The following is a 72,089-nucleotide window of genomic DNA, read 5'->3' as shown; positions in this document are numbered from 1 at the left end:
AAAGGTACTTGATCATGTTATTTCAGAAAACTAGAGTGCGCTTATGCCGGGACGTTTAATCTCAGATAATGTGATGATTGCTTATGAAGTGATGCACATGCTGAAGAGAAAAAGAAGATGGAGGGAAGCTTATATGGCCTTAAAACTTGACATGAGTAAGACTTACGATCGTATTGAGTGGAGCTACCTGGAGGTTGTACTCACTAAACTGGGTTTTGATAAATGGGTGGTTCATCTGATCCTACAATGCGTTAAATTTGTTTCTTATCGCATTGTTCATGCTCGAAGGGAAATAGGACCAATCATTCCGGGTAGATGGTTACGCCAAGTGTAACGACTGAGATTTTCGTGATATAATTATGTGAATAAAGTATAGTTTTGTGGACTATGTGGATTTATGTGTGAATAAATATAAAGTTATATAATTTTGTGGCTTATGTGTAATTTTTATATAAAAGTAATAAGGAACGACCAATGTCTCGTTCCAGTTTGATGAGTCAGCAAAAGGCTTAAGCTATGATTGTCGGGTCGTCAGGTAGAACGAGACCCGTTATTCGAAAGATGGATTAAATGAGAAGGATTAAGAGTGATAAAATTGAGGATTATAATAAGTTATGATAAATGCCGAGTCCTCTGTGTTTCCGTGAATTGGATTTGTAATTGAGAAAATTATATCGTTATTTGAATTATCGGGTAATTGTTACTCGCGTAATCAGCTATTAAAAAGGGGAATGATGTGTTAAGTGTACGATTATGAAAATTGTTTGATGATATTGTGTGAATATATGTTATTTTAAAGTTACGAGTATGAATCTGAGATTCACGAGTTTTTAAATAATTTTCAGAGGATTTATTTGGTAAAGGTAAGGATTAATTAGTCCTTATATATTTTTATGAAATTATTTAAATATGATCAAGGTGCGAAATTTATTTTATTATCTCTGGAATAGTCCTAGGGGCTTTTTAAAAATGATAGTTGGATTTAATTTGATGTTTTCATATTTTAAAATGATTTTCCAGAGTTTATTTATATTATTGGGGATTTATTTGTAAAACCAATATAAATAAATTCGCTCGCTCAAAAATTATTCTGAAAATACGGAGAGAGGGATAATTTTATATTCTTTAATTTATAAATATAATTGTGGCACTTTTTATTTTTAAAAGCAATTTTTATATTATTATTCAAATGCAATTATAGAATTTTGCATAAAAGAAAATAAAAAGAAAAATCAGATTTTGTTTTTATATGGTGAAAAGACCATGGTGCCCCTGCGCCATATATACTCCATTCCCCCTTTTTCTTTTATTTTTACCCCGCCTATTTCTTTCTCTTCTCTCCCTCAAGCTCTCTCTCTCTCCGGTACTCTCTCTCTCCCCTCGGTTCTTTGAATTTGCATGGCCGAACTTCAATTCTAAGCTCATATCTATGCTTATCTAGTCCTATATATACCTATATATGCTTGCATGTGAGTGTGTGACTGTGTGTTTGGTTCGAAAAGATGAAACCCTTTTGGGTTCTTGCTTGAATTCGAGTTGTTCTTCAAATTTTTCCAGAAATCAGATGACTGAGGCTTGCATGTTAGTTAATTGTTGAAATATAAGCTCATCGGTGAGGTTTCGTCGAAGAAAACCCCGAATGGGGCATCTCTGAGACCTTGCCGCCGCTGGTGATGTACTCCGGTGAGCCGACGGTGGACTGTGATGCTTGCCTGAGTCCTAAAATCTATATTATAATTAAATTAGTTGATGCATGCCGAATTGGTGTGAAAATTCGAAGTTTTGGATTCGAAATATTAAGTTTTATTAAGTCGAGTTATATGTTAAAAGTGATTTTTTGAGTTGAGATATGCATGTTGATATATAAGGTGGATTATTTGTTAAATTATGGTTGCATGTTAGTTAAATGGAGATCGAATGATATGATTTTCGAATTCTTGTTTTAGTTCGAATTTTGTGTTAATATTAAAGTTTTGATTCGAGTTAGTACGTTATGATTCTAATGGCTAGGAAACTTTAGAGAATCAAATTATTGTTTAATTCGGTTGCGAATTCAAGTTTTGATAATAATTGGATATCAATATGTGATTTAGTGATTTATAAGGTGAAATCGAATTGCATGCTATAATTTTGACTCGGTATCTTAAGACGTTAATTGGTAATCGTATAAAGTGGAGTTGCATGTTATGTGTTAAGTGTTTAAAAATAATTATGTATACTCGATTATAATTGATTGTTGTGGTTGATTGATATGAAAAGGGTAAGCGTAATTACGGAAACGTCATCCCCGATTTTCGAAAAGAAAGTATATAGGTATGTATAAGGAATGTAATCGATATGATTTAATGAGATTTGGTGTCGGATTATGTGAATATGTGCTTACTTTCTAGGTGTAAAGTATTGAGTTAATCAATGATATAAAGCATATAAAAGTGTAACCTATTATGTATTATGTGTGATATATGTATGATCGATAAGAGAGTATCGTGATTGGGGTAGAATGTTAGACGTTCTGAGAAATGTCGAGAATCAATAAAGTTTATAATTAGGGTTCGTTTTGTACTGTAGATTTGAAAAATAAAGGCATTCAGGCTAGAAAAGGAAAAGAAGTCTTAGATGGCAGTAGCTCGGATATCGTGAAACAGAAAAGCTTTATGAGGCAAGTAACTCTGTCTTATATTGTGAATTGATTATAGAGAGATTATTGATGTTATGCATTGATAGAATAAAGAATCTTCGTAATACTATTATTAACCCTTGTGATAAACCTTGATAGTAACCCTTTGTTTTAAGCACTTATACCCTGTTTTCATATTTTTGCTATCTTTATGATCCTTGACCCTAAGAGACGTAATGAATCTTTCATATTTCTTACCTTGTTAACCTAGATCCCTATGATAATAAACTTGTGCCATAATTATATGGCGTCCCTGGAAACTATCATGATAACAGTTTTGTTAATAGCTTACTTGACGATTGGTCATTTCCTCGCTTTCGATATCTTTATTTCCAAATTCGCTTATTTCCTTTGAATTCTTGAATTGAACCTAAGAATGACTTTTGACTTGAATGAGTCCAAATAATTTCACATATCGGTAATGTTAAAATGAATTTAGCCAAACTTCCTTGTCTTCCAATATAAAGGTTTTCCAAAAAGAATTCCTAAAGGATTGGATAGAGGCGTAAGAGGCTAGTGGGACTAGTCCAGTCACGTAAGAGACTAGTAGGGCTAGTCCAATATAAAGGCTGAAATAATGCAATAGGTATCTTAATGACTGGATGGAGGTCAGTAGGGGTTGATCACCTGTATTATCTTTAAAAGATGTATATTCCAATCAAGGGTTCTTTATTGTTAAATAATGAAAGTAAAAGTTTTATAAATATTGCAACAAGCGTAATGCTTATCTTTTGATTTGAAATTGATTAATTTGAGTTGAATCTTCTTTGAAGTGCTGAGAAATTTATTTGAGAACCCCGTCACATTACTTTCATATATTATTATTCAATCCTGGATTGATTGTCACTTAAAGTGTGAGTTTCTATGAGAACCCCATTGAATGATCTTGAGAAATGTTGATTATACAGACTTGAATTTTGAAAGCTTTGAAACCCTCTTTTAAAACCCTTCCTTATAAAATGATAAAATGTTGCCACCTAGTTTATTGGGAATCGAATGCCTCAAATATTGTTGTTATGTTGATATTTAGAACTGTTTATATAGTTACTTTCTCATCCTTTTTGCTCATTTATTTGTGTTGATCCAACCATGACAGTTAAGCAAGAAGATGGCCCGACTTAGGCGCACCGCTCGCAAGAGCGTTCCTGGTGGTCCCTATCGTACCGTGGTATTCCATTTTCCAGATCAGGTAGGTGCTTGTGAGGAAGCGACATGAATTGGTGGGAAGTGTAATAGCTGAATCAGATACTTTTGGGTTATCTGTCGATTCCAAGTCGGAATCGAATAATTTGGTTTTAATTATATTAAGGGTTGTAATCTTGTCTCATACTATATCATGTTTAGATCCTATTATTTTTTAGGTTTATTATATATTTATGTTGCTATTATATTAATTTATTAGTGATGTGGGTCCTCATTCTTAACCCCGAGTTTGAGGGTGTCACACCAAGGTGACCCCCTATCTCCATACTTATTTATTCTCTGTGGCGAGGGGCTGTCAAGTGTCAGCAATGCTCCATAAGTTTGAGAACCGAAAGTTGATACATGGGGTTTTTCTGGTTGCACCCTTCCATCATGAAAAGCTTCTAGCTTCTGAAACTTAACCTTAGGAGCATGCCATCATGGAACCTCTGTTTGGGTTCCTCTCATTGTAAAATATTTTTCCATAGAAGCCTAGTTTTTGGGCTCATTAATATTATAGAATTGACCATCAATTAGGGGGGTCGCAACCTCTTTTGCATTGGATTTTTCATGCTTTTCATAAATAGTATGTTCGTGTTCCTTTTGTTGTTCAGGATCACCTAATTACTCCGCTTATAGGCTGAAGTATGGGGTATATTTGGGATTTTCAGTTTTTACAATACCCCTGGCTTGTTGACCCCCTAGCATAGTTGAATGCCGAGTCCAAATGAACTCCTAGCCCAGGTAAATACATACTCCAATAGAAACCCCCGACTTACTTAAGGGGACTTTTGTAGACCTTAACCTCTGCGTGACTAAACCCTTATTCGGTTGCACCCCTTATTCGGGTGAAGATGGACTTTGATAGGACTTAACCCTTAAGAGATAGAGCCTCTATATTGATATTCTCCATTTTTCACTATACAAGCCTCTTTACCAAATGCACAAATGTAATATTTGGGGGTATGTCAGATTTGGGCCCTCCCTAGATTGGGGCATCCCTTGAATTTGCTTATGCCTTGCTAAACCAAAAAAAATGTCCCAATATCTCATGACTTCCCTTTTATTTAGACGTCCACTATTGAATTCGGTAGTGGTTGGAGCGTTGTAAGTGTTAGTGTGTATGCCCTAGAGACAACACTATTATGTTTATGTTATGAGACATTTGGATTATTAATTATAATTCTATGGATTATTCTTTAGTAATTTATTATATCTTTATTTTATGCGATAAAATGTTAGATTAATAAATGTCCTTGGAGTATGATATGTAAATCTATATCTCTAAGAACGAGACTTAAAATCGAGATTATGAGAATATTATTGATATTCCTAAAGGTCCCTAATCAAGTATTATTGTTAAGGGACGATAATAAATACATTGAGACTAGTGTGTTTGTTGACTGATGATCACATATCATTGATCATAGGCATGGTGATACTAAAGTCAAAACACAAGCACACGTATTAGATACATGGTGCTGGATTGACCCGTTGTGAGATACTACATGTTTATATTGTCATAAGTTAATCTCATAGTGATAATGATGTACTGGTCCTTAGACATGAAGTCATTATATTACTATACGAGAATAAATAAACTTTGATACAATTGAAAGTTATCCTTGACTGGGTAATAATAAAAGTAGACAGAATCGTATGAGAAATATGAATAATCAAGATGAGATTTAGCCCTCCGATATTAAAGAGTGATATTAATGGCCTCTTGATTGAGTAAGACTATAAAATGCATGATCGTGCTCAAATACTGATTTATCTAATAGTTTACTCATTGATCAAGGAAACAAGGATTAAACGTTAACAGAGGATGACACAATGCATGCCTTGAGTTTGATCTATAATATAAGGCTACAAGTATTATATTATATTGTACATTATTCACGAAAGGTTTAATTGAATCACCAATTATTATTATCACTTGGGTAGCAATGATGTATTACTAGATATCACTCATTCTTTATAATTTTATTATTAGAAAATAAAATTATTGACAACATAATAATAACCTAAAGGGTCACACACAAAGAACGTTTAAAATGAATTGTTATTTAAATTATGAATTTAAATTTATTATTATTATTAATTCGAATTTAATTATTAAATCAATCAAGTGAGACTTGATTAATTGTATATATATTAAAATTCGAATTTAATAGTAATATAAGCTCGAAATCAGAATGGGTTATTTTTCAGAAGCCCGTTAGGTTTAGGGTAGGCCTTAATTGTAATATCCGGGATATATTGTGTAATTATTTTTGCTATTAAATAATTATTATGTGTGTTCAGTATCTATTCTGTGAGATAATTGTTAAGTGTTATCTGTACTTGGATATTCAAAAATAATATTAATTGAGTATTTTAATTTTTATATGTCCAAAATAAAATATAGATAATTGTCATATCTTCCTAATGATTTTGATGTTGATTTATGGATTTATAAGAATCATACGAAATTTCTAAAATCTTTTTCCGAGTATTTAAAATCTATTTTATAAAAACGGGAACCAACTGACGTCAACCGTTGTTACGTTTTTGGAACCCGAAACTGATTATTGGTTATTATTGCTTATTCTGTTATTATGTTAGAATTGGATTGTTTTTATAAAATTGTGGACCAGATTCGTGGTCAGACCATATAATGGTCAAGTTAGGCCAATGTGTGCCTTGGATCCAGTAGTTAGAGCAATGTTGTGTGCCTTGCTCGGGGTTAGTGCGTGACTGATCAGCAGCCTAACCTTGGTTTTTAAATTAAAAGTATAATATCCAATTCTAAATCATAATCCATTGTTCAATTGATATCATAATCATGTTCACCTGATGATCATTATTCTCAGTTTTGTCATTATGACTTGCTGAGCTAGTTAGCTCATTTGTGCGATGTTGTTTATGTTATTTCCAGCTAAAAAGGAACCAGTTGGTAACGAGGATCCCCAGTCCAGCGCGAGAGCTAGGGGTTCAGGTTGAGAGAGCTGAGCTAGTAGGCTTCTTTTGGAATAATTTAAGTCTATAAAAGTTTGTAATAAAGTTTAATACTCAGTTTGAGTTTGAATGGTTGGGATTTGAACGATATGTAATATAAGTAGATGTGTGGCTTGTGTGCATACTTTAACCTGTTGTGATCCGTGGTAGTTGGTAAATAGGGTCACTGCATATTATTGTTATCTTTATTATTGTTATAAGCAGGTTATAAATAAGGTGTGTGTGTGTGGACCCCAAACTTCTAACCCGGGTTTGGAGGGCGCCACAGGTTTGGTATCAGAGCTACAGGTTATAAGTCACTGACACAAGCCTAGGTTGACGAGAATGGGTAGAGGGTTAGGATTAGAAGTAAGGAATAGAATGATAGAACGTCGAGAGGTTGAGTGTTACGGTATAACCAGTAGTAGTATAATTCGCGTCGTGGTTCGAGATTCTTATATTGCGATATGATTTCAGATAGCAGCGATGGCCGACTCTTTTATTCCCGTATCAGCTGATCACTCAGAGCCTTCAGTTTGAGTGTCGTCTTCGGATCCACGTCCTGTTGTTCCACCAGTGTTAGCTATATTACCTCCACCTGTGTTGCATCCCGTACCACTGCAGGCTATTCCACCTCCAGGCATGAGGCCACCTATCAGAGGACCCCCACTTGCTGATTCAGGCTTTACTAGTCATTCAGTCACAAAAGTACCTTTCCAGTTCTCTTCCTATCCTGTCCCATATCATCAGTTTGAGGCTTGCCTTATGGAGCAGCGATTCCTACAGGGTCAGATCCAGGAGTTATTGCATATCATGTGTACCAGAGAGATGGGGAGTGGTGAGAGGCGACTTAGGGAGAGGCTCCAAGCGTTTCGTAGAGCATCTGCTGTGAGGATTGTTGAGGCTACACATGAGGACATCACCCCTAATTTCCTAGTGGAGTGGGCTAAGTGGGTTCTAGAGGAGCTTGAGGAGATAGGAGGTCCAGATTTGCCATGAGCCAGAGATTCAGAGATGGAGATTCTGAGCAGTATTATGATGGTTATGTAGTATGTACAGTGGTGTGTAGTATGTACCAGTAGACTTTTGAGTTGTATTTATAGACTAGCTATGCTGACTAGTGAGTAGGTTGTTGTACCATTTTTGCTTTTACTTCTGAAGCGTCTTTACGCTTGTACTACTTAAAACTTTTGATCTATATATATCAGTATATTTTTCCTTTCCAGCATTGTCATTTACTTTATCACACCTGTTTTACTTTACCTTATTTATTGCACCAGTTATACCCTGTGAAACCATGTACCCTATTTTCCATGACTGTTTATATTCTGTAAAGAAGCATGCAATTTACTTAGTTACAACTGTTTTCAAAAAGAGATACCTCTGTTTTACAAAACTTTTCTTTTATACAAAGATTTGATTCAAAAGCTGAATAAGTTGTTTGATTCTTTACAGAAAATGCCTCCCAGAAGAAATACCCGCACCAACACCCAGAATGAAGAAACTAATAATAACAACAACCAAGATGATACAAACCCGAATGTGAACCCAGGACCCATGGACCCAGCAATAGCCCAGATTCTTCAAATCTTGGCCCAACAAACAGTTCACCTGACACAACAACAACAAAGATAGACCAACCCCCAGGTAACTTTTAAAACTTTTCAGGCAGTAAACCCACCAGAATTTAAGGGTTCCTTAGAGCCAATTGAAGCAAATGTTTGGTTAAAGGAAATAGAGAAGGCATTTGCCTTAGTGAAAGTAAAGGAGGAACAGAAGGTTGAGTTTGCAAGTTACTATCTGAAGAATGAAGCCACATATTGGTGGGAGATGGTGAAGACATTGGAAGGTACAAATGTTATTACTTGGGAAAGGTTTAATGAATTGTTTTTAGAAAAGTATTTTCCTCAGTTTGTTCAAGATCAAATGGAGCTGAAGTTTTTAGAATTAAAGCAAAGGAACATGTCGGTAACAGATTATGAGGGTAACTTTGAGGAATTGTCAAGGTATGTACCGTCGTATGTGGATACTGACAGGAAGAAGGCTAAGAGATTCCAGCAAGGTTTGAAACCATGGATCAGAGGGAAGGTAGCCATTTTTGAATTGGATATCTATGCAGGAGTAGTACAGAAGGTTATGATAGCAGAGACAGAGAGTGAGATGTTCCAGAAGGAAAAGGAAAGCAAGAAAAGGAAAGTTGAGGGAAGTGAGGGTCAGTCACAACCAGGGAAGTTTCCAAATTTTAAGAAGGGCAAGTTTCAGCCAGGGAGAAATTTTAATTTCAGAAGACAAAATGCAGGAGACGGAGGCCAGAGCAACCGTCCAGTTAATGCAAATCAGCCAAATCAGTTGAGACTAACTTTTCCAGATTGTCAAGTATGTGGAAAGAAGCATGGAGGAGTTTGTAATAAGTTGAACGTGGTATGTTTCAAATGTAATCAGAAAGGGCACTATTCGAGGGAGTGCCGAAATCAGCCAGCAAGAGAGCCAGCAAACAAGGATCGGCCTATCCGGAATCCAGCAGTAAAGGTTCCAGCCATTGGATTTACATGTTTTAAATGTGGAAAGCCAGGACATATGGCCAGGGATTGCAAGACATCAGCCCCAGTCAGTAATGCATTAAGGATTATGGGATCTACCCCAACAGTGAATGAGACTTCAAGGGCTAGAGTTTTTGAAATGTCGGTGAAGGATGCGATCCAAGATACGGATGTCATGGCAGGTACGCTTAATATGAATTCTTTATGTGCCAAAGTGTTAATAGATTCGGGAGCAACTCGATCATTTGTTTCACAAGATTTTGTTAGTAAGTTAAATTGTCCAGTTGAATGTTTAAATGAAATAATGACTGTGGAATTAGCAAATCAAGAACGTGTATCTGTGAATCAAGTTTGTTGGAATTGTGAGGTTGAGATTTCTGGTAGTAAGTTTTGTGTAGATTTGATACCATTTAAGTTAGGAGAATTTGACGTTATATTAGGAATGGATTGGTTATCTAGGCACGATGCCCAGATAGATTGTCGAAATAAGAAGGTAATGGTGAAAACGCCAGACGAAAGGATAGTAACGTTCAAGGGTCAAAAACAAGTAAAGAAGTTCTTAACGATGATTCAAGCCAAGAAGTTACTACGACAAGGATGTGAGCATTTCATGGCATATGTGATTGACAGAAGTAAAGAATCAACAAAACTTGAAGATATTCCAGTTGTGAATGAATTTCCAGACGTATTTCCCGACGAGTTACCAGGACTTCCTCCAGATAGAGAAATTGAATTTGCGATCGACTTAGTACCTGGAACAGAACCAGTATCCAAGGCCCCGTACTGAATGGCGCCTGTTGAGATGAAAGAGCTAGCGAAGCAATTGTAAGAGCTGTTAGAGAAAGGAGTAATCAGACACAGTGTATCCCCGTGGGGAGCCCCGGTATTATTTTTTAAGAAGAAAGATGGAAGCATGAGACTGTGTATCGACTACAGGGAGCTCAATAAGCTTACGATCAAGAACAAATATCCGTTACCCAGAATTGACGATCTGTTCGATCAATTGAAGGGAGCCAAGTATTTCTCCGAAATTGATTTAAGATCAGGATATCATCAACTAAAGATCAAGCCAGAAGATATACCAAAGACAACTTTCAGAACAAGGTATGAACATTACGAGTTTTTAGTAATGTCTTTTGGATTGACCAATGCCCCGACAGCATTTATGGACCTGATGAATAGAATTTTCAAGGAGTATTTGGATAAGTTTGTTATTGTATTTATAGGCGATATTTTAATCTATTCAAAGACGGAAGAGGATCATGCGGAACATGTGAGAACGACTTTGGAAATTTTAAGGAAAAAGAAATTATACGCTAAATTCTCGAAGTGTGAGTTTTGGCTACATGAAGTTTAGTTCTTAGGACACATAGTCAGTAACGAAGGGATCAAAGTGGACCCGGCAAAGATCGAGGCAATTACGAATTGGGAGAGACCGAGAACACCCACTGAGGTAAGAAGTTTCTTAGGATTGGTGGGATATTATCGACGATTCGTTCAGAATTTCTCAAGGATTGCAACACCATTGACAAAGCTTACACACAAGAATTAAAAGTTTATATGGAACGACAAGTGTGAAGAAAGTTTTCAGAAGTTGAAGCGGAGATTAATCACAGCACCTGTTTTATCACTTCCAGACGATCAAGGGAATTTCATAATTTATAGCGATGCTTCTCACAAAAGACTAGGATGTGTTTTAATGCAGCACGAAAAGGTGATTGCGTATGCGTCAGGGCAATTAAAACCACACGAACAGAAGTATCCTACTCATGATTTGGAGCTAGCATCCATAGCATTCGCTTTGAAGATTTGGAGACATTATTTGTATGGAGAAAAGTGCGAGATTTTCACGGATCACAAAAGCTTAAAGTACATATTCACACAGAAGGAACTTAATATGAGGCAAAGGAGATGGTTAGAGTTGATCAAAGACTGTGATTGCTCGATTAATTATCATCCTGGTAAGGCTAACGTTGTGGCAGACGCATTGAGTCGGAAGGAAATATTGAATATATTATCAGTACCCGAAGATATATATAAGGAATTTCAGAAATTGGAATTGGAAATTAGAGTTTACAAGCCTGAGGAAGCGAAAGTATACAGTATGACTTTCCAGCCGGAGTTGTTGGAGAAAATAAAGAAGTGTCAGGAAAATGTAATGGATCAAGATATAAATCGTTTGGTAGGTGAGGAATTATGCACACAGAAGGATGATCGAGGTATTCTTAGGTTTTCTTCAAGAATTTGGATTCCACCAGTGACGGAGCTGAAAAATGAAATTTTACAAGAGGCACATAGTTCAAGATATTCTATCCATCCAGGGAGTACCAAAATATACAGAGATTTAAAGAAGAATTATTGGTGGCTAGACATGAAGAAGGAAATTGCGGAATGGGTTAGCAAATGTTATACTTGTCAGAGAGTTAAAGCAGAGCATCAGAGACCAAGTGGATTGTTACAGCCATTGGAGATTCCAGAGTGGAAGTGGGAACATATTACCATGGATTTTATAGTTGGATTACCAAGGACAAGGGCTAATCATGATGCCATTTGGGTTATAGTAGATAGACTTACCAAGTCAGCTCATTTTCTGCCTATAAATGAAAGATTTTCGCTCGACAAGTTAGTCCATATGTACCTAAAGGAAATTGTAGTTCGTCATGGAGTTCCTGTGTCTATTGTATCTGATCGAGACCCAAGGTTTAATTCAAGATTTTGGAAGAGTTTTCAAGAATGTTTGGGAACAAAACTAAATATGAGTACGGCCTATCACCCCCAGACGGATGGCCAAAGTGAAAGAACGATCCAGACAATCGAGGACATGTTACGTGTTTGTGTTATTGATTTTAAAGGAAGTTGGGACGAATATTTACCTTTGGTAGAGTTTGCTTACAACAATAGTTATCATGCCAGTATTGGGATGCCACCCTATGAAGCCCTTTATGGACGCAAATATAGATCTCCAATACTTGGACCTGAACCGGTACAACAGACAAAGGAAATTGTTGAAATTATCTAGAAGAGATTGATAGCCGTGCAAGATCGTCAGAAGAAATATGCAGATCAGTCAAGGAAAGACATGGAATTTGAAGAAGGAAGCTTGATATTACTGAAAGTATCACCATGGAAAGGACTAACGAGGTTTGGAAAGAAAGGAAAGCTGAGTTCAAGATATGTCGGACCTTTTGAGATCTTAAAGCGCGTTGGCAAATTAGCTTACGAGTTAGCGTTACCACCGCACATGGAGCATATTCACAATGTTTTTCACGTATCGATGCTCAAGAAATATAATCCAGACTCCAGGCATGTAATAGAATATGAGTCAATAGAGCTTCAGGCAGATTTGACATATATAGAGAGTCCGATAGAGATTCTAGAGGAGAGAGAGAAAGTATTGAGAAATAAAGTGGTAAAGTTAGTAAGAGTATTGTGGAGAAACCCAAAGGTTGAAGAGTCAACCTGGGAGTTAGAAAGTGATATAAGAGAAAAGTACCCTCATTTGTTTTCTTAGGAGATTCCGAGGACAGAATCCTTTTAAGGGGGGAAGGATGTAATATCCGGGATATATTGTGTAATTATTTTTGCTATTAAATAATTATTATGTGTGTTCAGTATCTATTCTGTGAGATAATTGTTAAGTGTTATCTGTACTTGGATATTCAAAAATAATATTAATTGAGTATTTTAATTTTTATATGTCCAAAATAAAATATAGATAATTGTCATATCTTCCTAATGATTTTGATGTTGATTTATGGATTTATAAGAATCATTGAAATTTCTAAAATCTTTTTCCGAGTATTTAAAATCTATTTTATAAAAACGGGAACCAACTGACGTCAACCGTTATTACGTTTTTGGAACCCGAAACTCTTCCGAGAACTCCTTCCTAACCTAATTGTAATATTCCGAGCATATTCCATGTTTCGACTTTTTCGATCCGGCGTATGGTTTATTCTGCGCGGGTCCCGACGCAATATTTTCGATACAATATTCATTTCGGTAAATTAATAAAACCCGTATTTTCGATAAATGGGAGCTTTTTATTAAACTATCCCAATTATCACTTCGTAGTACGTGTAACCAGGCGCTGAGACCAAGACCGCAGTACAAATTGTACTGATTTGGATACTTATCCCGAAAACCGATACCGTTTGGATCAGTTTTTATAAATAAACGTACCGTTTTATATCTGGAATGATCCAACGGGATACTAATTTTCCGTAATTATAAATAGCCTTTTTCCGTATTTTATTTCGTATCAAAATCATTTGCAGATAGTTAATTCTATAATTTTCAGAGAAAAATTCTAATTACATAAACTGTTCTAAGAATCAAACAGCAAAACGAAGGCGTTACCAATCTCTGTTTTCAAAGCTTGAGTAACAAAAACGAAGGATTTGAAGTGTTCTATCAGATTCTGAGCTTTGTTTCACTGCAGAATCAAAGGTTTATTTTCTGAAAATTTATTTATTTTCGAATTAAATTTATTAAAAATATGAATTTTTGTTCGGATGATTGTTTGTATGATTTGATGATTGCATGTTGTAGAGCTTGTTTTCCTGATGATTTTCATATGTCATACGTCTGATTTGGAGTTCAATAACATGTTCAAAATTGAGTTTGATTTTCGAATTTTAAAATTAGGGTTTATAACCCGTATGAATGTTCTTAATTGAAATTTGGAGGTTTCTTATTCTGAAATATATTGATGTTGTGGTATAGTGTATTGTATTCTCTGTGAAATTTTCAATCTAGTCGTACAAGTTTCATGAATCAACGAGGTCTGTAGAGAAGGGAGTTGTGTTTTGAAGTTTACGTCGAACCCGCCGGAAATCGGCGAGTTTCTTGATCAAATTCCGGCCAAGTCTGGGGTTATTGATGAATTTTGATTGCAGATATAGGTTCCTGGTGTTGTGTAGTTTAATTCTGTAGGTGATGGTAGTGGGAGGATGCCGGAGGTGAGTTCTCCGGCCATCCCCGACTTTTCCGGCGACTGGAACTGCAAAATTGCAGTTTGGTCCCTATACTTTTGAAAATGATGAAGTTTGGTCCCCCAGGTTTCCAGACTTTGCAAAAATTGGATTCCTGTTTTAAAAATATTTAAAAATCATATTTCCTATTTATTTTTATTATAAAAATTCATTTTTAATTTCTGAAAATTCTAAAAATTAGTATTTTAATTCCGAAAATTATTTTTAATTCAGAAATGAATCTGAATTAATTAGTTAATTAATTTCAGTTAATTTTTAATTGATTAATTGGTCAATTAAATTGGAAATTAATTGATTAATTGATTTAATTAATTAATAACTGATTTTAATTAATTATTTAATTAGATTTAATTACTTAAAAATGATTTAAAAATTCCGAAAAATAGTTTCGAGCTTTAAAATATTATTCTAAATTATTTCCATGGCTCGATAATTAGTATAAAATTGTTTCGGAGCCGGAATTGGCCAACCGAACCCTGTTTATTAACCCGAAATTGATCCAACGACCCGTTTTAATTCTGAAAAATGTTTTAAAATTATTTTAAATACCCGAAAGCCTAATTATGACCCGAGACTTCTTTATAAATGATATGTCATTGATTTTGTGATGTATTATGTGTTATACGTGACTTGTTGATTGACTGTCAGTCTATATATTCGGTGTTTACTTGATTATTGCATAACTTTCAATCCGTTAATCGGATTTGGGTAAAACGAAGGGTAGATAGAAGTATGTGTTGAATAGAACTTTATGAGTCGATTATTGATAGATGCTTATGATATGTGAGCAGAAGAGGCAAAGCGTAGGAAAGGGAAACAGGTAGTTGAGGAGTAAAACGGTTGTGATTGGAAGCGAATACAGTGTAGTAAGTTAATACCATGCAAGTGTTTTGAACTTTCTCGAGATATTGTAGTACTTGATAATCCTGTGATATTGCAAGTGCTTTGAAGCACAGAAACCTAAACCCTGATTCCAGTTATTGATCTTGAGCCATGAACCTTATTCTTTCTAGACCATTGATTATTGTATACCCAAACACGAACCTCAAGTATACGATACTACTCCACAAATACATGCAAACAAAATTCCAAACACTAAACTGAATTAATTATATACTCAAACATTGTATCCCATGCTTTGAAAGCCCAAATCTTTGAAACCCTGAAATATTAATTCCTTTGTTATACAATTCTTTCAATACCAGTATCCAAGCTTTTAAATTATCTTATTGATCCTTACAAGGATTGAAACTCTTTCATTGTTAAACACTCATTGTTGTTAATGATTCTGATTATTGGTTATTATTACTTATTCTGTTATTATGTTAGAATTGGATTGTTTTTATAAAATTGTGGACCAAATTCGTGGTCAGACCATATAATGGTCAAGTTAGGCCAATGTGTGCCTTGGATCCAGTAGTTAGAGCAATGTTGTGTGCCTTGCTCGGGGTTAGTGCGTGACTGATCAGCAGCCTAACCTTGGTTTTTAAATTAAAAGTATAATATCCAATTCTAAATCATAAGCCATTGTTTAATTGATATCATAATCATATTCACCTGATGATCATTATTCTCAGTTTTGTCATTATGACTTGCTGAGCTAGTTAGCTCATTTGTGCGATGTTGTTTATGTTATTTCCAGCTAAAAAGGAACCAGTTGGTAACGAGGATCCCCAGTCCAGCGCGAGAGCTAGGGGTTCAGGTTGAGAGAGCTGAGCTAGTAGACTTCTTTTGGAATAATTTAAGTCTGTAAAAGTTTGTAATAAAGTTTAATACTCAGTTTGAGTTTGAATGGTTGGGATTTGAACGATATGTAATATAAGTAGATGTGTGGCTTGTGTGCATACTTTAACCTGTTGCGATCTGTGGTAGTTGGTAAATAAGGTCACTGCATATTATTGTTATCTTTATTATTGTTATAAGCAGATTATAAATAAGGTGTGTGTGTGTGTGGACCCCAAACTTCTGACCCGGGTTTGGAGGGCGCCACATTAATCCTCTCTCCCCTATATATACATTAAGATGTATATTTTTAGGGTTACTTGTCAAATTACATTTTTGAGAAAAACCATGGCAGTACATCTTAGAGAGGCTAGAGAGAAAGTATGAGAGGAAGATGCAACCAAATCGGCTAGTACCGGCTCTGGTGATTGTTGGACGGTCGGACGTTCGTGTGAATACCTTGGATAACAGATCTTTGCAAGGAGGGCTATTGTGGTTCATCAAGATCATAACTTCCATTACAATCATAAGGAAAGCTTTATTAAGGTAAACATCTAATATCCGGATTAAATTTCTTGTTTCGCATGGATCCTGCGTATGGGGTTTCGTTTTTCATATTTATTTTTTATTTTTCCGCTGCATTTGTGCCAAGAATCTCAACAATGGCTTCAGAGCTAATTGCGAAACGTTTTATTTCGGTTGTATGTTTACAATTATGATATATGTGAGCATGTATATGATTTTTGGTGTGTGTATATGCATGTATATATGATTTTGAAATTCATGATATATTTTATAATCATGTGATGGTTGTAAGTATCGATGTATGTGTATATATGATATACTTTATTTTTATTATGGAGATTGTATACGATATGATTTCTGAAAAAGTTGAACAGGTTTGGTGAAATCTGTATCCAATGTCCAATTTTTGCAAACGATATGTGTTTCCCGACTAGAATCGGGTCACTGAGCAAGACTGACAAGATCATGTTCGTGTCTGTAAGTCATTGGATGTCGTTAGAGGCCTCGAAACAGCAATATTTAGTTTTTGTAAATCTGATTTTAATTTTCTGAATTTTGGTAAATATGTTGTGTTTGATTATATAATTTGAATAATGATATGTTGTTAGGAATATGTTGTGAACTTGATGATAAATTAAACAAAACACCTAAGTAGATTTAACTTAATAAATTTTGTAGCACTCGACGGATGATCAAATATAATCCCGACGGATGATTTAATATAGTCCCGACGGATGATTTAATATAGTCCCGACGGATGACAATTTGACATCCACCGGGTGAGTAGCTTATGTAACAAATAAGTATTGTAGCACATTTCTGCAAACAACTTTGTGTAGATTCTGTAGGAGCATATGAGTCATGTTGACTACTAGTGGATATGCAGAATATGTTGATTAATTGTAAATATGAGATGTCTTGTAATTCTGTATAAGTGAAATGGAGTCAAGTGACAAACAACTACCCGACGGATGATCAATAAAGCTACCCGACGGATGATCAACAAAGCTACCCGACGGATGACAAACATGTACCCGACGGATGATCAAATTAAAATATATGTTGACGGTGACAACACAGTCACATGCGTCGAGTGTTTGCAAAAGGAATGTGGCAGATTTTAGAACAAAGAAGCAGTACCATTTCCATGCAATTGTGAAGATATTCAAAGATGCTGGAATAGAGTAGTGAAGTAGCATGGAGTTAGACTAGATATGTTTGTTTTATTATCTTGTCTTATTGTCAAATAAACTTGGTGATATATAAACCAAGTGTAGCTAGTAGAACATTTAACTAAGCAAACACATTTAAAAGAGAGATATAAAGTTGTACTTGTCAAGAATTTCTCTGTAGTTTATTTGTTCTACTTGTAAGCAGTTGTGAGCTATTCAAGCTTCACAGAGTTCTCATTCAATACATATATATATATATATATATATATATATATATATTTGTTGGATACTTTCAAATCCACCAGAAAGTTTTAAAAGCTTGTGTTTTTATTACTTTATGTTTTGATTTATATAACTCCTTTATTCCGCACTCTGCAAATCAAACACTCATATATTTATCGAGCTAGAACTGTTTTAAAATCTTGAAAAAGTAGCCAGAATTATATTCAACCCCCCTTCTGTAATTCTTGTTGTATTGTTAGGGAATAACAATTGGTATCAGAGCAAGCTCTTGAAGTACAAAGAGTGTAAAGATCACAACAAACAGCAAGATGAACAAGAAGGATGTTGGAGTGAAAATTCCATTTATGGACAAAGATAATTATCACCACTGGAAGGTGAAAATGCACCTATATCTTCTTTCCCAAAATAAGGCCTATGTGGATTGCATAGAGAGAGGTCCTCATGTACCGAGAGCCGTAACAGGCAATGAACCATCCGTTCCCAAGCCTAGGCATGAATGCTCAGATCCCGATATTGAGCAAGTCAGGAAAGACAAGAAGGCCATGAATATATTGTTCAATGGAAACATATCACCATCAACTGTAAAACAGCCAAAGAGGTTTGGGACACAATCCAGATTATTTGTGATGGTACTGAGCAAGTAAGGGAGAATAAGATGCAGCTGCTAATTCAACAATATGAGCACTTCCACTGTGAAGAAAGTGAGTCTCTCACTGATATTTTTGATAGATTTAAAAAGCTAAAAAATGCTCTGAAGTTGCATGGAAGAGTCTATCAAACAAAAGACTCTAACCTCAAGTTCCTTAGATCTCTTCCAAAAGAGTGGAAGTCAATGACAATCTCATTGAGAAATTCTCAGGATTACAAGGAATTCACCTTGGAGAGATTGTATGGAATCGTAAAGACTTATGAGCTTGAAATTGAGCAAGATGAGAGGATGGAAAAAGGAAGGAAGAAAGGAGGGTCCATAGCACTGGTTGCTGAGTTATAGAAGGAAAAAGAGATGAAGGTAGAAGCTGCTGAGTCTACATCAAAGGTCTGTGAAAGTAAGGGCAACGGGCTGGTAGCTGAAAATGAAGATCATTTGAGCCAAGATGACATGGATGATATTGATGAACATCTAGCATTCCTATCCAGAAGATTTTCCAAGCTCAAATTCAAAAAGAATTTTGGAGCAGCCAAGCCAAATAGAAATATGGTGGATAAATCCAAATTCAAATATTCCAAATATGGTTTGGGAGGGCATTTTACAAGTGAATGTAGAAAGTCTGATTCTAGAAAAAAGAAGTTTGAGCCTGTTGATTATAAACAGAAATACTTTGAGTTGCTCAAACTAAAGGAAAGGGCTTTAATCACATAGGAGAATGAATGGGCTGTAAATGGTTTGGATGAAGATGAAGAAACAAACTATGTCAACCTAGCCCTGATGGCCAAATCTGATGAAACAGAAAAAAGTTCTTCAAGTAATCAGGTAATCACCACTAACCTAACACATTTATCTAAAGTTGAGTGTAATGATGCCATAAATGACATGTCCACAGAATTATATCACTTGCGTGTTACACTTAAGTCCCTCACTAAGGAAAATGCTAAAATTAAAGAAAATAATTTATTTTTAAGTGAGAGGAATAATGTGCTAGAGTCTCAGTTTATTGAATTTGAAAAATTGAGAATTGAATGTAAGATTGCTAAGGATGAATTAACTGAGTCCTTGAAGAAAGAAGATATTTTAAAGAAGCAGTTTGAACGAGAACAGGAAGTGATTAAAGCATGGAAATCATCCAGAGATGTGCATGCTCAAATCACTAAAGTTCAAGGTATTGAGTCCTTTTGTGATGCGGCCTGGATGAAGAGTAAGGAGAAGCTGGAATCCAATTTGGTTGAAGGATTGTTGACAGATGTGGACTCGACGGATGATGAAAATCATCCGTCGGATAATCAAAAGGATTATCCGTCGAGTGACAAAGAGCCACATCCGTCGGCTGTGAGTAAACCTATGAGCAAAGCTAAGCTTGCCAAGCTAAATGAGAAATATGGATCAGTTTCCGAAAACTTTGTTCCAGGAGAATTAAGTTAAGTGAAGAAGGAGAAGAAAGTTAATGTTGGTCATCTGTCCATCAAGCAATTGAATGACAGATTAGAAAAGATTGAGGTTAAAGCAGAAGCTAAAAAGAAAAAAAAATAGAAATGGGAAAGTAGGAATTAACAAGCATAACAACTACACACCTGATAAATATGCACCAAGAAAAATCTGTGTTAAGTGTGGTAGTGTTAATCACCGGTCTGTTAATTGAAAACTTGCCATGCCTACTCCTATGACTATACCTCCCTCTTTTCCCAACATGACTGCTATGCCTACCATGCCTATGAATGCTATGTTTGATAATATGCCATTTGCACATATTCCTTATTATGTTGCATTTAGTATACCACAAATGTCATTTATCATGCCTTACTAGAATATTATAAATAGCATGCCTTTTCCTGTTAATAAAAATGTGCATGATAATTCTGTTTTAATGACTGGTTTCAAAGGTCAAACTCAAATGACTAAGGAAGAATCAGAAATTCCCAAGTCAAATGAGATCAAACCTAAGAAACCAAAGAAGAAATCTAACAAGGCAGGACCCAAGGAAACTTGGGTACCAAAATCACCTTGATTTGATATTGATGTATGCAGGGAAATAGAAAGAATCTTTGGTATTTGGACAGTGGTTGCTCAAGGCACATGACTGGAGATTCTACCATGCTCACTGAGTTCAAGGAAAGAGCTGGCCCAAATATTACTTTTGGAGATGACAACAAAGGTTATACTGTGGGATATGGCTTGATTTCAAAAGACAATGTCATCATTGAAGAGGTTGCCCTAATGGATGGTCTCAAGCACAATCTGTTGAGTATTAGCCAGCTTTGTGATAAGGGAAATTCAGTAACCTTCAATTCAGAAGCCTGTGTTGTGACAAACAAGAGGAGCAACAAAGTGGTTCTCACTGGAGTGATAAAAGGAAATATGTATTTAGCTGACTTCAACTCATCTAATGCAGAATCTGTCACTTGTCTTCTCAGTAAGGCAATTCAAGATAAAAGTTGGCTATGGCACAAGAAGTTGTCCCATCTAAACTTCAAGACCATGAATGAGCTTGTCAAGAAAGAACTAGTTAGAGGTATTCCTCAAGTGGAGTTTACTAATGATGGATTGTGTGATGCCTGCCAGAGAGGAAAGCAGATCAAAGCATCATTCAGAAAGAAGCTTGATTCAACAATTGAAGAACCTTTGCAATTGTTACACATGGGTCTGTTTGGACCAGTCAATGTGTTGTCTATCTCAAGAAAAAGATTTTCCTAGTAATTGTGGATGATTTCTCAAAGTTCTCTTGGACATATTTCCTAAAGTCTAAAGATGAAGCTAGTGAAATCATCATCAATCACATAAGGCAAGTCAACAATCATCCTGATTTTAAGGTAAGAAGAATCAGGAGTGACAATGGAACTGAGTTCAAGAATTCTGTGATGAGATCATTTTATGAAGAGAATAGGATTATGCATGAGTTTTCTGCAACAACAACTCCACAACAAAATGGAGTAGTGGAAAGAAAGAACAGATCTCTTATTGAAGCTGCAAGGACAATGCTTGAAGAATCAAAGTTACCAACATATTTTTGGGCTGAAGCTGTGAATACTGCTTGCTATACTCAAAATATCTCTTTGGTTAATCAAGCAAAGTGTATGACACCCTACCAATTGTTCAAGAATAGGAAGCCAACTCTAAATTTTCTTCATGTCTTTGGCTGCAAATGTTTTATCTTGAGGAATCAAACTGATCAACATGGGAAATTTGATGCTAAAGCAGATGAAGGAATTTTTGTTGGATATGTTGTGGGAAAGGCATATAGGGTCTACAATCTAAGAACCAACATTGTTATGGAATCAATATATGTTGTGTTTAATGACAAAAAGATTGAAGGACTACAAGATGGAGATTTCCATGAAAGCCTCAAGTTTGATAATGTGAAGATGCTTAGTGATGACAGTGATGATGAAAGTGATCAAGAAACAGTGAATAAGGATAATGCAGAAAAATCTACAACTAATGAAGCACATAATTCAACATCTGTCGAGTTACAAAATGCTTCATCCGTCGGGAGACAATCTGCCTTATCAGTCGGGAGACAATTAGCTTAATTCGTCGGGACACAAAGTACATCATTCGTCGGAACATTAAGAGAAGCTGAAAGTCAGAATAGATCACCTACAGAAAGTTCCCCTTTCTCAAGTCAAAGATTCACAAACTCAGGGGGAGTTTCTAATAATCAAAACTCAGTCACATATCAAGACAACAATGAGGCCTCTTCATCTAGTGCTAATCTACCTCAACAAAGAAAATGGACTAAAGATCACCCTTTTGAGCTCATCATTGGTGATGCATCTTCTAGAGTTCAAACAAGGAGACCAACTCAAGAAGAATGTCTATATAGCAGCTTTCTATCTAAGAAAGAACCAAAGAAGGTAGAAGAAGTTTTGTTGGATCCTGATTGGATTTTAGCTATGCAGGATGAGCTAAATCAATTTAAAATGAACAAGGATGGAAGCTGGTACCCAAACCTAAAGGAAAGAATCCAATTGACACCAAATGGGTATTCAGAAATAAGATGTATGAAAATGGCATAGTGGTCCGAAATAAAGCTAGATTGGTTGCTAAGGGCTATTGTCAACAAGAAGGAATAGATTTTGATGAAACCTTTGCCCTTGTTGCAAGACTTAAAGCCATCAGAACCTTTTTAGCCTATGCAGCTCATGCCAATTTCAAGGTCTATCAAATGGATGTCAAAAGTGCTTTTCTGAATGGAGATTTGGAGGAAGAAGTCTATGTTAGTCAGCCCCCTGGTTTTGAAGACCCAAATTTTCCAGAATATGTCTATTATCTTTTGAATGCACTTTATGGACTGAAGCAAGCACCTAGAGCCTGGTATGACACTTTATCAAAGTATCTTTTGGAAAATCACTTCACAAGAGGTACTATTGATAAAACTTTATTCTTTAGAAATGTTAATGGCTCTAGTATACTTGTTCAAATCTATGTAGATGATATTATATTTGGCTCTACAGATGAAAAACTTTGCAAAAAGTTTGCCAAATTGATGCAAAGTAAGTATGAAATGAGCATGATGGGAGAACTAACTTACTTTCTTGGTTTACAAGTTAAGCAAGTTAGTGATCGAATATTCATTAGTCAAACTAAATATATTCATGATCTTTTAAAGAAGTTTGATCTAATGGATTGGACATCTGCAAAAACTCCCATGACCACTGTAACTAAGCTTGAATTAAACAATACTGAAAAGTCTGTGGATATTTCAAGTTACAGGGGCATGGTTGGCTTACTTCTGTACTTAACTGCTAATAGGCCAGATATAATGTTTGCTACTTATCTTTGTGCTAGATATCAGGCTGAAACTAGAGAATCTCACTTAGTAGCTATTAAGAGAATTTTCAGATATCTCAAGACCAAAACTTGGCATTTGGTACCCTAGAGTTTGTGGTTTTGATCTAACTGGTTATTCAGATGCAGATTATGCAAGTTGTAAAATAGACAGAAAAAGTAAAACAAGAACCTGTCAATTTATAGGGAACAAGCTTGTGTTATGGTTCAGTAAAAAGCAAAATTCAGTTTCTACTTCTATAGCTGAAGCTGAATATATTGCTGCTGGTAGTTGCTGTGCACAGATTTTATGAATAAAAAATCAATTGTTAGACTATGGTCTACAAGTGGATAGAATTCTCATTTTCTGTGACAACACAAGTGCAATTTTCATCACTGAAATCCCAGTACAACATTCAAGAACAAAGCACATAGACATCAAGTACCACTTCATAAGGGACCATGTGATGAATGATATTGTGGAACTTCATTTTGTTCCAAGTGAAAAGCAACTTGTAGATATCTTTATCAAACCACTTGATGAATCCACCTTTTCAAGGTTGGTAAGTGAGTTAGGTGTGCTTAATTACTCTTGATTTATTTTAGATATTTTTGCAAGTTTTAAAGCAGCCATAAACTTAATTGATTTTTCTGATTTGGATGAAATTTTGGCTAAGTCAAAATTTATATCCCGACGGATGTTCATTATCCATCGAGTTTGATTATCCGTCTGAATATTATTTGTTAATAAAAATCAATTACTTTTCTGGATTATTTTATAACCCGACGGATAACTGATTTATCCTCATATGTCGAATTGTCTCAATTTTAGCCGTTAAAACTCTGAACATTATCCATCGAGTATACTTACAGTTTGTAAACATGACACGACGGATAAGTGACAAAAGTTTTACAGTTTATTTATTTTTAAACGGTTATTTTGGGCTATTTTGATTGGTTACTTTATTTCATTTTATTATTTTTGACAGTTTATTTCTGAGATAATATAAAAGAATAATTCATTTTTATTCTACTTTTTTATCATTCTCAATTCAATTGCTCTAACTTCCTTTCTTCTCCAAATCGAAAATTCACTCTGCAAATTTCTCATTCTCTAACAATGGCATCAGTCATCAAAATCATGTCTCAAAGTGGATATATCTATGAAAAGAACAACTTCACAGCTCTTGTAAACAAGGAGATTCAACAGTCTGGGGAGTTTTACAAGATGATGGATTTTGTAAAAAGCTATAAACTCAGTTATGTTATGCTGGAATCACCCACAATCTACTGTGAAGTTTTGGAGGAGATATGGACAACTGCAGTGAACAACTCTACTGAAAAGACCATCACTTTCACACTCAAAGGTAAGCAGTTTTGTATTAATAGTGACATTGTCAAAGCATGCTTTAGAATTCCTGATAATACTGCTATTGTTCCACACACAGACACTGATATAGTTAACATGCTGAATTCCATGGGCTATGCACTTTCTACCTCTAAATTAAGTGAAATTAGGAGGTTAGGTCTTAAAAAAATGGAGTCATCTGTGTGATGTGGTAACTAAAGTTTTCTCTGGTAAAATTAACAATTTTGACTCTGTTAACATTTCCATGCTTAACATGCTTTACATGCTAGTTACTGATAAGTACTTTAATTTTAGTGATTTGGTATTGTTTGAGTTAGGTTATAAGTTAGGAGAGCTTAATAAGAGAGGTAAAAGTGTCTATTATGCTAGATTCTTTATGATGCTTGCTAACCATCTTATTGAGAACATTGATGTTGAGAACCCAACCAACAAGCTAAATTGTTGGGTTCAAGAAAGGAGGATTATTGCAGATCTTAATAGAGCTAATCATCACAAAGAGGTGCCCCTCTTCTATTTTCCAGTCATGGAGGGTCCTCAGGTAAGTGAGGTAAGCTCTACTGTCTCCACTCTTCCAACCTCACACATTTCTTTATCTTCTAGTGTAGTTATGGCATCTGTGTCAATGACCCAACAAATGCCTACCCAAGCTACCAAACCAACAATTTCAAAATCCAAATCTAAGAAAGCCCCCTCTGGTTTCTTTCAAAAGAAACCACTTGCAAAATCTACTAAACACAAAGAGGGGAGTGTGAAGGTGAGTGAGCAAGGTGAGGGACAGAGTGAAAATCAAAGAAACCCTAAGGATAAGGCTGGTGAGATGAGTTTACCCAAGCCTAGCCACACCACAGTTTCCCAACAAACTGTGGTTGTTAATAAGGAAATAAGCTCAATTCTAGTTTCATCCTTCCAAAAGGATGTTACTATTGAAACAAGCTCCCAACCAGGAGCACAGATCAAGAGGACTAGGGACACAAGTTCACCACAAACTTATGCTAGAAAGAAAAGATCAAAAACCCTTGGGGATGCACAGGGAACACACACAGTGCAAACTGGAGCTAAAGACCCAGTCACTGCACCATCTCGAAGTCAGATTGATATGACTCCAATAAATATAGAGTCACAGCCAAAATCCTTAATAATTGAAGCACCTGAAACACCAAATTCACCCACACACTCACTGGATATTGACATGATCAATACATCACTTTTAAATTCTCCATCTTTAACTCTTGTGGAGAAGCCAAAAATCCAAGCAAGTGAGCATCATCTTTTAGATGATTTGTTGGCTCACTTGCCATTTCTTTCTGAGTCTGTTGAGACATCTGTGCCTAAATTTTCATCAATCTGCACAGAGTCTACAATAGTCTCCACTCCAAACTCATTTTCTTCTATCCTGATGGATATTCATCATCCGTCGAGTTGTGATTGTATCCCGACGGATAAGCCTAACAGCAGTCATCCGTCGGATAACCATACTACTGTCCCGATGGATATTCATCATCCGTCGGGTGTATCTGCACAACTTCAAATTTCTTTAATTCTCAAAAGTGCAGAAGACTTAGTGGTAGTGCAATCACTCTTACGACTGAGGGAATGGAGTGAACTGAATGAGAGGCTGGGTTGCTCCCAGGCAAAAGGAGAGAATATGAGTGAACAAATGCAGTCCATTTCTTCAGGACTGGAAAAAGTGAGTGAGGGGAGTCCCATCTTAGATGGTGAAGGTGAGGGTGTGAGGGTGGAAAGCCAAGGGGAGCCCTTGATGTAAAAAGAGAGATATTGAGAGAAATGCAGGTACTTAAGAGATAAGGATGGACACCATTGCTAGTGAGTCAATGAATGTCAATGATGCAGAAAGGAAAAGGCTATTTCAGCAAGAAAATCAAGTTGTCATAGATTCTATTTCCCTAGATGCTGAGACATTTACTCCTCCTGTTACAACTTATCAAACATTAGTTGTACAGGGCAATGAGGAGACTGAAAGAATTCTTAATTTGGTGCATACTACCGAATCTCTACAAAGAGTAAAGGATGCAATCACTGCTATGCCTTCAACTACTGGCAGTGATTTCGAACTGGCTGAAGACAAATTTGGGGATGCTGGTGGGGATGATGAGGAAGACAATATGAGCATAAGGGGAGATGCAGATGTTCCTTCCTGGATGCTAACAAAAGATTGTTCCTACTCACATCTTCAATCAATAATATTCAACTTGATTCATGACACCCAAACAGTCATTCAAGCATATACCAATGTCATCACAAAGAGGCTACTAACAACACATCTTGAAGCACTCCAGCTGCATAAGATTCAAGCTCTCCAACACAGTTAAAGTGTGGATGAAATCAAGCAGGAAGTCTTTGAAGTAAAACAGGATTTCATAGCAAGGTTGGATGTTAAACTTCCTGGAACCACCATGACTGAGATAGCTCAAAAGCTAAGGAAGGAGGCTGATCTCAATAGAAAGGTTGAGGCCATGGACTCTAGATTATCTGATGTGGAGAAGTCAATGGCCAAGATACTTTCTAATCAAGAAACTCAGACTGCTCTGATCCAACAGTTGGTGGCTGCTCAACTCCCTTCCATTCTCCAACTTGATGCTAACAAAAAGGGGGGAGAAAGGCTCATCTAGTGAGGGGGAGAAACAGCTCAACATCCAAGTCAGCAAAGTAATTGTGCCAACAATTGCTTTCACAAAGCCACCAGCCATGGACAATATTGACATCATAAATCTGGCAGCAGCAAAACTAGAAACAAATGACAAACTGCTAAAGATTGATGTAGCAGCAGCTGAGAAGGAGTTAAAAGAGAAATGGAGGAAAATAGATGCAGAAATTCAACAGAAATTTGGACAAATTCAGAAACCAGACAAAGTCTTCAATCATCACTCTCAAGTCAAGCACATCTCTGTGAATGAAATGAGTTTGAATTATCTGGAAAAGGGTCAAACATCTTGCATCAAATCTCCAAAAGCAAATCTTATCATGAAGCCTAAAAGAAACTACTCAAAGTTTTCAGACAAAAATCCTATGGATATTGTGTATGAGACACCTAGGTCAGATGAGAAGAAGATGTTGGCTAGGTCAATTACATTTTACAAAGATCCAGCTGATTCAACACTTAAAAGAAGATTAGCCAAAATTTACAGAAATGGTAAGGAAATCTGTGTGGTGGCTGGACACCCTATATTTGTGGAAGCTGAAAAGGAAGAGAAAGAAAGAATCAGGGAAAAAAAGAAGCAAGCTGGTTTGGATGCTAAGAAGCTCAAATAAAAGAAGAAGCAAGCTGCTATCTTGGCCAAACTTCAAGCTGTAAAGACCACAACTGAGATTTCTGCACAACCATCTGTGATTGCTGAACCTCAAGATCAAAAAGTGCAAGATGAACCACAACAGAAAAGAAGATTCAGATACAAGCTCCACTCCAAAAGAAAATTGGACTTCAGTGATGAGGAAATGGAAGACTACATTCGCAAAAATTCTACAACTTCAACTCGAACATCAAAATCCCCAATGGTATTTGAAGAATTCAAGGTGGTGGATCCAACAAGGAATATTCATGGTGAGCCCATAATTACAAAGGATGAACCAGTAGGCTGGGATAGTTTGCCAATTCCTGAACTAAACTTTCCAATCTTCAACAAGCCAAAGAAGACAAAGACTAGAGCAAGCAAGAAAGTGAAGCCTGTGACTCTCAGATCCAAGACCCTAACCAAATCTCAATCTACAGTCAACAAGGGAGATTTGTTATACATCTGTGACATCAAATAGTTCTCTGACATAAACCTCTACTTAGATGAATTGGAAGAATTAAGAGGAATTGATGCTCACATACATCTTCTTGAAATGCTGGTGTTTAAATACAATGGAGGAAAAGAGATAATATGGCCACTTCACATGATACTTTTAGAAAGACGATATATTTTAATAAAGATCTACTCATCTTTCAAAAGAACTTTGGATACAATGTGACTGCAAGAAGATTAGTTCTAAAGAATATTGAGGAGCTGATGAGTAATAAAGCTAAAGATGTACTACCAAAAACTCTATCTATTTTTCCACAGGAAAGACAGTGCATTTGAGGCCTTACTGGCTGATGGAATTCAGGGATGAAAAGGGAGTAAGAAGATTCTTTAGATTGGAGGACCAGTTGAGTATCCTAAGCAATGATACTCTATTGGAAATGCAAGAAATACTAGATCTCTTAGAAGCTGATGAACTTGAGTTCCACAGACAACTCCAAGATCAGATAGAAGATAACAACAGGAGGCTTGGCAAGAAATCCAGACAATTAAGGAAATAGACTTATCTGCTCAAACTAGAGGAGCACCTTGATAATGATTGTGAGCAACTTCTTTGTATACTTTGCTTTGTTCAATTTTCAGTACATATTGCACCACTTATTAGTTTTATCTACTATTTCTTTATTCTGTATCTTTAGGATGTTTTGTTATCATCAAGTTTCTCTTAATTTATGGCTACAATTCCAGTAGACATAAATTGGGGGAGATTGTTAGGATTATGTTGTGAACTTGATGATAAATTAAACAAAACACCTTAGTAGATTTAACTTAGTGAATTTTGTAGCACTCGACAGATGATCAAATATAATCCCTACGGATGATTTTATATAGTCCCGACGGATGACAATTTGACATCCACCGGGTGAGTAGCTTATGTAACAAATAAGTATTGTAGCACATTTCTGCAAACAACTTTGTGTAGATTCTGTAGGAGCATTGAGTCATGTTGACTACTAGTGGATATGCAGAATAAGTTGATTAATTGTAAATATGAGATATCTTGTAATTCTTTATAAGTGAAATGGAGTCAAGTGACAAACAGCTACCCGACAGATGATCAATAAAGCTACCCGACGGATGATCAACAAAGCTACCCGATGGATGACAAACATGTACCCGACGGATGATCAAATTCAAATATCTGTTGACAGTGACAACACAGTCATATGCGTCGAGTGTTTGTAAAAGGAATATGGCAGCCTGTTTAACAGGAATTTGAGAACAAAGAAGTATTACCATTTCCATGCAATTATGAAGATATTCAAAAATGCTGGAATAAAGTAGTGAAGTAGAATGGAGTTAGACTAGATATGTTTATTTTATTATCTTGTCTTATTGTCATGTAAACTTGGTGATATATAAACCAAGTGTAGCTAGTAGAACATTTAACTAAACAAACACATTTAAAAGAGAGATAGAAAAAGCTGTACTTGTCAAGAATTTTTCTGTAGTTTGTTTGTTCTACTTGTAAGCAGTTGTGAGCTATTCAAGCTTCACAGAGTTCTCATTAGATATATATATATATATTTCTGGTGGATACTTTCAAATCCACCAGAAAGTTTTAAAAGCTTGTGTTTTTATTACTTTGTGTTTTGATTTATATAACTCTTTTATTCCGCATTCTGCAAATCAAACACGCATATATTTATCGAGTTAGAACTGTTTTAAAATCTTAAAAAAGTAGCCAGAATTACATTCAACCCCCTCTTCTGTAATTCTTGTTGTATTGTTAGGGAATAACATATATGATACAATGTTAAGATTATAAGTGTTTTGTTATGTGTCATATGATAGCATGGTGTATGGTTATGGCCTCAAGACCCTTTAGTTAATGATTTTTTTTATTTATGATTTTGGTTTCTAAATACGACTTGCATGTCATTTATTCTTTATAATTCGTTTATCTCGAATGTAACTCAAGTTATTCTTGTAATTGTATTATAATATTTTTTTATTATACTATGTAATTATTAATGTAGACTTACAGGGAAGAAGGTGGTCCAAAAGAGAAGGAGCAACTATGGAAGAAAGAATAATGAAGACTTGTAATTTTATTTATATTATCCACCATAAATTGACCTAGATCCCTTCATTAGCTTAAAAAGGATCACATAGGATAAAGGTCATAACCAAGCACATTTACATACCGCACTTTACATGTTGATGTATGAATGTATGTGTAGAGTAGTTAATGATGCATGCTTTAATTAGATTAATCATGCATGAATGTATGTATTAGATACGTCACTCATGCCATTCCTGCTAAACAAGATAAAATATGTAACGACTCAAGATTTTAAAATTTACAAATAATTATGAGATTTTCGTGTTTATGAAACATGGAATAAAATACGAATCTTCTTTATTTCCAATATGGGGCGATTTTATCAAAAATGGGTTCATTGAACTTGTAAGGTTGTGGGTTTTAAGCGAGACCGATGTGACTTCCTCACTACCTGGAAATCAAACCATTGACGAGTATTGATTTGAAGTATCTTATATAAGGAAAAATTGGAAATCTCTTTATGATGGGATCATGATCGTTATAATACTAATAAAACCCTAATGTTTATATTAAGTTATTTAGATGCCTCCAATATGTCCAACGCGTTAACCCCTAGATCGATAAGGAGTGAGTTCGCCAGAGCGAAGTACTCCCATCTATCACGGGACGACGTGTTGAAGTATATGATACTTTTTAGACCTTTGGGTTTGACTTAACTAAGTTACCACAATAGGATTGTGAACTTAGAGACATAGAGTTTGGTGAGATTTATTAGATAAATACCAATAAATGTTGTTCCACTAAACTATCCAAGAGTTATATAGTTAATATAATTGACAAATGTTGTCTACCTAAATAATCTTATTTTGGGAGAAAATCCAAAGCTTACCTAAGATATGATGAAATATGGATTTTGGCTCACTAGAAAGTATATAGAAGATATTCTTTCCGAATTAATAGTTAGGGCTATTAATTTGATAAAAATAGTGGGAGTTATATATATTTTGAATATATATGAATAATCACTTGAACATAATTTAATAATCATATATGGACTAATTTATCTTATGCATTTTAAATATTGTAGATATCTAATGGCAAATAATTTAACAACTTCTCTGTGCGATTAGTCCTTGAGAAGGACATGCTGACAGGAACAAACTTCCTTGACTGGCAGAGGAACTTGAGGATTGTCCTCAAACAAGAGCGCAAGCTCTATGTAATACATATTTCTCGCCCTGCACCTCTCCCTGAAGGAGCATCCCGTGCTCAACATACTGTTTGTCAGAAACATATCGATAATGACACAGATGTTCAATGTCTCATGTTAGCGACCATGAGTGCTTAACTTTAGAAACAACATGAGAATGTGGATTCTTATGATATGATTAAGCACCTTAAACGTATGTTTGAAGGACGGGCTCTTCAGGAGAGGTTTGATACTTTTAAGTCGTTGAACACATGTAGCAAAGAGAACATGATCCGGTTGGACCACATGTTCTAAGGATGATAGGGTATATTGAGTACCTTGCCAAATTGGGTGCCCCGATTGCTATGGAGCACCAGATTGATCTGATTTTGCAATCTTTAAACATCATCTATTCTCAATTTGTGATGAATTACGATATGAATGAGATAGATAAGAACCCCATCGAATTATTGGCAATGTTGAAAACTGTTGAGACCAACATTCAGAAGACGTCCCATGTTGATGGTGAATAAGGGGAAGGCCAAAGGAAATGTCAAATGGAATGGCAAGAGGAAGGTGGGATCTAAATCTAATTCCAATCTGAAACCTGATCCGACCAAGGCTTTGAAGCCTAAAGGTGGTGTTACAAAGGTTGGTGATTGTCACTATTGCAAGAAACCTGGTCATTGGAAGAGGAACTGTCATGCTTATTTGGAGGATCTTAAGAAGAAGAAGGTTGTTGTTGCCATTTCTGATTCAGGTATTTATATTATAGAAGTCAATTTGTCTACTTCTATATCTTGGGTATTAGATACTGGATGCGGTTCTCACATTTGTATAAATGTGCAAGAACTGCAGGGAAGTAGGACACTGGCGAAGGAAGAAGTCGACCTACGAGTTGGTAATGGAGCAAAGGTTGTTGCTTTAGCTGTAGGGACTTATCATTTATCATTGCCCACTGGGCTTGTTATAGAACTAGATAACTATTTTTACATGCCTGCAATTTGCAGAAACATTATCTCGGTTTCTTATTTGGACAAGAAAGGTTTTTCGTTTTTGATTCAAAATAATAGTTGCTCCTTTTCATTGAATAATGTTACCTCTGGGGTTGTACATTTGTTTAATGGTTTATATGTTCTTGATTTAGATACTCATGTCTATAACATAAATAATGATAATAAACGTATTAAAATGAAAGACTCAAATCAAACATACCTTTGGCATTATCGTTTAGCTCACATAAATAAGAAACGCATTTCTAAATTACATCAAGATGGTTACTTGGATAAGTTTGATTTTGAATCATACATAGAATGCAAATCTTCTCCCATTGGAAAAATGGATAAAGCTTCTTTTACCGGACAAGGTGAAAGAGCCACCGAACGATTAGGACTTATACATGGTGATGTATGTGGTCCAATGCGTACGATGGCATAAGGTGGCTTTTACTACTTCATTACATTTACTGATGATTTCAATAGATATGGATATGTGTATCTTTTGAATAACAAATTCGATTCTTTTGAAAAGTTCAAAGAATACAAGGCCGAAGTGGAAAAGCAAACAGGGGAAAGTATAAAAGTTCTACGATCAGATCGTGGAGGAGAATACTTAAGTCTCGAGTTTAAAGGTTTCTTAAAGGAGCGTGGTATCGTATCACATCTTACTCATCCTGGAACGCCTCAATGGAATGGAGTTTCTGAGAGGAGAAATCGTACCTTGCTGGACATGGTGCGATCGATGATGAGTCTAGCAGATCTTCCAATAAGTTTATGGGGTTATGCTCTAGAAAAGCTGCATATACACTAAACCAAGTTCCAACTAAATTGGTTCAAAAGACTTCATATAAGATATGGACTGAGAAACGTCACAGTATGTCGTTTATGAAAGGGTGGGGATGCGAAGCGTTTGTGAAACGTTTGGTGTCTGACAAGCTAGGACCAAAATCAGATAAATGTTATTTTGTGGGATATCATGAAGAAACTAAAGGGTATAGTTTCTATAGTCCTACCGAGAACAAATTGTTTGTTGCTCGAACAACTGTATTTCTTGAAAGAGAGTTACTTTCGAAGAAAATTAGTGGGAGGACTATAGATCTTGATGAAGATCGAGTTGTACAAAATAACATTGAACCAGAGTTGAAAAGTGGGCAGAAAGTACATAAAGATGTTCCTGCTCCGGAAATACAGGTTGTTCGTAGATCTAGTAGGGCTCGTCATGAGCCAGAGAGATATTATGGATTTCTCTTGACTCAAGATGATGATGTAATGCTCATAGACAATGATGAGCCTCTTACTTACCAAGAAGTCATTATATTTCTATACGAGAATTAATATACTTTGATACAATTGAAAGTTATTTAGGCCTCCTAGATGAATGATCTAGATGATATTTAGGCCTCCTATATTAAGGAGTGATATTAATGGTCTCTTGATTGAGTACGACTATAAAATGCATGGCTTTGCTCAAATACTAATTTGTTTAATAGTTTACTCATTGATCAAGGAAACAAAGATTAGATGTTAACAAATTATGACACAATGCATGCCTCGAGTTTGATCTATAATATAAGGCTAAAGGGATTATATTACATTGTACATTATTCACGAAAGGTTTAATTGAATCACCAATTATTATTATTACTTGGGTAGCAATGGTGTATTACTAGATACCACTCATTTTTTATAATTTTATTATTAAAAAATAAAATTATTGACAACGTAATAATAACCTAAAGGGTCACACACAAAGAACATTTAAAACAGAGTGTTATTTAAATTATGAATTTAAATATTTTATTATTATTAATTTGAATTTAATTATTAAATTAATTAAGTGATACTTGATTAATTGTATATATATTAGAATTCGAATTTAACAGTAATATAAACCCGAAATCAGAATGGGTTATTTTTCAGAAGCCCATTAGGTTTAGGGTTAGGCCTTAATCCTCCCTCCCTATATATACATTAAGATGTATATTTGTAGGGTTACTTGTCACATTACGTTTTTGAGAAAAACCCTGACAGCTCTACATCTTAGAGAGGCTAGAGAAAAAGAGAGAGAGGAAGAGACAACCAAATCGGCTAATACCAGCTCCGGTGATCGTTGGACGATCGTGCGTTCGTGTGGATACTTTGGAGAGCAGATCTTCGGAAGGAGGGCTGCTGTAGTTCATCAAGATCATAACTTTCATTACAATCAGAAGGAAATCTTTATTAAGGTAAACATCTAATCTCCGGATTAAATGTTTTGTTTCGCATGGATTCTGCGTTTGGGGGTTTCAATTTTCATATTTATTTTTTATTTTTCCGCTGCGTTTGTGCCACGAATCCCAACAGTAAGAACTTGAAACCACGTCACAAATAACCTTTATATCTGCCCTCATGGGGATATAGACTCCGTGGGGGGGGGGGACTTTTCAAACCATTGATAGGCCTTCTCATCGAGGACTGCAACCAACAACTTACACCTCGCATTTCCTTCCACCTGATGCACCCCCATCTCCATGCTAAAGTGATAGAAATATTATGTTGGATCAGAGATACCATAATATTTGGGGGAACCGCCTATTTTGTAGAAGTTGGGCAATGTAGATTCATTTATAACCATGAAGAAGGAGAATATGGGATTCCTCTATAACCCTGAAAATGGGGAATATGGGATTTCTCCATATCCCTGGAAAATAGGGATACGATAGTCCATTCCGGCCGCAACTTCACCCCTGATTCTATCATATTCCAAGCTTTCTCTTATTTCTAGACTATAAGGTGGTCCGACATTCTATGAAAAGGCACATACCCCTCATCAAAATTTACCAAAGTCATTTTCCAGCCAATATTTGTTTAGGGGTTTCACCACATCTGTGAGAACCCGTATCGAGGTTTGCCATGTCCATGATTTCCATATATTTTTCATTATAATCCATCATGATGATTCCACTGGAATTCTACTTGGTCAAAATATCCCAGTTCATTCCCATCCTCTGAGATATGGTTCTTATCTTTGCCCAATTTCGGGATTGTAAACATCAATTATGGGGTAAACTAGATCACGATCTGTCCCAAGACTTCATTTACCAATATTTAACTCGGGAACTGCCGTAGACTAGGGGTTTTCGTATAGATCGGGGTATCACCATTTGGGTCATAGGCCCATTTTCCTATGGCTTTTACATCTTTTCATTCTAGTCGAATTTCTTCCTCAAGCAGTAGAAACCATCCATATCTTGAAGTTGTTTCTCCCATTCTTCATTTCCCAGGTCAATAATTAGAAAGCATATATCGTGGAGGACTCTCTCTCCAGCCCTTCCTTCCTCATATCCAGAGTTAAGTAGGCTCTGAGCAATTTCCTATTTTCCCCGCCAGTTATCGGTTGGGCCTTATTTCCAATTCTCTTCATATGGAATCAACACTTGAAGACCATATTCCAGCCATAATGTCTAGGACTTTTTCCATCAAGGCTAAAATACTTGCATACTGGAGCCATATAATATGCAGTTTAGGCTATTCGCTTTTTACCTTTTCCCTCATAAACCATGCTTTTGAGCACCGTTTTTTCATTATTTCAAATTTCTTTTCATGAAAGATTGATTCTCCTGTATGTTCACGTGATATCATCCATAATACCTCCATTAATGGCCTCATTGGGCCTAATTTTAATGCTGCTTCATTGTTCTTTGGTGTGTGTCTATCACCGGAGCTTGTAATCATCTTTCCCCTAATAAGATCACCCACGCCCTCCTTCTAGCGCCAAAAATTTTGTGACAGAATTTTGATACAACATTCGGGGAGGTTGTTGCTGGAATAACGGAAGAATCACGGGGATTTAGCCTGAGATTCGGGCGTATTGTGAAAAGTTGAATACACATGATCTTCTAGAACCGGGAGGTGTTTGTGGATGTGTTTGGACTGAATTTGCAAGGATTTCGAGCGTGGTGGCGGATTAATTCCTACTCAGTCGTGAGGGTGGCCGAAATTGGTCTCGCAAGAGCTCCACCGTGTATTTTGGTAGTGAAAACGAGTATCTAACCTTTCCAAATGGCCTACATATCCTGTATTTATAGGAATTAAGTCCATATGTAGTTCTATAGCCTTAGGGCTCCTCCAAATAGGGTTGGCCACATTTTTACTAAGCCCATAATAGCTTCCAAGCCTTATTTAACTTGTTTTAGACTAACCACCAAGAGTCATTCTCCTAGTATGCACTAGAATCTTATTTATCCATGTAATTATTATAATTATCCATCAAATACATGTATATTCCATACATCTATCATGCAAATCCGTTTATAAGTAGTTGTAGATTATCAGGAATCATATTCTTCTTCCTGACCTACTATAGAGCCCGTTTCCAACTAAAACTCTACTTATACAAGCCTTTCAGTGTTATTATAATAGCCCGGCCAAGTACTATTTCCTGGATACCCCAGTGTCTTAGCATATTATGGGGATCCTGGGGTATTAGTCAGTCACTAAATGGCCCTCCTTACTGCCCTTTATTAATACCACTCTCAACAGGTCTTAAACAACACCTATATAGCCTCACCAAACTAGTCCATTCGGGTCCAATACCCTACTTTACCATCCAGAAAACTTAATTCATTATGTCAATCCATCTAAACCCTCTATGATCCATAAATTCAGCACAAGGCTGATTTTAAGCACAAAATACATCTATTCTAGCATAATACTAAAGAAATAGAACACGACGATAGAACGACTTATCAACTCTTCTCTATAATTTATAAAATTATTTTTATCCAACACAATAGCCAGTAATCTATTTACAGAATGGTTGCGCCTTCGAGATGTTCTAATGATATACTCCATATGTCCCATTCAATTCTATACATTACTTTTGGACACGCTTTCAATACTCGTTTAAAGTATAATTTCATAATTTGTTTTTCTGAATAAAAGTTTCATGTTTAAACTTTTATTCCAAAAAAAAATTAAAAAAATATTATCAAATTATACTTTATAAAAGTTTCGAAATACGTAAAAATAGTAAACATATAAAATCGAACGGGACGGAGGTAGCTATGATATTTTAAAAATACTAAAGAGATAATGAAATACCAAAAAAATGTATAATTGTATAAGATTGTATAAGTGACGTGGTAGAGTAGGTAGCATGCAGTTTACATCGCCAACTACTCCTGGTAATAATAGGTGGGGGCCATACATGATACATCACTCCCTCGATTTGAATTTCACCTTTTAATTTTGAAATTTCGATTTTTCACCTTTCAATTTTTAAATTTCGAAAACGAAAGTGGAGCCCAGCGGACGGAGTGTCGCTATTTACTTTTCATTGTTTCAAACATCTTTTCAATTACTAATAATTAAATAGTGAATTTAAATTCCCCCCAAAAGCAGGAAAATGTAGGGTTTTGTAACTCCTATTCGTAAATTCAAATTAATAGACACGCATATACATACAGATGATATGATATGCTCCTGGCCTGAATTCATATCTTTTTTCTACCGATCCACTATGGGTTGTTTATTCGGTTGCTTTCAGCTCAGAGATGATCGGCGCCGTCCGTCATCTCATCTCGTCTCGCAATCACAGCCGTCGATTTTCACGGTATGATTCATCACTCTACTAATTTCTTTTCAATTCGACATTTTAAATCTCGAATTTGAATTTATATGTGTCTAATTATTTTTATTTTAGGAACCGGTACTGAATCGAAGTCGAAAAAGGCTTGGAGTTCTGCTGCAAGGTAACTAGCTAGTGTTGTGTAATTTGAGCTGTTTAATTTGAGATGAGCATTAATAATTGTGTAATGCTGTGTTTTTTGGATTTAATTGAAACTATTTTGTTGTTGAATATACGGAGCTTGATAGTTACTGTATGTGTGTGAATGTGTTATTGAAGAGAATGATGGTTTGGAAGAGAGAGCTGATAACAAGAAATGTGATGTGGAGACTGGGCAGGACTTTGATGTTGAAGGATTAAGAGATGAGGTAGTTTTCTTGTTATGAATTGCGATATTCGAATTGTTCTGATTTGTTCATTATATCAGTAAAATAGATGTAGAAGTTATTCAGTACTTTGCTAAGGAGTGAAATTGTCGTGAGATGTTCAAATGAAACGCGAGCAGTGTTGAAGACTTTAAGGTTAACATTCTTTCATGGTGAACTTTTGAATTTTGTAAATTGCAGAGCCCCGTAATACCTATCAATATTCACCAAACATTTCTTTGGTGTGTCTGTCTGACTAGTAATTTAATTTTTTAAGCTCTGACCTCATGTATTATGGTATGAACTTCAACTTAAGTTGCTCCTATCCAGGCAATGAAACCAGGGATGTATTAGATGGGTACGATATGTTATATTTAGCGACTTGTGGCTTGGACAAATATTCATTAATATCAACTAAGAGGGATACTATCAAACTCCAAATTTGACTCGTTCCTTTTCATTTATTTTGGGGAATTTAGTAGGAGATTTATTTTACGTACATCTATCGCAAGGAGCTGCAAAGCTTGTGACGATATTACGATATATAAGTTGATTAACACCCTGGCCTTTGTGATGCATCTTTGCTAACTACAAAAACAAACAGGAAAATCTTAAATTAATTTGTACAATAAACATCCATTGCCAAGTCACTTACTTTTTACCAATTACATTATGTAAACACCTACAATAACAGAAGCGATAACTAGCAACTAAGTGCTTGTGACCCTAATATATCATTAAAGTATATGTTGCATGTGAATGGCCATTGCTCTCTAAATTCAGGCATTGTACCCTTGTGTAGGATTGTGTGGAACAGTTATATTTGCATCGTCTTCCTTCCTCTTAATGCTCTTTAATTTTATGATTAATCCATGTGCTTACATCGGTACTGAATTTAGTGGCAAGTGCACTAAGCACTGAATAGAGTGACTAGTGCACGAGCTGCACTCTTGGTGAATACTGCGCAGTCTACTTTCTCCCTGAATTTTGGATTGCCTCTGTATTGCAACTTTCGAGGTTAATATCAATTTTAGAGCTTCAAACAAACGTAGTTTTACAGAATATCGATGGCTAAATGTTTCTAACGGCATGTAAAGTTTTGGTCACTGAAATTCAAAAGTTGTTATATCTTGTCATCCATAGGGTGAAAATTTGGTGGATTTTGAAAACCTTTGCAAAATTCTTTGAATGGAATTTTAATTAGTTTAAGTAGATCGGATAATGTTAATGTTTGTTTTCCACAAAATGCAGGCCAAATTCCTGAAAGCGTGTGGTACCTTACCTGAAACTCCTGCTGAAATTCGGAAATCAAAACAGTCACCTCCAAATCAAAATTCAGATCACTCTAAGTTTCATTCTTGGCTTCCTGATGCTTCCTTTCAGAAGCTGAATTTGGATATGCAATGTAATCAATCTCCTACGCCTGTTAACCGTTATGATGGATGGTTGACTGGATCAGATTCTTTAGATTGTACTCCCAGCAGGTAAGCTTTTAGACTTCCTCCTCTCAGAATGCTTGGAATTTATTACTTGACTGTTGTGTGATCTTGTGTTTCAGTAGTTGCATAACAAGAGGACAAAATCCAATGAGGAATTCTGCGAGTACTAGTGATGCCACTGATACCGCGACCTCTGGAACCGGCATTCAGGTTCATGGTAATCAGACCACGATTGATCAACACAGAAACAAGCCTATGCAGTTTCACTGCCAATCGGACGAATCTTCAATTTTATCTAAAGGCTATTCTGAAGTTTCTTGTGAAAGCTCGAAGAGATCAGAATTGGTTGGTACTGAAAGTTTATCAAGGTCCCCTTACCCCACCCCCTTGCAACTTAATGATGATATGCAAACACCTGGAACTGTTTTCCCGTCGTATATAGGCGATATGGGAAATGGAAAAAACCCCAGGATAAGGTCTCAGTATGTCCACTCACTCTTGAACCCTGTTGAAAATTCTTCCCAGTGGAATATGCTCAAGGAAGAAGATTCTGAGTCAAGTCAGCTGTCATCTAGCCTCACAGAACTACAAGAGCAAAGTGATAAAACTACTTATTCAGAAGTAGGAATGGTTCAAGAATCTGTTCAGAAAGATGCGGAGGTGGAAGAAAGCTTATCTTCTTGGTTGAAACCAGTTAATAAAAATGGTAATAATCAGCGGACTGTATCCTTTGCTAGTGAAAAAGTTTATTATGGCAAGAACCTTGGAGACCGTCCTATTATTGGGATGGTTGCTGCTCATTGGACCGAAGAAGAACCTTCTCCTGTCGAACCAAAGTGGTGGGATGGAAATGGAATACCAAATTCGACTACCAAGTACAAAGAGGTACAGCGTTCGTTTAACTCCTTATTAGTGGAGCTTGAATGGTGCAGTTTAAAAATGGGGAGTATGTTCTCCTTTTGCAGGATCAAAAAGTGAGCTGGCATGCGACTCCTTTTGAAGAAAGATTAGAGAAGGCATTGTCTGAGGAGTCTTCAATCACACAGAGGTATGCTATATTACTTTTATCTATACTATCTATACTATTCTTATTCCAAAGTATTGTCACGAGAACAGTTATTCTATAGGAAAACTCTTAGCGGGACGCCAGTAAAGTTCAATGACAAGGAGTGTGATACTGCTATCTCTCAGATAAAATCTTCAACTCATTTCAACTCGGTGGTTTCATGCTAATGTATAAGTTTGAATGTTTGATCAACTGTATTCGACCAATCTGTTGAGTGATCTTTGGAATTTGTTTAGTTCAGAACTTCTGCTCTGAATTTAAATTTATATTTTGTGAACATTTATGATGATATTGTAACAAATTCTGAATTGTTTTGCTCGCAATGTTGATTTCGGAGCATGAACAATATTTTATGGTGTACATATGTAAGACTTCGTTTGTTTGTTTGTGCTGGAAATCACTGTTGCCTTTTAAACCCAAATCTAAAAGATGCAATTGGCCGTTAATTTAGGGTAAAAGCTAAAGAATGATATGTTATATACTTTTTTATTTTTTTTTTGCCAAATTTATAGTAGCTTTCATTAATAAGCTGAAAAAAATTCAATCGGGATAAACCCCCAATTGATCATGCAACCAGGTTGAAAAATAAATAGACGAACTAAATAATTAACCTCTTTATTTCCGGATTGCTTAACTGGCTGAATAAAAATGTTCTGAAAATTAAAAATGAAGATAATGGTTTTTCGAGCGATTCAGCCGGTATCTACATCGAAAACAATAGTTTCACAATTGACCCTAACATTAATTACATGGATAGTACAATGTTCAGAGGATTCAGTTGCAAAAACTGAGAGGGCCCTCGTATTATGAACAAAAATATTTTGTGAGAGGTGAGCGTATGTGATTTTCACTACTGTTCCAAAAGTACCTTAACTATCTATCTGGCGGACACCAGTTATAAACCTGCCGAAAGTATTGTTAATGCGAGATATCCAGATCTCTCAATACACCTCCATTTTCAACACATCGCATAAAGCGAGACACATCGTATAAAACGAGACAATCAAACACATAAATAACAATTCAATTACACAAAATAAAAAAGAACCAAATTTTTGAACAAAATTTGATATTTATTGAAAGAAAGTTAAAAAAAATGAAAAAAATATTGTATAGATGAAGAGAGAGGATGGAGATAGAGATGAACATGGTTAGAAAGGGTGAAGAAGAAGGTGCGAAGAATTAGGGTTAAAGGAAGATGAGGCGGCCGACTCTCGTCGGGAGAGCAGTTTTGTTACTTTTCTATCTTTATTTATCGAGATAATGTGGTCTAAAATTCTTTTAGGGTCTTTTTTCAAAAATTTAGTATTTTTAAAAAAATATTTCAAAAATCCGACTTTTTGTGCTACAATTTCCAAAAATACAGTTTTTTAAATTTCGCTTTCAAAAATATGGTTTGTAACTTCTCCGATTTGAAATGCAACATTTATTTTATTTATTCAAAATTAATTTTAAACTTGATTTTTTTACAAACTTGAAAAGCAATTAATGTTATCTTAAAATCAATATTTTTAAAATTTGAAATTAAGTTGAATAATAATTTACAAATCGTATTTTTGAAAATACTTAAAAACTTATTATTATTTAAAAATAGTTTGAAAATGATATAATTTTAAAAGTAAAATTTAAAATATAGGTTTTTTGGTAATTCCCTCATTTTTTTTATTACTAAAGTTGGATTAATAAAACATACCGCTTCCAAATTGTAATAATACGAAATTGAAATTAAAAGGGGGTATTATTGTAATTCCAAAGGAAGCCCTAACAATATAAAAAAATCAATCGAGGTGCGCGATACAGTCGAGAGGAGGCTGCAATTACAACTTGAGGGAGAGAGATTATAGAGAAGGGGAAGGAGAGGGGAGAAGTTGAAAGAGAGAGGCTGGAAGCGAATAAAAAACAGGAAGAACAAATGTGGAGAAACTGCAAAAAACGAGATGAATTTGATTCAGATGACGTTTTAATAATATAGTTTTCAATCTGAATGTTCTCTTGTTTTTGTTGCTCGCCTCCATGCTTCTTCTCCCCCACTCTCTCCATGTATATTTGTCCTCCTCTGGACCGACCTAATGATGATGAGCGAGCTTAGACTTGTCCTGAAGGTTCTCTCTTTCGATTTCCGATTTTAGTTTCTTCCCTTTGATTTTTCGAAAATTACCTATTTTATTATTTTCTTTATTTCGGAAAAATATTTCAATTCATTTATTTCTTGTTAGAAGATTAGGAATTCTACAATGATAAATTGATTATATTGACATAATGCAGTTAACATGGAAATTCATAAGAATAAGTTTTGATGATTACAAAAGATAAATTTTATATTTAATATATTTTGTATATAGGTTAATTTCGTATTTTCGTTGCAACAACTGCAACTGATTACTAAAGTTCATGTTCTTAAACAAAATTTCATCAAAAGTGATTGTAATGGTTCTATTATAAACTGCCCACCAAATTCCAACTGATTGTCGCATATCTATTATATGGGCTTGGGCTGCAAAGGATTTATCTTGACACCCGTTCGTTAATGCTTTCGTAAAGTATGTTTTTTTAATAATTATAAATATTTTTTTGAATAAGATATAATATTCAAATTTTTATATAAATAAAAGAAAATTATAAAGATAAGTTATAAGACTATAATTTATAATAATATTGAAATACATGTTAAGTATGAATAAAAAATACGTGTAAAAAATCATGTGGAATGAAAGAAGTATTATATAATAACAGTAAGAGATCGTTTAGACCTGAATTCCATGCTATCTTTGAAAGAAATAATCATAACATTCGAGTATATTTCTCAAAATTTTGTCACATTATTTATTTTAATTTTTAGGTAACCACACACCACCATTCATAATAATGTTGTGTAAAATTACAATAATGATAGGATTTTTTATTCCTTTTAAAATTCGGGAGTGACGTGTTAAACAGCATTACTGTTAAACAGCATTAGTACTATAACATGTGAGACCCCAGCTCATTCGTGTAGACATGCCGCAAGCTGCGATAGCGGTGCTAAATCCCTATAAACGTTTCCGTTGGACACGTTTATCAATGCACACTTTTAATTGTTAATATTTTTAATTTCGTATTAATATTAAATATAAAATTTTTACTATATTAAAATACTGATAAATACGAATCCAACGATATCACTCATGACTATGTTTGATATTATAAATTATACGTAAATTAGTAATACCGTGAACAATACCAAAAGTTTAAAGAGGAGACGGAGGGAGTATAATTCTCCTGAACTTAAACAACCCTTCTAAGATACGGTTCAGATTTTTTGTCCTGTATTCCTTTTATTTATGTACAAGTTGCAATAACATGCAGATGATGGACAATGAATACAACTTTACTTATCCAAAAAACTGTTTGATATAATTTCTTCCACAATTTAACCCTAAATTATATAATATAAATTAGTGAGTAATATTCACTAATCGATTTTCTAGTCTCAACAACCGACATGTATAATATAGCCCCAGGGTTGAGGCATATATTGAGCAAATAAAAAAAAGTCATGGCTAAATTTGGGGGTAGAAAAACGAATCATGTAAGCGTACAATTAAACAACGATCTGATTAAGACATTTTTGTACTATTCTTTAAGTTAAGCTAGCCCGACTCCTAACATTAGTATCATTTTTATCTATATATAGACATTGTAAGTAGTAGATATCAGAGAACCCTGAGAATACAGAGTAAAAATGCAGCTCGAAGAAGGAGAGGTGCCAGTAAGTCCTAGTGGTCAATACTTGAACAGCGCTACGTTATCATTCACCGTACTAGCAGTTCTGGAATTTGAAGTTCCGATCGATGACTTGAACATTACTCGTTTGATTAAGGATATGTTCATCTCCAGTAATCCCCGCTTTTCCTCTATAATGGTATGCTTCTTGCTCATAATCTCGATTTATTGTGCATTTGAGCATTTGTTTTTAGCATGCAAACACACAGTACTTTATGATCATATACTTACTGATCTGAAAACAGGTTGGAGAAAATAATGAAGCGAAAAGATGGAAGCCGGTTCAAGTTCAAGTGGAAAATCATGTAAAGACCCCGAAATTTCCTCAGGGAAAATCACCAGAATTTTATGACAGGTGTTTGGAAGAATATATTTCAGATTTGGCCATCAATCCACTTCCCCAAACCCGACCATTATGGGAAGTTCATGTGATCAAGTACGAAACAAGCAATGCAGCTGGAACCTTAATTCTCAAACTGCATCATGCACTCGGGGATGGTTATACTTTAATCGGACTTCTTATCTCTACCTTTCAGAGAGCTGATAATCCTTCTCTTCCTTTAACATTCCCTTCTCTTCAATCAAGCTCCAAGCCGAATGGTGATTCTAGTAGCATTTTCAGGGTTGTTCCTAGAGTTCTGCGTGGAGTTATCAATACTGTTTTGGATTTTGGAACCAGCATTCTCAAGAAGGAAGATGATCTGACTCCAATTCGGTCTGCAAACAAAGGACTGGAAATGGCACCAAGAAATACTACGACCATCACATTTTCACTTGACACGATCAAACAAATAAAGAGCCGCCTGAATGTGGTAAGACATCGAGAAAATGCACGATGTTGCATTTTTATCATATGCTGTTTATTCAATCTTGTTTTTCTTGGTGATGTTTTAACAGACAATAAACGATGTGATAACGGGGATAATCTTCTACGGGAGCAGAATGTACATGGAAGAAGAAAGCTCAGAGTCCAGAAATGCGAATTCGTCAGCACTGGTAGTATTCAACACCAGAAATATCGGTCGTTACAAGTCAGTTAACGAAATGGTGAAGCCTAATGCTGATAAACTTTGGGGAAATCAATTCACACTAAGCCATGTACCTATTCCAAAATTCAGTAATTTGGGAGACTCTTTAAATCCTCTCAAATTCATACTGAAAGTACACAAAACAATGGAGAGAAAAAAGAACTCTTCAGCTGTTTATATGACAGCCGGCTTAATTGAGAGTGTCAGAAAATTTAGAGGCGCTGAGGTACAAAGTTATATATTGCAACAGATAAAAAGAAAATAAATTGATGTGTTGTAATGTTTCACGAGATATGCGTATATCATATCTATATGTGCCCTATCAGGTTGCAGCTAAGCTTATTCAGAACACACTGAAGAATTCAAGTATAGCACTTTCAAATCTGATTGGACCAGTAGAACAAATGGCTTTGCAAAATCATCCTGTTAAAGGCTTCTACTTCACAGTGGCTGGTGTTCCTGTGGTACTTGCTTATTGCTTCTAATATTCTTACTTCTGTAGTAATTAAATGGAGTCACGTAAAATGGAGTCACGTAGGCAACTACACTACCTAAATACACTACCTAAATATACTTGAGCTTAAACTCGTTTCTCGTAAAGAATAGTGATAATACTCTCTCCAGGAATCTAAAAAACAAGAAATCACTAGATGGATCTGTATATCTGTTTGATTAATACACTAAGATGTTATGGGATTGCAGAGCACGGGTGTGGCGATTGTTAGTTATATGGGGAAGCTGCGGGTTGCAATTACATCAGAGAAAGGCTACATCGATGCAGATAAATTTAAGTCGTGTGTTCTCAAGGCTTTTGATATGATCTGTAAAACTACTAATGCCGTCTAAATGGGTTTTCCTGAAAAAATTATATATTATGAACTGTTTATTGCAATATTATTACTGTGACATTATTTGTTAACTTCGTTCATCAGCTATTATGCATTTGTATTTATGCAGAATGTGTAACATTTCTCAACTTTTTATAATGATATTTACGTCCACATGAATAAGTATCCCCATTCTGTTTGACAATATAGAGGCAGATTATTTCCAGCCAGAGGCAAACAGGCAAAAGCTAGGAGTGTTAAAAATTAATGAAATCTCAGATGGTTTTATTATTCATTTCGAGTAAAGTACCATAAACATGTAAATGATTCAACATGTTCTATTTTCCTGCTCAAGGTGAATGTAAGCTAACTAATGCAGCAATACAACTTCAATTAGGAAGGTTTAGATTAGAGGAAACATGCAAAGTATTCACCTTCAGTCTATAACTAGAGCAGGCTAGCAGCTATGTTGTAATTTTGTCAAGGCTTATATATTATATGAAAGTTAAGATAAACATTTATCAGCAATGCAGTGTGCCTAGTTTCTAAATTTAAATGAAAAGAGGATTACTCAATCTTACAAAATGCAAGTGATAGTTTGGTGCCTTTATATATAGCAAACTAAAATACACAGGAATAGTATGTGAATCGTCATGAAACGTATTCAAGAAAATTCAGTATGTATACATTTCTCATAATGAAAAAACTCCTTACTCTTAAATCAGTGAAAAAGAAAAACATACATGGATCAACGGTTCTAGTTCCTGTGAAATTGGAATATAATGCCCAATCAACCAAGTATTCACCTGCTCACAAAAATAACACTATTAATGTGGTACTCGAATATCTATACAAAAATTTCAAACACACAAATTAAAACTAACCTTTAATTGTGGTACTTGTAAGATGTTCTAAGATGTTTGTGATAAGATATTTAAGGCTGGTCATAAGAGCTTGAATCCTGCTCAAGGTGGGAACTATCTTGCTGTCTAACTACAGGTATATCCAAGCTGCTAACTTCAGTGTCAAGAGAAACTTCTCTTACATCAGCTATTCTTGCATCTGTTGCTTGAATATCACTCCATTCACCATCTCCAATCGGCTGAATATTGTTTTGGTCCACATTAGGGTGGACTAAACTCTCACCAGAAACAGAAGTTGCCCTGGAAACACTTAGACACGCCTTGTCAACATTCTCTTCTGGTGAATCAACATGTTTCATTAGTGGTTCACTGCTATTAATATTCGAGCAAGATTCAGCCTTTTCCTCAAAAATTTGCCTGCTATCTTCATGTTGCCTGCTTACAAGGAAAAAAGGTGGCATATAAGAATGTATTCATGTAAATTTTCATTTTTATATTGGTTATGGTCATTAACAGAAACAATAAAAAGAAACAGTGTAATGGAGTACAATGTATAAATATGCATCATTCAAAATGATAGTCTGCAACATAGCTAGCATGTTCCTCCCCATTATTTGTTTCTTTGAGTTTCAGGGTAGAACTTAAGGATCCAGAGAAACACTTCTATATTTATATCAAAAGCAGAAAGGAAAAAAAAATTGTCAACCTATAAAAGAAATGTCTAGTGCTTTCTAAAAACTTGAGATTGGTTAACAAACATAAATATCCCTAATCTAAGATTAGGAAAAGGAAATAATAAATTTTCTTTTATCTCTTGATGGATTTCTTACATTTTTCCAAGTGACAAGATAAATACCAGGAATTATTCAAAAACAGGGAGCGTTCAAATTTTAAGGGAAATTAAATTTGAAACTGAATCATCATGGTCACTAACCTGCATCTAATCTAAGAAAAGATTAAGAGCTGTTACTCCAAACTAAATAACCGTTATATACAAATACTAGATACTGCATTTCGTGCTTTTACTTTCAAAAAAGTGACACCTATACTTTCCATATAAGTGGATACTCTAGCTCTCTTATTTTACAAAAATAATTTCCATTTTCAAACTACCTTTGAAGTTGCGCTTGTAACATATTCACATATCCCAACAGCTCTTGCTTCTCATTGACAGCGGCTGCATCTTTCTGAGTAGCCTCCTTCATCCTAGCTTCAGCATCTGCAATAGTAACTCGGACCTTCTCCTCAGCTCTGACAACCGCTCCTTCTAGTATCACTACTCGATCTCTAGCTTTTGCAAGTTCAGAACGCCATAAATGTGCTTCCTGATTGGCAGAGTCTCTCTGCTTAACTAGTTGATCCCTTTCTTTGGTTAGGACCATAACCTTTTCATCTGACTCCCTTAGCTACAGTCTCAGTGGCGAAAGTAAACAATATCAAAATATAGAACAACCTTCAGATAATACGAGTTTGATCACAGTGAAAAACTAAATGACAAAAATTTATAATACCTTTGACATAGATGATTTCAACTGCTTTCCTAAATCTTCTTTTACATGCTCAACTTCTGCAAGTGCAATTCTTCTCTGATTATCCATGGTATGAGCTGCAGATGCTGCAGCCTCAGCAGCTATTGCAGTTTCAGATAGTTTCTCGGCCAATTCTTTAACTATTGAATCTCTAGCACGAAGGTCTTTTGCCAATTTTTGCAGCTCTTCATCCTTCACTCTAAGTGTCTCCTGCAGAAGTACATTTATGTAGATGGAGTACTGTTAATGTGCAAGTAAATGAATTTTTATTTTTGTGGAAACAGATATACTTGAGTAACAGTCATGTAGTTGAATTAACGGGAAAAAAACAATAACATACTTGGAGGACTGAAAGTAATCTAACAGTTAAACTTAAATATCATGTAAATTTTAATTAATTAAGTAATTAATAGCATATATATAAATTTAAGATAGGTAATCTCAAAAATATTCTAGTAATACTGGCTCATTATATTCTACTATCCACTGATTAAATTTGCTTAGATACGAACTAGTACTTAAGAAATAAGGTGGTGAATTCTGGACAAATGAAGATTCTTAACAACAGTCTGTTACTCCCTCCTCCCAAATTAACTGTCATGCTTGACTTTTTTGCAGTCAAATTGACTGAAAATTAAATATATTATGTAAATGAAAAAAAAATATAAAAAATATATCATTCAAAAGTATATCTAATTTACTAAAACGTATTTTTCAGTTATTTGTAATTGTAAAAAAGTAATTCCAATTTTCAGTCAAGGTTGGGTCAAATTGACCACAAAGTCAAACAAGACAGTTAATTTGAAAGGGATGGAGTATCATTCAATACACAGAAAATCAGAGCAGTCGAATACCTTCATGATCGTGAGATCATCCATAGGACTGTCGGGTGCTTTATTCATCACAGCTCCCAAAGCAGTCCTCATTGTGATCTTCATAGCTGCTTCAATTTCTTTTGAACTTTCCAGTGCAGTTGAATTGGCAGCAGCAACGACAGTAGCAACCATCCCGAGTTTCGTGGATCCATTTCCACTTAAGGAATTGACAGCTTCCTTATGGGCTTTCAAAACCAACTGGGTTGCTCTAGTGTATGGAAAAGCAATAATAAGATAAATAGATGGTAACTCCAACATAACACATCATGTAATGATACAAGAGCAACAAATAAAGAGCAATGCATGCTAACAAATAGAGTTCACTACACATCACATATTTCATTCAAAGTTACATGCACCCTCGTAGCAATAAAGATCGAGCATGTAAATCCTGTTTTCTGTGTGTTTAAAATCCCTCAAGAGCTACTGCAGTTCCATGCAAAGAACTTTATCCTTAATATGATTTTTTTTAGATTCACAAGCTGCTACATCTATTTATGCACACGTGAAACACGAGATGGAAGCATTCCAATAGACAATATAGACAAGTGGATCAAGGCAATGGACTGTGGACATGCACACAAAAACAATCACTTACACAGGGACAACACAGCAAAAATACATAAAAATTTGATAAAGAAAAGGGATATATCCTATCAAGTACCACACTCTCTCATCCAAAAGAAAACATTTTGATAAATTTAAGGATTAGGGGAAATTCAAGAAGGCAATTTGGCAGATAGATAAGAAAATAATTAGAAAGGTGACATGTACATGATAGAAGAAGATTATACGATAAACCATAATAATAAATTTTTTAAGTTTTAGTGCATATCAATGAAAATGATTTGGTATATTTATCACCTGAAATGAGAAATCAAATACTAGACAATGCTTTTTCGTAGACAAATATGTAAGAAGATAAGAGGGGACAATGCTTTTTCGTAGACAAATATGTAAGAAGATAGAGGGCAATGCACAGGGATAAACAAAAAGCCATCACCTAACACCTAACTAAATTAAAGAACACATCTACAAATACATGAATTAATATTTGTGGCTTGTGTACTCACTGTAGAGTAGAGACCCAAGCTCTTGCTGCACCAGGAGTTTCTGCACTGAGGAAATAATCTTTCTTCTGTGGTGTCCCAATATCTAAGTAACTAGTGTAAAGGATCAACTGAATAATCGCATGCTTACATGTATGTAACAAAATGACAAAATTGATGAAGAGAATACAGATTGAAGCTATAACTGTTTTTCTAGTTAAAATCGTCAAAAACGGGAGGGCGGAAATTGACTAAAGAAAAAAGGATACAGATACAACAGCCGTCATACTTTGGAAGACCACTGGGGCATCAGAAACAGATTAGATTAGTTACAAAACCAATAACAGATGCTCAAGAAGTTAATCCAACTTACTAAACTTTAGTCTTACTGGAAGTTTACGGGTGAGATTGATATTGTGCTATTCGCATCAAAGTTTATGGTTCCTTTAACAGTTGGATCATTTCTCCTGACCCTGGAAGAATTAAAAAATAAATATTGCATTTTTAAGTCAAAAATAAAAATAATTAACACGTAACTAATGCAAGTCCTCTTACTTGTATTCCATCTTTCCGGTTGTTGGGTCCAGGATAACCCACCTTTCGTTCCATTTTCGTAGCTATGTACATGAATTCAAGGATTAGGTTTGCCGGTGAAAAAAATCTCGGATAATTTACAAACACTAATGAAACTCTAAGCTCGTAAAATAAGTAGTCTCATATTCTCGAAGACTTTTAATTTTACCCATTAGAAACCAGCTTCATATGGTGTCATAAAATCCTAAAACTTGGTTTTACAGGGATGCTACTTCGTAGAACTAGTTTCTACAGTCTATCCTTAATACTCGGTATGCTACTCCTACGACAAATAAATTTTGCAAGGTTTCTAGTCATTCATGCACATGCTTCAGTTAAATGTTTTTCTTTGAACAAGTACAAGTTTACATACATATAGTTTGGGAAGGTATGATCGACTTGCTAGACTCCCCTCATATTGACGTTCTCTAATTATGCAGTAGCGGCATAATAAGCAAAAGAACGACTTTTAACCATATACTATTTACTAGTAAAGGAAACATGACACATCTAGATTGTTAAGGAACCAGTTACTCTAAAACCTTAAGGGGTTTTAGAGGAAGACCCAACTGGATCTATATTCTAACACATATACACTAAGGCCTCCAGGACATTTACTCCCCTATCATTAAGTAATAACACTGTAAACCAAAATCCTCAAGCTCCTCTCGAATTGTAGTGGCATATTTAGGAAAAGAATGAATTTTAACTATATTTACTAGTTAAAGGACTATGATACATCCCCGATACACAAGGCCAGCAGGACATTTACGGTTTACCCTATCCTAAAGCAAAAACACTATCAACCAAAATCCTCAAGCTCCTCTTGAATTGTATATCATGGATGGCTAGTGAACTACATGTTCACAAAAAGCTAACATCCCTAGCTACTACATCCCCTAAATATAACTTTCAGAACTCACATAAATAGCACATCCAAGCCTCGCCAAACAGACAAAACAAAGATGAACATAAACCCTGAGTTAAACTAACACATATATACAATCAGTATTCCAATTTTCACTTACTCCCTGCAATTTATTAAGTAAACATAACCTGGCAACAGTAACCAAAAGAGCAAACATATTTAATTAAACAAACAAATGTATGGTTTAAACATCGGGGTGCGTATTTATAAATAATATCGTACTAAAAAATTCATTCCAACTCGTAAGTACCCTGACCAACACTACCAAAACCAAGTATAGCAATCACCTACAGCGGATCATAATTAAAATCATAAGGTAAGTTAAAAAAAGGTTTGTCACCCCCTAATTCCCTTTCAGCTAGGGCTTATAATACCACAACACAACAAAATCTTTAACACCCAAATTCGATTAATTATCAATTCATCTATCACCCCTTCAATTTAATTACTAAAGTAAATAAATTCAGTACAAAAAAGTGCAACCTTTACAACAATCTAACCAATTAAAAGAACCAAACAACATTAAAAAGGTAAAAAGAAATGAGTAAGAGAGTAAAGTTACCGTTTCAGATCGTTTAAGAAGAGGACCCTGTAAAAGATTTTTACCCGACCCGGATGCCAATTGCTTTTTAATCTTGTCTAAGCTAACCTGAGTGTCTCCTTCACTCTGCAAAATCATAATCTTAATTAAGCTTTATCGATTAAACAATAAAATTGTGATGAATTGAAAGAATTGAGTAGATTTGACATAAGTGTGTGTAAATAGTAATTGTACTCACGAGATGAGCTCCATTTGTTGCCATGGATGATGATGATTATGATGATCACCGAAGATTTGTTTGAAAAAGTGGTATGTTTTGTACAAGGCGACTTTTATTTTGTTTCTTAATTGAACACACTCTCTCTAGGCCTGGGTCAGCCTTTCAAGTTGTTAACTTAGTATTGGACTAAGCCCAACGAAAAAAATTGTATAGCCTTTCAAGGCCCACCCAATCATCATTATATTAGTAACGGGGGTTTGGATGATATGGTTTGGTCGTCAGGTGGTTGCACCTGCTAAAACATGGTATAATATATATTATATTTATTCATTTATTCTATTATCCTATATATAATTGGAGTAAAATGGTTTGTCGTCACAGAGGTGGTTGCACGTGCTAAAATATAGTATAATATATATTAATATACATTATATTTATTCATTTATTCTATTATTCTACCATATAATAAATATTAATTAAGAAATTAAACTATAATTATATATATAATACAAGCAACGATTATCTTAATAAAGATAAATATAAGTAACAAATAACAAATCATTTATAATCAGGTTAAAGTAGTATCATTTTTTTAAAAACATTAAAAAGGGTAAGTTTGATTTAAAATATTATTGAATGGATAATTTTCATTCGTGTCTTATAAAATAAGGAAAATATTTAGATTATATTTAGGTAAAAATATTACATATAGAATATATTAATATGTATAGAAAATATTAATTAAGAAATTAAACTATAATTATGGGGTGAGTTCTATGGAGTCCACCTTTTTATCGGAGTTCTCGGAGTCCATCTACGTTCTGCAAATAAAATATATTGTAAAACGTGTTATTTTGCAAAACATGTTACACAAATAGCATAACTTCAACAAAATCATGCAAATCTCATATATTTACGGTACAATATGTATGTTCTGCAATATGTTCTGCAACATGAACATTTATGTTCTGCAAACTAAACATGTTTTGTAGAATATATATTTTTGCAATGTTCTGCTTGTAAAATGTATGCAATCTACAAGATTTTTGATAGAATAGTGATGTTTGTCGAAAAATAATATGTTTTGCAATATTTTAAGCTATATTTTACTTGCAGAACATATATGGACTCCGAGGACTCCAATTAAAGGTGAACTCCATAGAACTTTACTCTATATATATAATACAAATAACAATTATTTTAATAAAAATAAATATAAGTAACAAATAACAAATCATTTATAATCGGGTTAAAGTAGTATCATTTTTAAAAAAAACATTGAAAAGGGTAAGTTTGATTTAAAATATTTTTGAATGGATAATTTTCATTCGTGTCTTATAAAATAAGGAAAATATTTAGATTATATTTAGGTAAAAATATTACATATAGAATCTATTAATATGTATAACAAACATTAATTAAGAAATTGAACTATAATTATATATATAATACAAATAACAATTATTTTAATAAAAATAAATATAAGTAACAAATAACAAATCATTTATAATCGGGTTAAAGTAGTATCATTTTTAAAAAAAACATTGAAAAGGGTAAGTTTGATTTAAAATATTTTTGAATGGATAATTTTCATTCGTGTCTTATAAAATAAGGAAAATATTTAGATTATATTTAGGTAAAAATATTACATATATGTATTTCATTTATTTTATTATATTGTTATAATAACTAATAATTTGTATAACAAACATAATAAATAAGTAATTAAGAAATTGAATTATAAATATATATTCGTAAATGATATAAAATAATAATAAAAGCATTATATTCAATATACAAATATATATATATATATATATATATCTAATACGAACAACAATTATCTTAATAAAAATAAATATAAGTAACAATTAAGAAATTATTTGTTAATCACGTTAAATTAGAATCATTTTTTTACAAAAATTGAAATGTGTTAGTTTGATTTATTTTTGAATAGATAATTTTATTTTTATCTTATAAAATAAGAAACACATTAAGATTATATTTAAGTATAAATATTACATGTGTTTTATTTATTTTAAAATAGTAGCTAATAATTTGTATAACAAACACAATAGATAAATAATTAAGAAATTGTACTATAAATATATATTCTTAAATAATATAAAATAATTTATAAAAGTATTATATTCAATATATAAATATCTAATACAAGTAACAATTATCTTAATAAAAATAATTATAAGTAACATTTAAGAAATCATTTGTTAATAGAATCAATTTTTTACAAAAAAATTGAAATGTGTTAGTTTGATTTATTTTTGAATAGATAATTTTATTTTTATCTTATAAAATAATAAACATATTTAAATTATATCTAAGTATAAATATTACATGTATTTTATTTATTTTAAAAAATCTATAATATATCAATCCTATAAAACATAAAAACAAGTAAGAAATATAATAATAATAATAATAATAAATTAAAATTAAAATTTCAAACAGAATGCAAATCTAATAAAATACATAATAGATTATATTTATTTCATTTATTATATTATATTATTATAATATTTAATAATTTGTATAACAAATACAATAGGTAATTAATTAAGAAATTGAACTATAATTATATATTTTTAAATGATATAAAATAATGTTAAAAGTTTTATATATATAATACAAGCAAAAATTATATTAATAAAAAATAAATAAAAGTAACAATCAACAAATCATTTATTAATCAGTTTAATGTAATATCATTTTAAAGAAAAAATGATATGGCCAATTTTGATTTAAATACTTTTTAATAAATAATTTAATTTTTATCTTATAAAATAAAAAACACATTTAGATTGTATTGAATGATAAATATTATATATGTTTTGTTTGAATTTTGTAAAATAAGGAAATTACGGATTGACTTTCACAAAATTTAGAGTACATGAATCATATAAAACATTAAAATTAGGAAAAAATATAATAATAATAACAATAATAATAATAAACTATTACAATTCAAAATTGAAATACAAATCTAATAAGATATGTTTAAAAATACTATAACAATTAACTCTAAATTATATTTTTCAAAATCACTACACAAATATTTTCAATATTTATGCTAAAACATTAAACAAAAATCAACAAATATAATATAAAATTACACAAAAAGTAAATATTTAGATTTATTGAAGTTAATATTTTGCAAAAATATAGTTGTAAATAATTTTTTTTTGAAAAAAAATTGCTAAAATAAACGAAAAAATTATTCTATACAGCATAACGATGATACTAAGAAAAAAAAAGTACAAATTTTGTTAAAATTTATTTATTAGAAATTTTTAATAATATAATTTGATAATAATTTTAAATATACACGTTTATAAGTTAGTGTTTTTTTAGTTCAAAAAAATGTTACTAATTAGAATATATAGTTTTTTAGGTCTCCTCTGTCAAGTTTGTTGGAGACAATTATGTATGACTCTTCTGGTTAATATAATTTATTTTGTTTCAAAAAAAAATTAGAATATATAGTTTTATTGATGTTTATATGTGTTTTTATGAAAGATAATTTTGTTTTAATTTAAAGGTATATTTTAGTTCATATATGAATTATCTTTAGTTTGGTATACCGCTCAAACCCAACTAATTATATTCAGATTTATTTTATTTTAACTTTTTTAAACATGGACTTATGGTAAAAAAAATAATGTATGGTAAAAAAAATTATGTTAACTCGGAAAAAAGTACATCGTATTTTATTTTAACTGGTCTAATTATTTGTTTATTTTAAGTTTAATTTTAATTTTAACATGAATTAATTATATATATTTTTAGCCCGAATAGCATATTTTGATTTATTTTAGTCAAACACAATCATCTATATTTTTGTCTTATTAAAATAGAGGTTGATTTTAATTTTATTTTAATAACAATTAGTAATATAAGAATCAATTTTAGTTGTAATTTAATTTTAGTTTAGATAGATCAATAATATACATTATTTGTTTTAATATCACGCATGTTATATCAAGTACCTAATTATATATTTTTTATATATTCTAGTTCAGGGTTAATATTATTTTGTTTTAAATCTAATAAATAATATTTTTTTAGCGTGATAAGTGTAAAAAAATATTTGGGACAGAAGTAGAGGGAGTATTTTTGAAAAATTGCACATATTTTTTTTTCTTTATTAAAAAAACAGTTTTTAAAATGAGTTTGTATGACGTGTGCCCTTTAGCCCATGTTAATTACCAAAACTTATAAATTTAGAGTGTTTTAATTGATATAGTTTTATTGTGAATGCACGATCCAAAATATTGTCTAATTAAAACAAGTCAAAATTATATAATTTTGTTTTTATTGTGTGCACATGACACACTAAATAAAAATCGTTTTAAAATTTATCAAGTAAAACATTAAAATATAGAAAAAATATAATAATAATAACAATAATAATAAACTATTATAATTCAAAATTGAAATACAAATCTAATAAGATATGTTTAAAAGTACTATAACTATTAACTCTAAATTATATTTTTCAAAATCACTACACAAATATTTTCAATATTTATGCTAAAACATTAAACAAAAATCAACAAATATAATGTAAAATTAGACAAAAAGTAAAAATTTAGATTTACTAAAGTTAATATTTTGCAAAAATATAGTTGTAAATAAGTTTTTTTTTTAAATCACTAAAATAAACGAAAAAATTATTATATACAGCATAACGATGATACTAAGAAAAAACTACAAATTTTGTTAAAATTTATTTATTAGAAATTTTTAATAATATAATTTGATAATAATTTTAAATATACACGTTTATAAGTTAATGTTGTTTTAGTTCAAAAAAATGTCACTAATTAGGATATAAAGTTTTATTGATGTTTTTATGTGTTTTTATGAAAGATAATTTTGTTTTAATTTAAAGGTATATTTTAGCTCATATATGAATTATCTTTAGTTTGGTATACCGCTGAAATCCAACTAATTATATTCAGATTTATTTTATTTTAATTTCTTTAAACGTGGATTTACGGTAAAAAAAATAATGTATGGTAAAAAAAATTATGTTAACTCGGATAAAAGTACATTTTATTTTATTTTAACTTTAATTTTAATTTTAACATGAATTAATTTTATATTTTTTTAGCCCGAATAACATATTTTGATTTATTTTAGTCCAACACAATCATCTATATTTTTGTCTTATTAAAATAGAGGTTGATTTTAATTTTATTTTAATAACAATTAGTAATATAAGAATCATTGTTAGTTGTAATTTAATTTTAGTTTAGATAGATCAATAATATACAATATTTGTTTTAATATCAGGCATGTTATATCAAGCACCTAATTATATATATTTTTTATTTTAGTTCAGGGTTAATATTATTTTGTTTTAAATCGAATAAATAATATATTTTTAGCATGATTACATTATATCGACTAGCGTATTACGTTTAAATTTCATTTTGTTTTGGCATGGTTCAATAAATAAAATTAGCCAGATTGGTAGTATTTAGTATATTGTTTTAGCATGAGATAACAAATCTTGGTTTTACTGTACCCTTTATATCTACCAAATCCAGCTAATTATATTTAATTTTTTGTTTAATTTTATTTTAGTCCAGGATAAACATTATTTTATTTTAGAGCGAACGGATAATATATAATTTTGTTTTAGCCTTATGACATTATATCAACTAAATGACTTTTCTTTTAAATTTTGATTTTGTTTTAGCCCATTTATTATTTTGTTTAGCCTGATGACATTATATCGATCAAACGAATTTCCTTTCAAATTATTATTAGTCATTATTATTTTGTTTTAGTTCGAGTCTGCAAATCTAGGTAACTATATGTAGTTAATTTTAATTTCTATTTAAGACTGGGTCAATAGTATAATTTTTTTTAGCCCGCTCGAGTGAATATTATATATTATTTTATTTAAATCAATACCGTTAGACATATTACAATTCTATTTGTATTTAAATAATTCTATCGTAAATATTAATCTATATATGAGAGTATTTTAAATATTACTATAATTACGTTGCCTAGACTACCAACTAAACTTTCATTATTTCGTTTTTAATTAGATATTATTACCAGTAAAAGTAAATAAAATTAAATTATAAAACTAAATTAACAAATATAGAAATTTTTAAAAGAAAATTAAAAATTACAAAAATATTATTAAATATTTATAAATCACCCCGTGCGATGCACGGGTATAAAACTAGTATATGATATATAACATGGAAGCCGCAGGACGAACCACCCCATGCATCCTTCGTCCGCAAATATTATCCTAAACTTTGCAACCAGAGATGTTTAAAAAAACCGAAACCCAAAATTCGATCCGAAAAAAAACCCAAAAAGTTCGATCCGGAAAAAAGCCCGGTCCGCGGATCTTAAATGGGCCTCCTATTTTTTCGAAAATCCGGCCCGGCCAGAAACCCGAAAAACCCGGATTTAAAAAAGCCCGGATAAAAGTTCGGATCGAAAAAACCCCGGATAAAAGCCCGGTTCGGCCCGGATAAAGACCCGGGTTTTCTGAAAAACCCGATTAAAAAACCGATTTTTTTATATAAAATTTGAAAATATGGAATACTTTTTATGATTTTTAAAATAATATATCATAATATTAGAAACAATTAAAGTATATATGATTATTTATATATTATATTAAAAATAATTATTTATTTGAGTGTCTAAACTACTCTATCTAATATATTAAAATATTATTTTCTCTGTTATTTAAATTACTCATAATTCGAGTTATAAAATATTAAAAATATTTTTTAATATATAAATAAAAAGCCCGGATAAAGCCCGCTTTGGCCTGATCCGGTCCGGCCCCCGAGCCTAAAACGGGCTTTATATTTCCTAGGAAGCCCGGCCCGACCCGATTTTTAAAAAAGCCTGGCCCGATCCGTTTTAAAAAAACGGGTTTTTTAAAGGCCGGGTAAAACCCGGCCCGGTGGGCTTTTTGTGCATCTCTATTTGCAACTTCGTTGTCTTAAAAATATTATGAGCACGGTTAGATTATTCACCACGTTTTTTGTTCGACTCTCGCTCGTCATATGATATTATTAAACATATTTAATGTCAAATAATTTTAACTTTTCTTATTTATGAACTTAAATAAGTACTTCCTATATCTCGGCCAATTATTATCGTTTATAAGAGAGTATTCGACACGTATTTTAAGATAAATATAAAGTATAGTTCTATAATTTTTTTTAAAAAAATATTATTTTTCTCACTAAAAATAAAATGTTTAAACTTTTATTTGAAAAAAGAATTTTTTTAAAAAAATTATAGAACTATACTTTTATTCATCTTAAAATATATGTGAAAACTCTGTTAAAAACGATAACAATTGAGAGACGGAGAGGGTAATTATTATTGTCATCGTCATACTAAAATAAAATATAGTGTCCAGAACCCCGTAGACGATTAAGTTCTCTTTCAAAAATTCACTCTCATTTATTAACTCCACTAATTCTCTATATTCTTATTGCTACTATTTCCTTTCCTCCTCATTTTTATATTCTTCAATTTATAATTTACAATATTTTTCGTTAATTCACTAATTTTATCTTTATCAAAATTTATTTTATTTACATAAATATTTATCAATTCATTTTTATATTTTAAATTTAATAGAAAGTAGATAATCAATATTTGTAGTTTGTGTGCTACTACTTTTAAGTTTTATTCTATTAGTCATTATTATATATTATAAATTTGGTATTAATATATATTTGAATTAAACTATTTATAAAATATTTTTTCAAAAATAATTCTGAGGTAATCACGCATCTTCCTGAAACTACTCTAGTTTTTATTATATTAGAGTAATGCTACTTAACCCAAAACTCGTACCAAAATAGTTAGAAAGTGACGTGGCATGACACGTGTTTAAATATAATTTGTGGGTACATATGAATGCACGTGGAATCCCATATTATTACTAGAAAAGTTATCATTTATAAAATATTTGGGAAGAATTTTTATAACAATTTTTGGGGTCTCTAGCATTTTCCTTTTTATTATAATCACCAAGTAGTATTTCAAGCATTATAAATATAAATTATGATAGTTCAGTGTGTGTTTAACGGAATTGAGAACTAGAATATATTAAAGTAATAGGCATCTCTATTGAGATAGATGAATGATGCGTATATGTAAGGTAACTCTATTAGTCCGATTATTTAGGTGTGTTTTCTATTTTTTCCAAATAGAAAACTGGTCTCATTTTTATATGAGAAAGTGTTGAAAATATAAAAAGAGAAAATTGCACTTTGCACCCTCTAATTTTGTTTCAAAAACAAATGTGTATCAATAGTATTGGAAACTCAGTTTGCACCCCTCAACTTCAACCTGTCAATTCAGAAAGCACCCCATCGACGGTTATTATTAAAAAAGTAAGGGGTAGAATGGGAATTTCAGTAAAATATTAACTAAACTAATTTTTTTATTTTTCAGATTATATTAAAAATTGAATTTATTATTATAGCTATAAAATAATATCTTTAATTTTTTTGAATAATATTATATAGTTGAGTTTTGAATTTTAGTAATATTATTAATGCCAAAAATTATATAATTCTACCAAAATTAAATTCAAAATATTTGTTTTATATATATATTATATATATATTTAATTTAATGTAATTATTTCATTTTAAAGTCTTTGACGTCGTTATGATTTTAAAGTGCATTTAATGAAAATATTCTGATCAATATTAATATTTAATATACAAGAAATCATTTTTATAAATATTTTAACTTATTTTTGAAATTTCAACTAAAATTTATTTACATTTTAAAATAAAGTTCCCTTTTTACCCCTTATTATTTTAATTATAATCTGCAAAAGGGTGCATACTGAGTTAGTAAGTTGAAGTTGAGGGGTGCAAGTTGTATTTCCGAAAGTTCTGGTACAAAATTATTTTTTCAACTTTGTTTGAGGGTGCAAAGTGCATTTATCTCATATAAAAATATAGTTTTCTACATTTTTTAAAATCTTAGTTATAATTTGAAAAAGGGAAGAAAACACGGTTTTCCATTTTTTAGATTTTCAGTTTAGAAAATAATGTAGGGTTGTTCACGAATAGAGTTGTTCGCGAACAAACTCGAGCTCGTCTCGTTAAAAACTCGTTCGGACTTCGTTAAATCGAGCTCGAACACATAAATGTGTTCGTTAAGTAAAATGAGCTAGAGTCGAGATTTGATATGTTCGACTCGAACTCGGCTCAAACTCGTTCGACTCGAACTCGTTCGTTAAAAACTCAAAAAATATGATGGTTTTTTAACCCATAAATTAGATAGATGAACATATATACAAAGAAAGCAACTGAAAGAACACAAAGTACACGTTCATCCACACCCATTTCTGAAAAATCGAAGACAATTCAACCCATCATTCTCATCTTTAATCAAATCCATGTATCACATCTGCGTACTCCATCACATCAACTCAAGCCAACTGATGCTAAAAGTGATGATCAAAATCTAGTGACATCAGAAGTTATTTCAATCAAGCAAACATCGAAATCCAGGATTAGATCAAGTCTTACGGACTCTGAGGATTATAAAAATGAAGCTATTGGTATAGTAATTTCAGCAGAGATAAAGACCCCCAACCCCATCTTATTTACAAAGTTGCCTAGTGATGAAGTTAACAGTGAGGATTGAAAATTTAGGATTTGGGAATAAAAATAGTAGAGATGAGAGAGGTTAGAATATGTTGGATAAAAGAATGACGAAGTTGTATAAATTTAGGTTAGAATTTTGGATATTTGGGTTGGGCTTCCATCTAACCCGAGCTTGCATATAAATCGGGCTTGAATTAGTTAGTCTAGGTCACCAAAGTTATTTTTCTTTTAATTTTTTAACGAGGTGTTCGGTTACAGCTCGGGCTCAGTTCGACTCGTTTTTGTTCGCAAACAAACTCGTGTTCGGCTCATTAGTTAACGAGCTCGAGTTCGAACATATTTTTTGTTCGATAAGCAAGCTCAGCTCGGCTCGGTTCGTCAGAAAAAAAGTAAAAACTCGGCTCGTTTACCTTAAAACTCGACTCGTCTCGGTTCGTGAACAGACCTAAAATAATGTATGTGAAACGTGTTTTTAACTTTTTTGGTTTTTTATGAATTTTTTTTTGGAAAAACATGCTACAAGAAAATTCATTATTATCAACGACATATTCTGTTGGTAAATTAAGAAAATATGTTGGTAAAAACTGTAAAGCATGATGTACTATAATGGATAATGAGATGATATAACTCAACTTAGGACAAGAAACTAGTAAATAATATTATCTATGTAACACAGGAATCCAAAAGAAGAATGATCAGACACATACAAGAATCAGAACACAGTATTACAGGTGCAAGTCCATTTGAAGTCATAGAAAGAAGATCAATTCAGTGATCAGGCCTCTGTGAAGAATAAACAATCAGAGGACTTGTTGTTTTAATACAGTTGAAGATTCAAGTATAGAAATCAAGTGATTCCAGTGGAAAACAATCTATAGAACTCAAGTCAGAATTCATTAACAAGGAACAATCAGAAAGGATAAGGATATTCAATTCAGGGCTAGTCGTTTGTGAACCAGACCGGTGCACTAAGCGTCAGCATTCCAGGATTGATCATTCAAGTCTATAAAAGAAGTGTTAATTGATTTCAAGATCATACAAAAGAATGTATTCAGAATTGAAGAAAAGAAGAAGAAGGAGTGAAAATATTGTAAGGCATAGAAGTTAATTTTCAACTAGTAGAATTCGACTTGTATGAATTCGACTAATGGAAAATCAACTAGTGGAATGTTATTCTACTAGTCGATTTCTGATCTCCAAAATCGACTTCCAAAATCGACTTCTACTCAATTAGAATATTCTCTAAGTGTTACACATGTATATAATTCGACTTCTATATTCTACTAGTCGAATTTCATCAAGGTCAAATTCGACTACTAAGAAGGAATGCAAATTCGACTACTAGGGACTTGGGTTATTTTGAAGTGCAGCAAATTAAAATGCTTGGACCAGAAGAAGCCACATATTCAATTTGGTTTTAAGTCTACAATAAAACAGAAATCTCAACATTTATTCAAGAGAGAATTCTTCACCAGCAAACTGAGAAGTTTTTATGGAGAGCATTACGGGGCATTCAAGTTCATATTAATTGCTTTGTAACTGTACTGTTATGCTGTTGAAATTTCTGTAGAAGCTAATCAATTGATTAGATTGTAGCAACATTAAGGTTTATATCAATCAAAATATATTCCTTGAATTGTGTTATGTTTTTACTTTCCAGCATAAACTAAGAACTTGTTTTGAATCGGAATTAATTGGTGGTATCGTATTCAACCCCCCTTCTACGATACCTTTGGACCTAAAAATTGGTATCAGAGTTGTTTGATTGACATACAAATCAAGATTCGGAAGTTTAGACCAAAACAAGTTCACTCTTGCAGATTTTTTAATTTTCAAAATTTTCTATTTCTTGAAATTTTTGAATCTTAAATAATTTAATCATGAGTTCTCAAAAGGTTGGAAGTATTAAGGTACCAAAGTTTGACAAAGAAAATTAAAATCTATGAAAGAAAAAGACGATTCTCTATCTCAAGGTTGCGAACCCTGATTACATGGAAATTCTGAATGACGGCCCACACATACCTGAAATGGTTGATCCTGATAATGAACGACGTACCATTCCTAAACCAAAATCTTACTGGACTGCAAAGGAAAAGGAATTGGTTGCCCTATATGACAGTCTACAACTGATATTGATAGATGCCATGGACTCTGACATGTGTCACCAAATTCTTGTTTGTGAAAGTGGCAAACACATGTGGGACACAATTGAACTATTAATGGAAGGTATTGAAGATGTGAGAGAGAATCGCCTAGACATGTTAACTACTCAATATGAAGCCTTCAGGTCTCTCCCGGGTGAAGGTGTAACCTCAGTTTATGAAAGACTGAATAGGCTGTTAAATGAAATGAGTCTTCATGGAAAGAAGTATGCACAACATGAAATCAACAGAAAGTTTTTGTTGACACTCCCTTCACATCTGGACAACAAGGCAGAAACAGTTCGTGAACGAGTGGACTTCAAGACCATGAAACTGGAAAAGGTGTATGGAAGAATGAAGACTCATGAGATGGAGTTAGACCAGAAGAGGATCATATATGGAAACAAATCCAGTGATGCCAAAAATGCTGAGTTGCTGAGAACAACTGCAATGGTTGCAAGCAAGCATGAAGACCTAGATATCACTGTTGAGAAGGCCAAGTCTCAAACTAATGTGCTTTTTGAGGCTGAAGTGGATGATGGAAATTTGGTCGGGGATCCTAGTGACTACTAAACCATGAAAGAATTAAAACAGATGGAAGATCCCACAATGGCAAATCTAGCAGGGATGTTCAACAATATGAGATTCAGAAGGAAGAAAGGTTTCAGGGGCTCAGGGAGCAGTAGCAGAGGGCAGAGATCCAACTCATACTCCAGTTCTGGATATAAAACTGGAATGGTAGACAGAAACAAATTCAAATGCTATAACTGTGATGAGGTTGGACACTTTGACAGTGAATGCAGGAAGCCTCAACAATCAAAAGACAAGGGCAAAGGGGTTCAGAAAAGGGATTCAGGGAAATCTAAAAAGTATCCAGTCAAGTCCCACATTGCTGAAGGAAAAAGCTGGGATAATACAGATGATGAAGAGGAAGAATATGGAAATCTTGCATTGATGGCAGAATCAACTCCTCAGGTATCTATATCACCCCCTGCTAAAATTTGTGATAATGCTGACTGTATAGCTTTTAAAGAACTTGCTTAAGTATATTCTGATAAACTTTCCTATGATAGACCTAATGTAGAATGTAGTGACAAGTTATGTGCTGAAAACTACAATGTGCTTAGGTTAAGATATAGGAATTGTTGCTTATCCCTAAGATGTTCAGAAGGTACTACTAGTGACTTAAAGAAAGAACTAGAAAAGATCAAAACTGAAAATGATAAGCTAGTTCTCACCAATATTGTTATAGAAGACCTTAAAACAAGAAATCAATATCTGGAACTTAGAGATAAGAAACATGTTGAGACTATAGAAGGAAAGGATGAGAAGATAAATGAATTAGAAACTAAGCTTCATGCTTATGCTAATTCTGCTAATCTTGCAAAGGAACTCATATCTAGTCAAGTTGTAAGTGGAAAACTTGGAATTGGACTAGATTATGATGAACTTAGGAAATCTAGTAGGAAACATGTGGTGGATAATGAACCTGTAATAAAAGTTGTTAATCCACTAGATACACCACATGTTCTGAAGAATGCTAAGAAAGCTTTGTTCAAGAAGGCATCTTCTAAACCTTTTGATGAGGAGAATTTGTTCATTCATCATGAGATGCTTGTTGAAGATATTGAAAAGATAAAAGATAAAAATGCTAAGAAATCTGATAAACAAGCATCTCCTGAAAGTGAACAAACTACTGCAGGACTAGGTTTTAGTTCCACCACTAAATCTAGTAAGAATAGAAATGGCAGAACAAGAAAGGATGGCCCTAGAAAGGTGTGTAATAACTGTGGATCCATTGGACACCTATCTCATGCATGTAAAAAGGTTAAAGTGGACAAAGTAAAAAATGTTAATATGCATACCATGCCTAGTGTTCCTAAATCTTCCAAGTGTGATAAGCCTGCTTGCATGTCATGTGTTGTTTCATTCATGAAAACATATCTTGATTACATACATTCACACAATGCATGCTATGATCATGATAATCATATGCATAAGAACAAGAGTAAGTCAAAGACTGCAAGCCCTCCTAGTGCTAGGAAAGAGGCTACCTTCACCAAGACCAAAAGCAAAGCTAATGGTCTTTTCAAGGGTGTTAAGGACACAGTCAATGACAATGTAAAGCATGCTGAATCTGTCAAGAATGTTAAGAAATCTGCTAGATATGCATATGTTCCTAAGTACCCTGGACCCAACATGGTTTGGGTACCAACGAAATCTTAATCTCCTTTGTATACTGGGCATAAAGAATAAGAAGGTCATGTGGATTCTGGACAGTGGATGTTCGAGGCATATGATTGGAGATAGAGCCCTGCTATCAAAAGTGGTTGAGAAAGCTGGCCCAGTGGTTACCTTTGGAGATGACAATAAAGGTTATACAACGGGATATGGCTGTTTGGAAATTGGAAATGTCATCATAGAAGAAATCTCTTTGGTTGATGGTCTTATGCATAATCTTCTAAGCATAAGTCAATTTTGTGACAAAGGATGTGATGTGTTGTTCAAGAAGGAGAAGTGTTTGATCACTAATCAGAAGAATGAAAGGCTTGCTCTCAATGGAGTAAGAAAAGGTGATCTGTTTGTAGCTGACTGGAATTCTGAAGAAGATGGTCAAGTAATGTGCTTCTACAGTAAAGCATATGCAAATGACAACTGGTTATGGCATAGGAAGCTCTCTCACTTGAATTTCAAGACAATGAATTCTCTAGTGAAAAGAGAGTTGGTGAGAGGATTACCTGAGATGGAATTCATCCCTGAAGGGCTATGTGAAGCATGTGAAAAAGGAAAATCAAAGAAAGCATCACACAAGAAGGAGACAGTATCTGATATAGCTGAACCACTACAACTCCTTCACATGGATTTGTTTGGACCAGTGAATGTCATGTCTATGTCAAGAAATAAATATGGATTAGTGATAGTGGATAATTTTTCTAGATACACATGGGTGTTATTTTTGCATTCAAAGGATGAAGCACCTGACATGATTATTGATCATATCAAGAAGATTGAAGTAGAAGCTGGGGTGCCTGTGAGATGCATAAGGTATGACAATGGAACAGAATTCAGGAATGCAAAGTTAAATGACTTCTGTGTGGAAAAGGGCATCTCAAGACAGTACTCAGCACCAAGGACTACTCAGCAAAATGGGGTAGTTGAAATGAAGAATCGTACTTTGGTTGAAGCTGCTAGAACTATGTTGAATGAAGCAAATCTTCCTATGTACTTTTGGGCTGAAGCTGTCAGCACTGCATGCTATACTCAGAACAAAACCCTGATTAACAGAATGTATGATGTTAGTCCCTTGACAATATAGCAAGAATTACAGAAGGGGGGTTGAATGGAATTCTTGAACCTTTTTCTTGAAATAAAAATGTTCAAACTTGAATATAGATATAAGTGTTTTGATTAGCACAATGCGGAATAGAAACTTAATTGAATCAAAACATAAGTAATTAAAAACAAGAGTCTTTAAAAACTTTCTGGTGGATTTAAACAATGCCACCAGAGATATATATTATATATAACGAGAGAACTTTGTGTGCAAGAATACTCACAGCTGCTTACAAATTGAACTACTGAGAATACAGGGAAATGCTAATGATTCTGCTTACAAAGATTTCTCTGTTTGTGTATCTCAGCTCTCTTATTTCTATTTGCTACGTTCTTGGTTTATATATTACCAAAATTACAAAGTCAAGAAGACTGAATAAATATAAAAACTATCAGTCTTAAGCTTTGCTACTTTTCGTCCTCTATTACCCAGTTAATGGGCTTCCACAGTAGATTTGTATACATCTCGACGCCTGTGCCCTATTGTCACTGTTCAACTGCTGTTTGAATTATTTATATGATCATCCGTTGATGGCTTCATTGATCATCCGTCGACTGCTATATTAAACATCCGTTGATAGTCATTTGATCATCCGTCGATGGCTTTGTTAATCATCCGTCGGTAGCTATTTTGGAACTTGACTTCATTTAACTTATGCAGAATTACAAGACATCATTTATATACAATTAATCAACCTATTCTGCATATCCAGTTAAAGTTAACATGACTTATAGGTTACTACAGAATCTATACAAAGATGTATACATAACTGTGCTACAGACTCATTATTACATAAGCTACTCACTCGATGGATATAAGTCATCATATGTCGGGACTATAATGAGTTATCCATCGGGACTATAATTCTTATCCGTCGAGTGCTACATTATTTCACTAAGTAAAATCTACTTAGATGTTTTGTTTATGAAATCATCAAGTACACAACATATGCACAACAATCTCCCCCAATTTATGTCTACTGGAATTGTAGCCATAAATTAAGAGATACTTGATGATAACAAAACATCCTAAACATACAGCTTTAAAGATAAGTAGATAATACTGAAAGTGCTTCAATTAATCAAAATGTACAAAGTTTGGCTCACAGTCATTTCAAGATGCTCCTCTAGCCTGAGCAGATTTTTCTAGTTTCTTGAAGGTCTGGATCTTCTTCCAAGCTTTCTGTTGTTTTCATCAATCTGATTTTGGAGTTGCCTATGGAATTCCAGTTCATCAGATTCTGAGAGATCTAGCTTTTCTTGCATTTCCAAGAGAGTCTCATTGCTAGAGATACTCAATTGGTCTTCTAACCTGAAGAATCTTCTCACACCTTTGTCATCCATGAACTCCATCAGCCAGTAGAGCCTTAGATGCACTCTTATCCCTGTGTATGGGATGATTAAAGTCTTTGGGAGTGCATCTTTAGCTCTAATACTCCTTAGTTCTTCAATCTTCTTCAATACTAGTCTTCTTGCAGTTATATTGAACCCAAAGTTCTTCTTGAATGATGAATACACTTTAATCAGTACAGCTTGGCTTTCTTGAAGAATCCTGTGAAGTGGCCACTGAACCTCCCTTCCTCTTTTATACTTGAACACTAACCTTTTAGGTAGGTTCCTGTATGCATCAATTCCCCTCACTTCATCCAGTTCATCCAGATAGAGGTTTAGATCTGAAAATTCTTTGATGTCACACAAGTACAAGTAGTCTCCCTTGTTGACTTTGGGTTGAGCTTTAACTGATTTGGATTTGAGAGGTGACAGCTTCACTTTCTTGACTACCCTTGACTTTGTCTTTTTTGGCTTGCTAAGGATTGGTAAACTGAAGTCAGGAATTGGTATGCTATCCCACTCTATTGGCTCATCCTTGGGCTCAATAGGTTCACCATGAATATTCCTGTAGGGATCCACCACCTTTATATCTTCAAATACCACAGAGGGCTTTGATGCTTGAGTTGTAGCTGGTGTGGGTAACTTAGGAAATTGATCTTCCAATTCCTTGTCAACAATATCCAGTTTCCTTTTTGTTCTTCTAGCCAATTCTTTCTTCCTTGGGGATTTCTTCTGTTCTTCAATTTGCTTCCTTGATTCAGTGGCTTCAGAAGGTTGAGAGGGAATTTGTTGAGATGAACTTACAGCCTGTAGCTTGGCTAAGATAGCAATCTGCTCTTTTTTTTGTTTAGCCTTCTTTGCATCTAGAGCAGCTTGCTTCTTTTCCTGCTTTAATCTTGCCTTTTCTTCTCTCTTTGCTTGAGCAAATTATGGATGTCCAGCTATCACACAAATTTCCTTTCCATTTCTGAATATCTTAGCAATTCTTCTTTTTGAAGCTGAATCAGCTGGATCTTTATAGAAAGCAATTGATCTTGACAGAAGCTTTTTTTCATCAGGCTTGGGTGTTTCAAACACAGTATCCAAGGGGTTCTTTAAGGATGATTTTGAATAATTTACCCTTGGTTTAAGAATCATTTCAGCCTTTGGAGATTTGATGCAGGAAGATTGTCCTCTTTCCAGATAATTCATGCTCATCTCATTCACACTGATTTGCTTGACTTGAGAGTGATGGATGGCTGACTTAACTGGCTCCTTGACAAGTTCAAACTTTTTAGGTATCTCCTCATCAATCTTATCCCAGTTGATCAAATTCAACTTTCCTTTCTCAGCAACTTTCAAGTTTGCTGTTGCTGCTTTAATTAGATCTATACCATCTGCAACTGGTGGCTTGGAGACAGTAATTGAAGGTACAATTACTTTGCTGATTTGAACTTGAAGTTTCTCCCCCTGACTTGGTCCTTTCTCCCCCTTACTTGGTTCTCTCTCCCCCTTTTTGTTATCATCAAGTTGAGGAGTTAGGCCTTGTGCTTTAGCCAGTTGCATGAGAAGATTTGTCTGAGACTATTGATTTTGAAGAAGGATGGCCACGGAATTCTCAATAACTTGAACTCTATCTTCCAGCTTGGCCAGCTTCTTTTCAGAATCTGATTCTCTCCTCAGTCTCAGTAATAGATCCTGCATGGTACCATATGGCATGAATGAATCCAACTTCTCAGAATTGTAGGTCTTCAAGTCAGCTATATCCTTTTTGATTTCATCTACACTCAGATTCTGTCTGACTTGCTGTAGCTTCATTATATGTAAAGAATCTAGGTGAGCTTGAAGAACAGCCTTGGTACCAGCATTTGAGCTCTTCTGAATGGCCTTTTGGATAGACATGATTTGTTTGACCAAGGATACATTGAATTGTCCAGGTGTGGATTCCTTAGTCAAGGCCCATTCAGGTAGATCAGGAATAAAACTTGGGCCTTCATCTCCCCCTAAGTTCATGCTTCCATCAAATGAAATAGAGTCATCATCATTAGAATTTACTCCAAATTCTTCAGATGGCTCATCAGCTGTAGGAGGCATTAAATTGACAGCAGCTTTATCCCTTTTTAGAGATTCTGAAGTATGCACCAAATTTAATGTCTTTTCTGCCTCCTCA

General features: G+C 33.7%; 3 protein-coding genes across 5 annotated transcripts; 2 read left to right on the top strand and 1 right to left on the bottom strand.

The window, feature by feature from the left end:
- Nucleotides 1-38,145: 38,145 nt before the first annotated feature.
- Nucleotides 38,146-41,640, top strand: LOC141711798 (protein JASON-like). Of its 2 annotated transcripts, none has more exons than XM_074514478.1 (7): nucleotides 38,146-38,407; nucleotides 38,498-38,546; nucleotides 38,702-38,790; nucleotides 40,039-40,271; nucleotides 40,349-41,111; nucleotides 41,192-41,274; nucleotides 41,354-41,640. In XM_074514478.1, exons 1-7 carry the CDS (start codon nucleotides 38,267-38,269, stop codon nucleotides 41,457-41,459), a joined length of 1,464 nt encoding a protein of 487 aa, XP_074370579.1. In that variant the 5' UTR covers nucleotides 38,146-38,266; the 3' UTR covers nucleotides 41,460-41,640. The 2 variants fall into 2 exon arrangements, with proteins under 2 accessions (XP_074370579.1, XP_074370578.1); XM_074514477.1 differs by having other exon boundaries at nucleotides 38,147-38,407; nucleotides 40,346-41,111.
- A 3,352-nt stretch (nucleotides 41,641-44,992) lies between these two features.
- On the top strand, nucleotides 44,993-47,375 carry LOC141711797 (wax ester synthase/diacylglycerol acyltransferase 4-like). Its single transcript, XM_074514476.1, has 5 exons — nucleotides 44,993-45,193; nucleotides 45,300-45,866; nucleotides 45,952-46,308; nucleotides 46,409-46,546; nucleotides 46,785-47,375. Exons 1-5 carry the CDS (start codon nucleotides 45,014-45,016, stop codon nucleotides 46,926-46,928), a joined length of 1,386 nt encoding a protein of 461 aa, XP_074370577.1. The 5' UTR covers nucleotides 44,993-45,013; the 3' UTR covers nucleotides 46,929-47,375.
- Nucleotides 47,376-47,486: 111 nt separating this feature from the next.
- Nucleotides 47,487-53,654, bottom strand: LOC141711796 (uncharacterized). 2 transcript variants are annotated; one of them, XR_012571462.1, is made up of 11 exons: nucleotides 53,506-53,654; nucleotides 53,289-53,393; nucleotides 51,781-51,842; nucleotides 51,615-51,698; nucleotides 51,495-51,526; nucleotides 51,250-51,331; nucleotides 50,156-50,384; nucleotides 49,284-49,511; nucleotides 48,886-49,178; nucleotides 47,794-48,207; nucleotides 47,487-47,715 (listed from the first exon to the last, which is right to left on the bottom strand). XR_012571462.1 is itself a non-coding variant. In XM_074514475.1 (10 exons), the coding sequence occupies exons 1-10, from the start codon at nucleotides 53,527-53,529 to the stop codon at nucleotides 47,844-47,846; spliced, it is 1,503 nt and encodes a 500-aa protein (XP_074370576.1). In that variant the 5' UTR covers nucleotides 53,530-53,654; the 3' UTR covers nucleotides 47,792-47,843. The 2 variants fall into 2 exon arrangements, 1 of the variants encoding a protein (XP_074370576.1); XM_074514475.1 differs by lacking the exon at nucleotides 47,487-47,715 and having other exon boundaries at nucleotides 47,792-48,207.
- Nucleotides 53,655-72,089: the final 18,435 nt, after the last annotated feature.

The sequence above is a fragment of the Apium graveolens genome, chromosome 3 (genome assembly GCF_009905375.1).
Source record: "Apium graveolens cultivar Ventura chromosome 3, ASM990537v1, whole genome shotgun sequence".
In the NCBI taxonomy this organism is placed as follows: domain Eukaryota; kingdom Viridiplantae; phylum Streptophyta; class Magnoliopsida; order Apiales; family Apiaceae; genus Apium; species Apium graveolens.
Note: the sequence above shows the minus strand (reverse complement) of the source record. Positions and strands in the feature narration are given on the sequence as shown.

Bases quoted from the DNA above. Each gene is read 5' to 3' on its own strand.
- LOC141711798 (XM_074514477.1), top strand. From the start codon at position 38,267: ATGATATGCTCCTGGCCTGAATTCATATCTTTTTTCTACCGATCCACT. The intron at 38,408-38,497 runs GTATGATTCATC...TTTTTATTTTAG, and splicing joins CACAGCCGTCGATTTTCACG to GAACCGGTACTGAATCGAAG. The intron at 38,791-40,038 runs GTAGTTTTCTTG...CACAAAATGCAG, and splicing joins TTGAAGGATTAAGAGATGAG to GCCAAATTCCTGAAAGCGTG.
- LOC141711797 (XM_074514476.1), top strand. From the start codon at position 45,014: ATGCAGCTCGAAGAAGGAGAGGTGCCAGTAAGTCCTAGTGGTCAATAC. The intron at 45,194-45,299 runs GTATGCTTCTTG...ATCTGAAAACAG, and splicing joins CCCGCTTTTCCTCTATAATG to GTTGGAGAAAATAATGAAGC. The intron at 46,309-46,408 runs GTACAAAGTTAT...GTGCCCTATCAG, and splicing joins GAAAATTTAGAGGCGCTGAG to GTTGCAGCTAAGCTTATTCA.
- LOC141711796 (XM_074514475.1), bottom strand. From the start codon at position 53,529: ATGGCAACAAATGGAGCTCATCTC. The intron at 51,527-51,614 runs GTAAGACTAAAG...CTGATGCCCCAG, and splicing joins ATCTCACCCGTAAACTTCCA to TGGTCTTCCAAAGTATGACG. The intron at 50,385-51,249 runs GTGAGTACACAA...TCCATACACTAG, and splicing joins GCTTGGGTCTCTACTCTACA to AGCAACCCAGTTGGTTTTGA.